The sequence below is a fragment of the Nicotiana tabacum genome, chromosome 14, assembly GCF_000715075.1.
Source record: "Nicotiana tabacum cultivar K326 chromosome 14, ASM71507v2, whole genome shotgun sequence".
Taxonomy (NCBI): Eukaryota; Viridiplantae; Streptophyta; class Magnoliopsida; order Solanales; family Solanaceae; genus Nicotiana; species Nicotiana tabacum.
Window position 1 is genome coordinate 35,269,016 of NC_134093.1, and position 62,936 is coordinate 35,331,951.

Here is a 62,936-nt window from a genome sequence, read left to right on the forward strand (position 1 = left end):
GGTAAAACTGCTATCTAGCTACTTTAAATTCTGGAGAAGAAGTTTATATTGTCTATCTCCTTGATTTTGACTCTAAAGACTTTATAGATCAGGATTTGGTATTTAAGAAGGTAACTATTACAGAGTATACTTACTGAATTCTTGTCTCTTGATGCAGAAATATGCTGTTAATTTCAGGTTTTAACTTATTTGCTACAGTAGGAGTGAATTGTCTGCTGTATTATCCACCTTTATCCTCTTTCTCCTGTAGATTATTCAAAAGCCGCTGTATTTGGTTCGTCTAGAGAAACTATGCTTGCAATTCTGATAAGTAACTATTTCTGCAGTAGTATCAATGATGCACCTTTGTCCTCTTTCTCAAGCTGCTATCATATTTTATAAAACATAGTGTATGAACCTTTGGCCTGAAGAATTCCCCTGCCTCCTCCCAACTCCCCTGAAAAATTGGTTTAATTAATTAGAATTAATCGTCAAGGGTAAAGGGAAGCATTTCATGGCTTTATATCACTTTCTTGTTATGCCACATATAACCGAATTGACACTGTTCTTATGCTTGCATAGGAACAAAATTTGCTTCCACAGTAGACTTGCATTTGTGGTTTGTATATGGTGAAGTACACAGTACTGCAGCACCGGCAGGAGAAAAGTTTCCTTTTGAGCAAACCCTCATACTTGAGATTTATTTGTTGACTGTTTAACCTCAGTTGAGTTTCTCAACATTCGAATGATCTGAGTAGCTATTTGTAGGCTCATTTTACGAGAGGGTTTACGTTATGTTTTTCTATTATAACGTAGATTTTCGGGTTGATTGGGACTCTTGATTCTTGACTTAGAAGTTTAAATTAGAAAATATTGACCAAACTTTGACTTTTGTGAAAACGATCCCGGAATTGTGTTTTTATGGCCCCGATAGCTTCTTATCGTGATTTCAGACTTGGACGTATGCCCGGAATTGATTTTGGAAGTCCGTAGGTTGAATTGTATTGATTTGCCGAAATTTGGCAATTTGAAGTTGAAAAGTGTGACAGTAGGTTGACTTTTAGCTCTCGAGCTCGGAATTTGATTTTGGGACTTGGAATAGGTCTGATATGGTATTTAGAACTTGTATGCAAAATTTGGTGTCGTTTGGAGTTAGATTTGATAGGATTCGGATGTTTAGTTGTAACTTTAGAAATTCTTGAACTATATTTTGAAATTCATGCTTGTTAGTGTTCGATTCGTAGTTTTAGTTGTGATTGTGGGATTGCAGCATTTGTTTAAGCAGAGGGATCTTAATTTTTGAAATTTCCCAGTTTTATGTTATGAAAGCAGCAATATTGCCCTTTGTACTGAGTATCAAAAGTTGTATTTTTGCTATGTTTGAGGCAGCACAGGTGGCTTGAGTTTGAAATTTCCCAGTTTTAGTTTATGAAAGCAGCAATATTGCCCTTTGTACTGAGTACCAAAAGTTAAATTTTTGCTATGTTTTAGTTTATCAGAAATAACTGTCTAATGTTACAGAGCACTAGAACAGGGTAAAGACTTAACATGCAATTGGCTACCTTGAATCTTGGATAATACTGGATGACAATGGCTAGCATTTTAGTTACATTATATGATGGAATGATAACATATAATTAATGAATTTTATCTGCATTGACAGGAAAAGAAAAATACATTGATGTTGACATTATGCTGTCCACTTCAAATTCATATATTTTCTCAATAAATGACTCCTCAGATTCTTGATAAATTAAAGATTCATGCGAATGTGTGAAAAAAAGAAGCTTGAAAGCAATGATGGCTTCCCCAACAACTAACCGTTTTCAACAACTTCCTCCTATATTGAGAAGGAACCTAAGATTTCTTTAGTTTAATAAACTGTGAAGATATTACCAGCAAAAAACCAAAATAATACACCTAAAGAGCACTTAAAACATGTAACCACCTTCTAGGAAGGGTCTTGACATCTTTCAAGCCTCCAACAGAACATACTAATAACAAAATTTCTGAATCAAAAAATTACTCCTACAAGCTTTCTTTGAATACTTGAAATGATCTATCCTTTCTTTGATCTCCTGTTGAATCTGTGGTATAACTAACTCTGTATTAACAGTTGTCTCCTTAAACTGTTTCCAGTTTCTTGCTTTCCAAGTGTGGTATATGGTTGTGCCTCAGAAAGCAGCTCAATTCAGACCTATCGTATGTTGTAATGTTATCTATAAATACATTTCTAAGATGATTTGTAAGAGATTGAAGAAAGCAATTACAATAGTAGCAGAGAACCAGGCAACTTTTTTGGAGGGGAGATCACTGGTGCATAATGTTCTGATTTGCCATGATCTGCTAAGACATTACAAATTCAGAGGCGGATCCAGAATTTTAAGAGGACGGGTGCACTATTGTGAAGAGGTGGATCTAGAATTTATATTTAACTGGTTTAACTTTAATCTCTTACCATGACCCCACTGCTTTTATAATTATAAGTTCAAAATTATATTCTTTTTGAAATTTTAGTAATTTTCACCCTCCCCTCCACCCACACACATATATATACTCCGTGCCGAAAACAAGACAGTTCAGAGTGAGATTTGACTCTTCTATTCAGTTGGTAATGACCTGCATCGCATCTACAAAGTTCACAGTTAAGGTGAATAGGTGTATTTTCTTCCATTGTAAGGTGGTAGAGTGTAAGTACTACTAATATAATATAGAAATAGTTTACTGCTAATTTATTGCAAAAGAGCTTGTTCAACACCAGATTTAAAAGCATGGCCCAAATTTTTCTCCATTTTTTGGACAAAATACTAGTTTCAGCTGTGTCTTGGATAGCTAGAAAAGCAAGGATATAATTAATGAGGTTTCATGGCAGATCTTTGTTTCATTTATATAGTAATGTTGTTTAACTGAACATAAAATTTGAGAAATAAATGGGAGCAGGATAGTAGCGCACTTAATGATATAGAGTATGTAGTTTAAATTTTGAGGTAGAAATTTCATGGGATTACCTATTTGCACAGTGTCATTTAAGGGGCAACCACTTAGTAAAAAATATTTAAAACGTAGCAACTTAAGTTAAGCCAACTATTTAGATGCGTGTTTCATTCCTTAATTTCCTTTCACTGAACATATCAATCCTTAATTTCCTTTCACTGAACATATCAATTATCAACCCCCCTCTCGCCCCCCAAATAAAATAACTGATTTCAAGCCTTTTCAAAATGCTAGTGTTCTATATGACCATCATAAAGCTCAACTTATTAGATACTATTGAACTTCAATGAGCCTACAATTTATATATATATATTAGCACATACCTAACACATATACCTTTCTTTACATAATGTGAAGTGCAATCAAATTGGAAAGAGTAAACTATGCAATAAGCCGATTTAACTTATATATGCATAAAGTTTAAAAAACTTATACACTATCAGGTTATTTAAAAGAAAGAAATAACTATTATATATTATGTGTAAGTTGAAAATCCAAAATAAAAAAGGTGAGTATCATGTGCAATAGATTAAATTTCTATGTAATACTTTTTATCGAAAAAGGGCTAAAAGTGCCCCTGAAGTATCGGATTTGGTACAATAATATCCTTCTTCCACCTTTTCAAATAAAAGTGCACCTACTATTTATATTTTGGTACAACCATGCCCCTATCTCTAACGACCCTTTATTTAATTTTTTTTATGTATATTTCACGTGTCAGCTTTTTATTGGCTGAACTTAAAGACCAGCCCTAATATACTAACCCACCCGTAACCAGCCCCATTACCGACCCGGCCCCTAACCTTTAATCGTTTTAACCCAAACCCTTTATTCTTTAAAGACGCAACAACTTCTTTTTTTTTCTTCTTTTCATTAGGGTTCTTCAAATTCTCCTGCTTCTTTTTTTCTCCATCTCCCATCTCCTACCTCCCAACTTTGTATCTTCTTCTAAAATTTACATTAATAATTATTCTTCCTTTAGCTTCAAAAGTCTGAAATCCTCTTCTGCTTCTTCTCTTGACCAAAGTGAGTCTCGTATATGTTATTGTAGATTAATTGCCAACCATTTTACTGCTATAACACCTATGAATGATGGTCGTAGATTCTACAAAATATTGTCATTCTGAGAAAAATCGTTATTGGGAATGGCGCGATAAAAAATTTCTACCTCATGTGTCAATGTTTATCCATAATCAAAAACATTCGTTGGATGCCCTTCGTCAAGAAAGGAACAAGTTGAAGCATATTGTGGCTGATATGACAAAGTATCTACCTTGGAGGAGAAAGGTTCCAATTCGGAATTAAAGGTGAATTGATTGAGAAAATTACTGCTATGGTTATGGGCTACTATTGTATTTTTTGCCGCGGTTAAGATGATGGATTGAGAAGTTGGTGGCAACTGTTGATGAAGTATTACAAGATTCTGTATATTTCTATTTTTTTTTTATGTCAAGTAGTTATTATTTTGGTTATTTGTGTCGATGTTGGATGAGTTGTTAAGTGAAGAGAAGAGAAGATTAGTGTTTTAATAGTAGATGTAGTGGTATTTGTTTTGGTTATTAGTGTTGGTTGATCTAGTTTTAGTAGTTTCTAGGTAATTTGCAGATTAGTGTTCTAGTGCTTCGGGTATTATTCTGTATATGTCGACTATTTTAATGCGTAATTTTTATCTAATGTAATTCCAAGAATCTACCTAATCTGCAGGTTCTATGTAATGTACTCCATATTAGTTGGGGTTTTAACTTTTAATGAACAAAATATGTAGTTTTTGTTAAATGCTTGTTAAATTTTGCAATTCAAATATGTATTGTTTTGGTTGAATGCTTGTTAAGTTCTACAATTCAAATATGCTTAGCTAACAAATTATCATAGATAATTAAGTTGAGCATTGTCATATATAGCCAACCATAAACATAAGTAAGCTGTCAATATAGTGTTTCACCCTACATTAAGCACACCAAAAGATTTTTGGGGCGAAGCAATATAACAATTTTCACAACTTATTCACCACAAAAACAACAAAAAACCAATAGTCTTGAATCATTCATTACAAAAAACAGTCTTTTTCCCAAGTAATTATCATCTTCCCTAAACTTTGCCCCTCTTAGCCTTTAGTTTACCAATTTTTTCCTTTTCTACCACCAAGTGATTAGAGGTCATTGCTGATTTGCCTTTCCAAGTGATTTTCTTTGGTGAATAGGGCAAGTTGATAGGCACATTGTCACGTGCCAAAATTTCCTCTTTCTCACCATGACAATGATAGTATAAATAATAAAAATAGCACGGCATCACCCTTCGTGCTTTTACACTCTTCCTTACCATGAAAATAATAATATAAATTCGGAAGAGTATTTAAATACGGGGATATATACTCATCAATCAATTCAGTACCAGAATACCGACTTCACCTTCTAAAATATTCAACAATAATTAAATGAATAATAATTTCATGAATAATGATCAAATAATCAATAATAAACCCAAGCAGGAATATCTTAATTAAATAGGCAATTATTCTTGATAAACAAATTCCACGCGCATGCTTTGACTCAACCACAACGCATAAGTACTCGTCACCTCACATATACATTGTACCCGCACATTAAGTTACGTAGCAAATAGACAAATAAGTCTTACTCCCTCAAGTCAAGGTTAACCACGACACTTACCTCGCTTTGCAACCAACTCAAGATTCCAATAAACCTTTGCCTTGCGAATTCGTGTCCGAAATCCTCAAATCTAGTCATAAACAATTCAATATACTCAATACAAATCGTAGGAATTAATTCCATATGAATTTACTAATTTTTCGGATTAAAATCCGAAATTTATCTAAAGAATCGACAGTGGGACCCACATCTCGAATCCCGAAAAAACTCACAAAATCCGAACACCCGTTCCGATACGAGTTCAACCATACAAAAATTATCGAATTCCTACATCGGATTGACCTTCAAATCTTAATTTTACATTTTTAGAAAATTTTATGAAATCTGATTTTTCCTCCCTAAATTCACGGATTCATAATGGAAATGAGTATGGAATCATGAAATATAATCAATGTAGGATAAGGAACACTTCCCCAATATTTTTCCGTAACAATCCCCCAAAAATCGTCTTACCCGAGCTCAAAATCGAAAATGGTAGAAAATGGGGCGAGATCCCATTTACAGAACTTAAGTTCTGTTTGCCCAGGTTTTTACCCTATGCGATCTCAGAAATTCCTTCACGATCGCATAACACAATTGCACATATGCCAAATTTTGATCTTCGCGAACACAGAAGAGCTTATATGAACGCGAAGAACCATTTCCCAGCCTTATGCGATTGCGGACGGCTGAATGCGATCGCATAGCACAAATCGCGTGCTACAGCTTGTGCCTCACTCCTTCTTCGTGAACGCGGCTTTGCCTACGCATTCGCGATGCCTTAGCTTCTCCAATTGTGCGATCGCGGATAATACTATGCGATTGCATAGTATAAATTTTCATCAGTGCTCAATAAACCTTTGCGATCGCGGATGAAGCCACGCGATCGCATAGTAGGAAACCAGAACTGGAAAATACCAGATTTCCAGCCATCTGTTCTTGAACAAAAATGGTCCGAGGCTCGTCCGAAACTCACCCGAGCCCTCGGGGCTCCAAACCAAACATGCACACAAATCCAAAAATACCATACGAACTCGCTCACGCGATCAAAACACCAATTTAACGCCTAGAATTACGAATCGGATGCCAAATCAAGTGAGATTTCTAAGAAAATTTTAAAATTTCTATTTTAACAACCGGACGTCCGAATCAAGTCAAACCAGCTTCGTTTTTTACCAAATTTGGCAGACAAGTCATAAATATAGTAATGGAGCTATACCGAGTTTCAGAACTAAATACGGACCCGTATCAACAAAGTCAAACATTAGTCAAATCTCTAAGTCATTAAACATTTAAACTTAAAAATTTCGACAACATGCGATAACTCGAGATAGGGACCTCCGAATTCGATTCTGGGGATACGCCCAAGTCCTAAATCACGATGCGGACCTATCTGAACTATTAAAACACTGATCCGGACCCGTATCATAATTTAGAAATTGGGCGTATGCCCAGAATCGAAAGTCAACCCACTTGAGTTTTAAAGCTCTATTTCACATTTTAATCAATTTTTCACATATAAAATTTCTGAAAAACTATACGAACTGTGCACGCAAGTCGATGAATGATAAATAATACTTTTTGAGGTCTTAAAATACAGAATTAATTATTAAATTTAAAGATGACCTTTTGTGTCATCACACACATTGACACCAGTTTCATCTCTTTTGAAGTTAATCTTCCCAGTTTAGCTGTTTTTTGTAACAACTTCTTATATTGAAGTCTAGTCTTAGCTTCAGATATTACTTTAGACCTCAGAAGTGGATCTTCATCATCTTCATATTCACTTTTATTATCAACAATGTTTGAACATGGAGCAGATTGTTGATGTTTGCTTTGAGGTGGAGCAGGTTGTTGAAGTTTAATTTGAGGTGCAACAAATTTTTGTGTGTGCTAGTTTCCTGGTAAAATGGAAGAGCTTTCTTGAGATGCTTCATGTGTATTGTTTTCTTGACCGGTAAACCTCCTCATTTCAGGAGTAGGCATAAATGCATACTCTGAATTTGACTGTCCTGAGGTGCTGTTAGAGGCACATCCCGTACTTGTTGAGAAGATCCTCCAACCTACAATAGCAGTAATGATATTTTTTCAGTTATGAAATTTTTTATTCATGTATGTTTTCAGTTAAGAAACAGAGAGAAAATTATACTTATCAAATAACATTTTGTGATATTGTGATCTTTGTTGCCATAGTACCCACATGTCATCACAAGCCCCTTTCTTGGCGCTTACCAAACTCCATCTCTCTTCCTTGCCTCATCCCTTTTTCTCTTTTTCTTTACTCTTGGCCTACCAACCATCCTATGTACTTCTGGTGGATTCATTGCATGGGATGGCTCAACTTTCTAAAATTTATCACTTCTTACTTGTTGTATTTTATGCATACACACTAATATGTAAGCTTCTTTTGAATATCACCAATGCACTTCACTCAATGGATCTTCTTTGTTATAATTTAAAGCTTTGATGGCATGAGGACGTGGTATTCATGACAAGTCACATGTCCTACATACACACTTCTTTTGTAGAAGATTGATTGTATGCTTGCCTGCACCTTCAACAACTTCATATTTATGGTCTCCATTAAAAATAACTTCACATCCTTGTACATTCTTTGTAAAATTATTCAGCAACTCCATGGCATATGGAGTTATGGACTGAATTCTACTCTCCAAGTTCTACATTCCTTTCCACGATCTTTCAACATAGTCATTACCTTCCAAATAAGGAAAAAATCATAGTCAAACAGTGTATAAAAATAGTGACAAAACATATAAAAAACTCTTTCAAATTTACCTTGACTCTAATATCTTCCAACATTGATAATGGGCTTTTGTCCAGGCTCTAGAATCCATTTGTTGAATAATTCCGTAAAGTTATTATCAACCATGTAGTTCTTGCATGTAGTGTCAAAATAAGTCCTACGTCAGTTTTGTGGTGGGTACCACATGATACCTTTAGTAGCATTTATAGAAATATCACCCATTGTCTTCAAATGATCCTTGAATTCATCTTCATAAGATCTCCAAGCACACTACCATACCAATTTTTTCATCTTTACAACTCTCCAATTCTTACTCCAGTTAGCTTCAATATGGCTAACACACCATCTATGATTTGATTTAGGCACCACAGTAAATACAACATCCAGCAAACCCTGCAATATTAAAGAAAGTTTATTAGTACATAATGTAAGCTAACAGTAAAAATCAAAATTATATATCTTGTACCTTCTGCATATATGACATAAATGTCACTCCTTCACCACCTCCTAGGTCTAAAGAAGATCTCAATAGTTCCATAAACCACTTTCAAGTTCTACATGTTTCTTTATCCATCACTGTCCAAGCAAGTGGGTAAAAGTATTTTACTGAATTTTGAGCTATAGCAACCAGTAAAATTTCCCTGCACTTCCTTTCAAAAATGTGCCATCCAAACTTATTAGTCTCAAACTAGTTTTACATCCACTCTTCAAATTTTGGAAGCATACATACATTCTAAGAAATTTATTTTTTCCTTCCGTGAAATCATTTTTAGATATATTTATAATCATATCAGAGCTTGGGTTACTGTCCTTTAATTCTTGAGCATATGCCTTTAGCCTATTGTAATCATCAATGTAGCTACCCTCCAATTTCTCTAAGATAAGTCTCTTAACCCTCTTCATCTTTGAATAACTAATATTAAGTCTGAATTTATTCTCCAGGTCCACTCTCATGTATTTGACTTTATACTTAGAATTATTTTGGACTCTGTTCTTGAAATGGTGTACCAATATTTGTGGAGTAGCTCTTCTATTCTTATATGCTGGAACACAATTATGATCATCTTTCATAGTCTTGATTTTAAAATCTTTTGCTCTTATATCCTTTGATATCAAACACACAAAATGATATTCAACATCACATCTAAATCTAACTCTACTAATGTCATGCCCCGAACTCCTTATGATCATTCATGAGACCGACGCTCAACCGAGTGAACCCGGTCAAGCAAGCATGTTAGATACTTTCTACCCACACTCACTTATGAATAAAGATAATGCATCTTTTCGTTAATTAGACCATAAAGAGATCATGTGTACAATACCAGTTCATTACCAGTAGTTACTTTATTTTAAAATCTCAAATTACACACACTTTCATAGTTTTAAGCGGAAGATGTAACACACATATAACATTACTATCTTGACTTTTCCAATACCAATACAACCCACACCATGTCTACGAAACCTCTAATAGATACAAAAGAGTATTATGATAATGCAGGCAACAAGGCCCTGACTAGGGCTATGCATAATTTGATAAATATCGAATTACCGTACCGAAATCAAAAATTTTAGTATTTGGTATTCGATATTTTGGTATTCGGTATGGTATTTGATTTAATTTTAAAATAATTGGTATTAGGTATGGTATTTGGTATTTTAAAATAAAATACCGAAATACCGATAATTAATCAAAATATATATTATATTGCACAATACACATATTTTTAATTATAACATAAATATAAAAAAATCTAAAATTTTGCTTTCCTTTATTCTATAAGTTTATCAATTAACTCTAAGGAAGTAACAAGACATTTCTAATGATCAAATTTATTCTTTTATGTACAGATTTCTCTCTCTGGGTTGACATTTGTTGATTTTGGACAAATTTTTTGTCAACAAACATTTTTAGTTTTGTAATTTTGAGTACTTTAATTAAGAATATTACAGTCTTTGACTCTACATACCAGTTAGTATTCAAACCGAATAAACTGAAGTTATCGAACCGAATAAACCGAAAGGAGAAAACCGAATCATACCGAATTTAATTAGGTACGATATTGGTATAGCATTTTAAGAATCCGAATACCGAAAATACCGAATCGAAATGTCTAAATACCGTACCGTACCGACCAACTAACACCCCTAGCCTCGACTATACCTCAAACACAATACACAAGGAACAAAAGATACATGACCTCGCAATAAACTGGGGCTCACCAAGTCAACCGGGAAGAGGGTGTACCACTATCACTAATCAATGTCTCCTACTGTGGAACTACCTGCATCCATTGAAGATGCAACGCCCCGGCAAAAGGGACGTTAGTACATATGGAATAGTACTAGTATGAATGACAAAACACCCTCCCAATAGAATGATAAATAATACAAGCAAGAACAATCATAATATCAGTGGAAGCCTCAAACAACATCAAACCTCAAGTTAGGACCAAGACAATAATCAAATAGATTTTTATATTTTAAGTTGGGAGATCTTTAGTACCAATATGCCACCGTTCACAATATCAATACCACCATACTTTTAGCATGGAGTCCGATCACGACCCAATTGGTTAGGCCGTCTCATTCGAGACATCAACTATAATCACAATTTCAATTATAATTTCCAGCACAATCACCACCATGTGTGAGGTATGACGTCCGATCACGACCTGATCAGCTAGGCTGCCTCATTCGACACATCATCCTTTTATACCAATCATCTCGTTTCATGCTTCTTTCACATTTTTTCATTCTATTGGCACTAGTGGCCATAATTATAAAATCATTCTTGGCATTTCGACCGTAATTAGTGTTCCATGCTCATCTTTTTCAATTTCAAACATTATCATCATCAACAACAACAAGGCATTACAAATCAAGATTTTTAGTACACATGTGAGCAATTAAGAGTTTTAGGCACATAGAGATTTTTCACAAAATTTGACATAATAGCCTTCGTTTGAACTTGACTTGAAGTCGAAACATTGTTAAAGCACAACCCATACTTTGAGTACATTCTCATATGATAACATAACATAATAATAGCATTTGGTATACATATATCTTTAAACACAAACTTATTCGGAATAGTATAATGAACCACTCGGGACTTACATAAATTACATGAATATCATGGGATTCAATTCTAGAAGAGGAGTTTAGCCAACATACCTCGATTTAAACTTTTCTTAAATTACTACAACGTTCCGAAAATTCTGGCAATCCCAATCTATTTTGAGACATAATAAAATTGAATACAAATTAGGAGGATATTCATAGTTTCAGCCTATTTGAGTATTTTATCAAACACTAGGTGTGCAAATTTGGCTACAAGGTTCTTCTACAAGATTTCCTTCATTCCACAACCCAATCTTTACTTATTTGAGCTCAACAATCTTCCCACAAACCTTATTAGTACAAACATGTATAATTAATACTTTTACACCTAAGAATCATACTCCTAATCACTCATCTTTTACCCCAAACTCGAAATTGAAGAATTGGGGAAAGAAATTCTTACCTCTTTGAAGCCCTAACAAGATCTTTGTGAACTTTTCAAGCCTTGAGCAAGAATTGATGAACAAATGACTAGGTCTTCTCTTTCTCTCTCTAAGATACTCTCACCTCTCTCTAAAAATATCAGATGAAACCCTTAAAAATGACTCCCAAAGGATATTTATCAAAATGGGGCCGGGTTACAAAAATCAGAAAAATGAAGCTCTGAAACACAATCTGCGATCGCAGAGTGACCCGCAAAATGGGTATGCGGTCCGCAAACTGGCCGCACAATTTGGTGCCCCTGAACTGGAAAATACAGGTTGGGTCTGCAGCGGTTCTGCAGCCCGCAAACCTGTTCTGCGGTTGCATAATACACCGCAGACCTTTCTCCAAACTTGCCCCATCACTGCTTCACTATGCGGCCATTTTTGCAGTCCGTAGAGTGATTCTGCTACCGCATAGTAGGCCGCAGAAATGTCTTTTTCTGCCAAAATTCTTTCCTTTACTCTCCAGCGCATTGTTCAACCCAAAAAGTCCGAGCCTACAATCCTCAAATACGTAAGCCTACCTCTGCATCACGAAACCTTAAATTCCTTTGTGAAATTTTACAGGGCCTTACAACCAATGCCACTCTTCCCAACTTTATGTATTATTGCATGCAACAATGCTAGTTCGTTTAAGACCAGCAAATTATCATAAATATTATCCATTGTAATTAGTTTTGGGTCATGAACAAAATATATCTCATTTAAGAATTTTTGAGTGCGTAGCATATGTGCCTGTAGCACAGACATATCGCACCAAGATGGGTCTCCGAAGAAGGTTAAGAATATATGTTGGGTTTGAATCGCCCTCCATTATTCACTATCTCGAAACATTAATGAGAGATTTGTTCACTATTCGATTTGTAGATTGTCGATTCGATGAGACATTTTCCCCCAAATTAGGGGAAGAAAATAGTGAAACCAAACGGGAAACTTTGTGAAAACATCCATCATTGTCTCATCTTGATCCAAGTGCCTCTATTTGTGAAAAAGAGGTGCAAAAGATTATTCATTTGCAGAAAAAATAAATCAAATACCAAGCGCATTTACGGATCTGAAAAGGATAACAAAATCACATATCTCTGTAGAGAATTTTCCAATCCCTATTGATGTTTATGTTGGATAATCGTCTAATGTCATAGTTAACGAGTCGAAAGCACGCTTGAAGCGTGGTAGACCATTGGATTCTAAGGATCGAAATCCTAAAAAAAGAAAAAGAAATGATCAAGATGATATTACGAAAGAGTCTCATAAAGAAATCCATGATTTAACCAATCCTTAGATTCATGAGGAACTCACTGATCCCGAGACTCAAGAAAATAAGGAGCTATCAATATATCCAATCAATATTGAGACAAATTTAAATCGATTGGATATAGTGGTGGATTATGTTTTTGCATATAATATTGCATCTAGCATTATACAAGATATTGAAGACCTTGAAACTCAATCTGTTGGAGAATGTCGACAAAGACGTGATTGGCCAAAATGGCAAGAAGCAATTTAATCAGAGTTGAATTCACTTGCGAAACGTGAAATTTTTGGGCATGTAGTTCAAACACCTAGTGGTGTTAAGCCTATTGGCTATAAATAAGTCTTTGTACATAAGAGGAATGTGAAAAATGTGGTTTAAAGATATAAGGCACGCCTTGTTGCACAAGGTTTTTCACAAAGGCCTGATCGATTATGAAGAGACATATTCTCATGTTATGGATGCAATAACGTTCCATTATCTTATTAGTTTTGTTGTCCATGAAAAGCTTGACATGCATTTAATGGATGTAATTACAACCTACCTTTATGGCTCACTTGATAATGAGATACGCATGAAAATTCCCGAATGATTTAAAATTCGTGACGCACATAATTCAAAGTGCCGAAAAATATTTTTAATCAAATTGCAAAGATCTTTATATAGTCTAAAGCAATCAGGACGAATGTGGTATAACCACCTTAGTGAGTATTTATTAAATGAAGGTTATATGATGTCATTTGTTCATGTATTTTTATAAAGAAAACAACATCGGAGTTTGTTGTACCTGCCGAATATGTTGATGACATAAACCTTATTGGAATTACTATAAAACTCCAAAAGGCGATTGATTATTTAAACAAGGAATTCGAGATGAAAGATCTCAGAAAGACAAAATTATGTTTCGGTTTGCAAATTGAACATTTGGCAAACGAGATTTTTGTTCATTAATCTGCCTACATAGAAAATGTATTGAAATGGTTTTAGTCATATACATAAATTATACATTGATTATATATAGTTATATACATATAATACATAAATTATTCATATAACTGCTTAAGCAACTGGGTGAACGACTATTTGGGTTAATTATTCGTAAATTTACAAGGCTAGTTGTGGTTAGTTTGACTTGACTAATAGATAGGCAACAAAATAGGCTCAGAGGGAACGTGAGATTCGAGCACATGACCACTCAGATGCTTTGAATCCACATGACCGCGTTTACAGCCGTAGCGATTGAGTTATGCAGGTTCAAATTCGACATAAATTCCTGTTTTAAACATAAATTACTCATGATTGCAGTACTATTTTTAGACAAAGCGGAACCCGCTGGATCCGCCCCTGGTTGTAGTAGAGAATAAGGTTTACCTTTTGTATTAGAGTTATAATTTGGGTTAAAATTGTTCCTATTTGTGAAGAAGTTAGTGAAGGAAATAATAACCTTTCAGTTTCTGACACTCTTATAGTTTTTCACTTGCTTCGCTGTAGTCTGTACATGGCTGATTAAATCTTGGAAAAATTAATAGATGAGAATTTGAATTTGCATTTCATAATCTTAGCAACATGATGTCATTTGTTAATTTTAGCATGGGCTTCACAATCTGGACCTGCAATATTTGGATAGTCAGAGCCCGTTTGGAGCAGCTAATTATAAATAGTTGATAAGATTGAAGTGTTGAAAAATATTTTTTAGTGCTGAAACTGATTTTTTTAAATAAGCATTTATATATTTGGATAGACGTCCTAAAACTGATAATAAGTAGTTGATGTGTTTGGTAAAAAGTGCAGATAAACTATTATTTTGTTAAAATGACTAAACTACCCTTAAATACTTTACAAAAGATTATAAATTAAAAGGTTTCTTTGTAAAAAAAAGAATGAACAACGGATATGAAATGAAGGGAAAGTTAAGAAATTTATTTTGGAAAAAATCTTTTGTGAATTAAAAAATATTACTAAGGATAACCTAGTAAAAGTTCTGGTCAAATTAAAAGTCCTTATAAGCTAAAAAAATCATAAGATGAGGGTGACCAACTTATTACTTATGACTGATTCTCGCTTATAAGCCAAGTACTTTGGATATTTATCAAACTTGTAGGTAAGCCAAAATGTGTTTATAAGCCAATTAGATCAGCTTATAAGTTTAGCCAAACACCCTCTTAATTACCCGACCTAGCCCCAAATACTCAAATTCCAACCGCTGCTCCGTCGTTGTCCCATATTTTGCTACTCCCAAATTACCTCATATTCCTTTGTCTACTACATAAGGGTTACTTTCTAGCATGTCCCTTAATTCAACCCATGTGCGCTCTTTTGTTCTTTTTCTTTTGCATTTTTCTCGGTAGCTAGGGAACAAAACAGGAAGAGAAATAAGTAAATACTATATAATAATTGGACATAAAAATGTTAAACTACTTACTAATTCAGTATATTAAATTTTGAACTTATTTCATCTTTAAATAAGATATTGAATATAAGCTTGAAGGTGTATTTTATGTGAAATACCGACTTTCACTTAGAATTTTTAACTTTTACTATTTTTATTTATTTATTAAACTCATATTCAAAGATAATTTTAGTACCCTCTCTATTACCCAAAATAAACATTAGTTGTGATAAATCGCGAACTTTAGGTGTCAAATCTTAAATTCAGGTGTGACCGTATCAGTACATTTTTCAAGAAAAATATATATGTATGATGTCGATAAGTGATACTTTCAAGGACTGTAGTTAGTAACACTTGCGGTAAGCGACAAAAAATAGCTTGGGTAGAAGAAGCAAACACTTGTTACGATTTGATGACTAAATTTTATTGATAGTCATTTAATTTTGTGATCCTTACCTAATTTTTTTTTTTTTACGTAAAAATTATTTAATTTTGTGTTCATTACTCAAAAGTCATTTTTCTTTCTTTTGTTACACAAAAAATATTTTACTTTGCTCTAGTTATTATAAAAGTCACCTTGATCAGATTTTAAAATATTTTTACTTGAAAACTCAATGATGTCCTTCATATTATATAAATCCTCCTATTTATGTAATACCTTCTATATTATATACTATATAATATATTTTTACCTATATATTTTATTTATAACTAAAATAGCTTAATATTATTTTATTTATTATTTTTATAATATATTAAAACCTTTTTAACGTAATTTTCAAGATATATTGGTAGCGTTATTAAATTTGTCAGTAACTTTACCATGAACAAATCTCAAGTCAACATTCTTAAATTGCCTAATGAAATATTTTTAATAAGAATTATAAAATCAAAGCTCAAAAATTTATCAGTCAAGCCATTTTCGTTGATCCAATAAATAAAATACTCATATTTAGTAAACTCACACAACATATTAACACTTTTAAATAAATAATTTCAACAGATAAAACCTACAAATTTTATATTAAACTCAAATATCTTTTTAAAAAATTAAAAGTTTTATTGACTATAAAAAACTATCATTTGTTAAACAAATTTATTTTTCTATTTCAAATAACTATTTTTTTGTCATTTTCATATTTGAAAATATGTTCATCCTCGAATATGATTAAACAAATTCAGTATCATGGAAAAATTAAACGTACTAATATATTATTAAAATAATAAATAAAATAATATAAAATAATTATAAGTAAAATACCTAGGTAAAAATATATAATATAGAATGTATTATATAAATTGAAGGATTTATAATGTCAAGGGTATAATAATGTCAAGAGTATAATAGACTTTTCAGGTAGATAAAAGCTTGTCAAAGTGATTATCGTGATTACTAGAGCATAGTAAAATAAATTTTGTGTAACTAAACAAAGAAAAGTGACTTTTAGGTGATAAACGTAAATTTGAATGACTTTTACGTAACAAGAAAAAGAAATGTAACTTTTACGTAATGAACCCAAAGTTGAATGACCATCCATGAAATTTAGTCTCATTTGGTGGTGCATAGTGGAAATGCTATGCTTGTTATGTCCTTATCGTTTCACCTCTCCTTTTTATTCTTGCGCTTGTTCAATTTTTTATTTTTTATTTTTATAATCAGGAAATATTTTAAGAATATATAGTATATTTAACAAAGAATATAATGTTAGTATTACAAGAAGAAAAAAAAATATGTTATTAAATTTAATAAATATTATACTATTTAATATACCAATATACTTTTGATTTATGTTTATTCAATAGTACACTATTTAGTATATCTTAAATAAGGTCATGTTATATTGTGCTTACTGGTATAATAAATGATATTCATAATATGTCAATAGTATATTGATATATATTTAATATACCGTGAATACTATTGAATCATTGTATATTGTAAAACTGGTATATTAAATGACAATCACAATATATTTGATCTATTAAATACTATATTATTATTTTTATTTAACTATTTCGGAAGTTGCGGTGAGTGCAGTTCTAGTCTGGAAGGAAGAAGGTACGTAATTTTCTATACATTTTGTTAGTAAGATACTGTCAGGTGCGGAAACACGTTATCCGCATACGGAGAAGTTGGTTCTAGCTCTCGTAGTCGCCTCTCGAAAACTTAGACATTACTTTCAACGTCACCCAATAGCCGTTGTGACGACTTTTCCCCTGAGGAACTTCCTTCATAAACCTAAATTATCGGGTCAATTGGCCAAATGGACAGTTAAAATTAGTGAATTTGATATTGAACATAAACCTCGGATTGCGATTAAGTCACAAGTTTTGGTCGACTTTTTGGCTAATTTTAGCTGGGGATAATGTCTTTAGCTACAAAGGAAACGATTCTGGTATCATGAATTGCCTTCAGTGTGTGAACCTTGTATACAGATAGCGCATCCAAAGTAAAAGGTTCCGGTCTTGGGATAGTATTAATCACTCCTTCGGAAAAAATCCTGAGACAAGTCACTCGGACTATTTTGTTGACTAATAACGAAGTTGGGTATGAAGCTATGGTTACAGGACTTGAATTAGTTCGGAGACTTGACTTCGAAGTGATCGAAGTAAAGTGTGATTCCCAGCTAGCGGTAAATAAGATATATGGAATCTTTGATGCCAAGGAAGAGTGCATGCACAATATTTGAACGAAGTACAAAATATACTATCTCGGTTCAGGGAGTAGTTAGTGATCCATTGTAAGGACCCGTAAAAATTTTAACCAAAAAAAAAACTCGGGTTTTCGTGGTGCCAAGATAGATTCCTGCGTTATTATAGTAGAAATTCTTCGCGGCGAGCTTGCGAGCTGCGGTTCGGACTTTTTGGATTGAACAATACCCTACGAACTGAGAGGAAAATGTTTCGCAGAAGAACACGTTTCTGCGGCCCATTATGCGGCCACATAATCGCTATGCGGACCGCATAATGGCCGCAGAGTGAAGCAGTAAGTTTGGACAACTTGAGGTCAATTTTGCGGTCGATTATGCGACCGCATAATCGATATGCAGACCGCATATCGATCGCATAATTCCTCTTGGGTTTCTGCGAAGGGAGTTTTGTGGTGCATTATGCGACCGCAGAACCAGTATGCGGACCGCATACTGGTCGCATACCTGAGCCGAAAGTTTAGGCTCCTGAGGGCCATTTTGTCGGGGCACCATTTTTCTTAATTTAAAACCCGACCCTCATTCCGTTAAAATACCCCTTAGGTCTATTTTGAGTTTATTTTCTGATATTTTTAGAGTGTGAGAGAGAGGGTTCAAGAGGGAGGGCCTAAGTTTTCATCAAATTGATCTTCAATCATCACTTAAAGATTTGGAAATATTCAAGTAGAGCACCAAATTCTTCATCCAAAAGGGTAAGACTTTGTCACCCCAACTCTTAATTTCAAACATAGCTATAATGGGGTACTAGTGTGATACTTCATGGGAATAAGGGTGGTTTATCTTGCATGCATGTATGATAAAGAGTGTGAAAAAAGTGAGCTAGAACCATGAATGTTTTCCTAATTCTGGGTTCAATTTGGATATTGCTAAAATAAATTGAGATTGCTAAGGGTTCCGGATAATTGTAGAGTCTAAAGAAGCGCAATTGAGGTATGTATGGCTAACTCTCTTCTTCTTAGAATCGAACTCCTGGTGTCCGAATAATTGGTGTAAGTTCCAACTTGATTATACTAGAATTGTTTGCCTTAGTGTGTTTGATTGAAAGATTCATGTTCCCTAATTGTTTTAGATGGTTACCATGTCATCATGTTATTTAAGAACGTAATTATGTTTTTTTCCAAGCTCTTTCCCTTATGTGTGAAATGCCTTATGCGATGGTACTTATCGACATGAATGATGATATTATTTGGACGAATAAAAAGGGAAAGACTTGAATTGTAAAATATTCCCAAGTGCCAAGAACTACTTAATAAATGAGGCTGTTTGTGCCATGTAACGAAAGATGGGAAAGAAATGTGAATCTAGTGAACAATTAAAAGAGGTTATGTCTCAAGTGAGATAGCTTAGCCGATCGGGCCGAGATCGGACTCCATGTTGTACACATGGTGAAATTTGTGTTGGAATTATTGATTTACATTGTGGATATGAATATGTCTCACTTGAGATGGCTTAGCTGGTCGGGCCGAGACCGGACTCCGTATAAAAATACGGTGGCATTGTGAGTTGTGGCTTTGGCACTAAAGATTATTAATCTAAAAAGATGGAAAGATTGAATTGAAAATTATGTGACCCTTACTTGGTGTTTTCTTTGTATTTCTATGAAGCTCTTATTGATTATTATGATTGTCTTCTCTTTATTTCATTGTTCATTCTACTAAGATTGGTGTTTACCTTACATACCAGTACTATTCGACAGTACTAACATCCATTTTATCGGGGGCGCTACATCTTTGAATGGATGTAGGTGGTTCCATCGCAAATAGAATCGATCGCAGATAGGGGTGCTCTCTTTCTCTCCTCACAGCAGTCTTGGTGAGCCCCATTTCTCCCAGGGGTCATGTAGTTCTTCTTTTGTATAAGTTTTCATATTTTGAGGTATAGCCGGGATCTTGTTGCCGGCATTGTCATGTTGTTCTTTTGTACTCTTAGAGGCTCCGTAGATATTTATGTGGGTTATGTATGTATGTTGGGGTGGTCGTTGGATCAAGTTGTATTTTGGGAACTCAACTATGGCATAATGTATATAAGGAAAAATGAACTAGCAACGTTTATATATTTATATAACTAATCTCTCCCCTGTTTTACAAATGGTGATGCGATCCCGTTTTGGATTATGAATGAGTCGGGCAGGAAAGATTTAATAGGCTTGCTCGACCGGGTTCACTCGGTTGAGTGCCGGTCGTGCTCCCCGAGATTGGGGAGTGACATCCATATTCCAAGAGAAGAAAATATGGAAGCAGACGCGTTGGCCAACTTTGGTTCATCCACGGAAATGAAAGGAACTAATTCCGATGTAGTTGTTCATCTATTGCATTTGATCCTACACGTGGATGACTATTACAAATTTAAATGAACCAACCTAATTTGGAATTAAAGAAACAAGTTTTTTAAAATATTTAAGGCATGAAAAATTTTCTCGTGATTGTAAAGACTCCCGAGTATTACGAACAAAAGTTGCATTGAAAAATTATACCGAAGGTCTTTCAATATCTGTTGGCTCGGTGTTTAGGACCATCAAAAGATAATTGTGTGATAAGGGAAGTTCACGAATGAGTTTGTGAAAATCACTCCCGTGCGGATACATTGATGCTCAAATTATTGAGATGCAGTTATTATTGGCCCCGGATGGAGCAAGATGCAAAGCCGTTTATACAAAAGTGTGATAAGCCAACGTCATGCTCCACCGGTACATTAGCCAGCAAAACTTTTGCATTCTGTAGCGTCACCGTGTCCATTCATGAAATAGGGGATAAATATAGTTGGTCCTCTGCCTCAAGGGCCGAGGCAGGTAACATTTCTTTTAGTTTTGACTGATTATTTCACTAAATGGGTTGGCGTAGGTGCTTTCAAAAAGGTTGGAGAATGAGAAGTGATTGCTTTCATTTAGGATCATATCATTTGCCGGTTTGGAGTACCAAAAGAAATATTTTATGACAATGAGCCACAATTTATAGGTTTTAAGATTTCAAAATTCCTAAAAGGATTGAAGATTAAAAAGATCGCGTCCTCTCCATACCACCCAAGTGCTAACGGTCAAGAAGAGTCAACTAGCAAAGTGATAATTCAATACCTCAAAAAAAGGATGCTAAAGGCAGGTGCCAAAAGTGTTGTCAGGAGTATTTTGGGCGTATCGAACAACAGAAAAGTTGAACATTGGAGAAATGCCTTTTTTTCGTATGTACAATGCGGAAGATTTTAATTCCGGTGGATATAGGTGAACCGACCATGAGATATTCCCTAGAAAGCAAGTAGGAGAATGATAAAGAAATATTGATTAAGTTGGACTTGCTTAAAGAGCATCAGAACTTGGCTTATGTAAGAATTGTGTCACAAAAGCAAAGGATGGAAAGATACTACAATCGCAAAGCAAATCTTCACTATTTCAAAATCAGAGACTTGGTTTTATGAAAGGTAACTCATAATACCCGGGAAGTCAATGCTAGGAAGTTGGTACTTACCTGCGAAAGACCTTATCAGATTTAAGCAATAATCGGTAAAGGTTCATATCAACTGAAAAATCAAGATGGAGTAAAATTATCAAGCAACTAGAACAAGACTCACCTCAAAAGGTATTACTATTGAAGATCCTTGATGGTACTGAAAGTATGCGCTGCACTCTTTTTTCTTTCGTCTAGTTTTTGTCTAAAATGGATTTTTCTAGCAAGATTTTTTATGAGGCAACAACGTAAAGTGTACTCCAAAGAAGGATCATCAACAGCAATAAAAACTCCAATGTTCGAATTCTTATACTTTGCATCTGAATACTGGGAAAGAGAAAACTATTGTATATTAAAGCACTAAAAGTGTCAATGAAATCAAGGAGCGCTAGAACCGGGAACAATATCTTGAACTTAAAAGTTCAGTTGCTATGAAAAACCTCGAGTCAGGACCGGGGACTATATGACCAGTCCCGTAAAAATAAGTAGTACAAGTTAGCCACATATATTGACAACTTTATTTACTTAAGTGAGTGTACAAAGTTTTTGGCTTATGTAAATGCACTTTTGAAAGATAAGGAATAAATAAAGTCTTTTTATTGTTATATCTTATTTCTTGTCCAAATAAAATAGTTTTTCCCTTCATTTGAATACTACTTAAACTTCAAATGCAAGTGGCGGAACGAACATGAGACGTTATTTTCAAGAATACCGTAAACATAAGGGTATCTATTATGAAACCCTCATAATTAAAGGGTATAAACCAAAAGTATGAATACCTGGTATTAAATTTAATCGGATGTAAAAATTTGTGGGCTTTATCAATAGAAAATTAAAAGATGTATTTTGCACAGAAGTTAAGTGAAAAAGATGTCTTTTATTCCAAAAACGCCGGTCCCATAGAGGTTGCGGCATAATTTCAAAAAAGAAAAAAAATAAAATATATTAATTTGCTTTATCAGCAGAGTTCGGAGGATGAGAAGTCTTCGCTGCATCTTTCATAGATGAAGATAGATCAGCATCGGGTTCAACACCTTCACCCTTATCTTCATCGTCATCTTCATTTTCGGCCTCGATCTCCGAGGAATCAGAGCAAATGCTCGAGGATCGTGAAGCAGTAGGTCACGCAGGAATGTTCACGAAGGCAGTTGTCTCCAAGTCAAGGGCTTCAGCAATGTACTCATCTATGTTTGAAATGCCTTCTTTGGCATCTTCTCATTTTTTTTTCTTCTTACGTGATAAACTGCATGAGTTTTTTCAAGTAAGAAAGAATCCTCTTGATCTCGGAGTTTTGCTTGGAGCCTTTGGATTTTTGACTGCAATCGCTCGTTATCAACCTTCAAAATGTCATAGATCTGGGAAAGGTCAATATTGGTCTTCACATGTTTGTGATTTTTCTCCGTGACCCTTTTGAGCCTTTCCTTCATTCTTGTCCTCTTCTCCTCGACCGCAGAAGCTTCCTCGGTTTTGGAATGTAAGTTTACTTTAGATTGTTGATTTTTTTCCATGGAAGGAGACTCACATTCATTTTCCAAAGTCGCAACATCCTGTAACTCAGCCCACTTGACCTTCAACTCAGCAAGCTCAGCATGCAACTAAGTAGCCTCTTAGATATAGGCTATTTTTTCTTGCTCAGTTTGCTCCAACCGGGCTTTGTGTTCGCCCATATGAGCAAGACTTGCCTCTAAAGCTGGGAGGCGCTCAGCGGGTTGATCATGTTCAACAATAATTTGGTCCTGCTCAGCATAAAGTGCATCTTTATCCAGGATCAACTTCTTTAAGCCCTCGAAGGAAAGGAGGTTAGCTTGTGAAGTCAAAGATTAGAGTTGCCAAAGATGATGGTTAGCAAGTGTATAGGAAAAAGAGAAGAATGAGATGATACATGAGTAGCAAGATGCATGTTGTTTTTGATTAAACATTCTGCAGAGAGACCATCCATTTTTCTCCAGTCCTTATCCAAAGCCAAATGCTTCACAAAGTTGGCTACTCCCACCGGTTTAAAAGGCAAATGGCATTCATCCGACATCAAAAAGGTAACATTGCATTGTTAGGGTTCCGGACGGATGCCAAGAAGGCATTTTCTATGTTCCCTTGATCGTATGATCGGAGGAACTCATATCTTCCTCTTGTTTAGTTAGGATTGGCGGTGAGGAAGGATCTGGTGATGAAATAGATGTTGGAGGAGCATCAGAAGCAGAACCCTTCTGAACGAAGGCAACAACTAGAGACCGGAAGCGGGATTCAGCATTTTTAACCAAGTCAAGCTCTGTAAAGAGTTCTTCTACATCCTCCGGTTGACCTGATGGAGCTCTTCTTTTTCTTCTTCTCTGAAGAGAAACAACTTCATCATCATCCTCGGTTTCATCTTCATCAAGGACCACATTGGACGGTCCTTCTGGGATCTCTTCTGTGACCTGAGGCTTCTCCTTTGCCTAAGCCTTAGAGATATGCTTTCTTTTTTTATTTTTTCCCCTTAGTCTGGGGACTTAGGGAAGATGTGCCTTCAACGGAAGCAAGAGCGGTATCACGATCCCTCTTCAGGTCAAGACCTTCTTGAATCTGTTGTTGGGCCATCTTCGGGTCATGTGAAACTACAATAGTGGGACAGACAGAAGATCCTTTCGGAAGGCCTACATGTTGTTGAAAGAAGTCAAAAATTATTTATTACATAAAGTTAAAAGTTAAGAAAGGAAAGGGAAAGTTTTTTCTCACCATGGTTCAAGGCCTTCCAGATAAACTTAATTGAAATTTTCTTCCACATACGGGAGTCCGGTGTGGAAGTATCTAGAATTTTCTGAACCCGTTGGGTTAGGTTCTCAACTGCTGGAGGAACCCAAATGGTGGCTAAAATGAGAGAAAAGAAAGTTTAATTAAGAGGGAAAATTTCTTTAACACAATAAAGAAGGATATTAAGAAAGCTTACAAGTGTAGTTCTAAGATTCGGGGATAGGAGATGCTGACACCGGTAAAATGTCCTCGGAGAGACAACAATAAACCTCTCCATTCAATCACGGTCATTATCGTCATCAATACTGGTGACGGTGGTATGGTGACCGCGTTTATTGTGTTTGATCATGCCTCCACGGAAAATCTTAGGCGCATAGAGGTTGATCATATGAGCAAGAGTAAGGTTTTCCTGAGCCCGAAAACATAGGAACTGAAGACAAGCCACTGTGTGCCATATTGCTTATCCTACTTGAACCAAACAAACTCGGTAGTTGCAGCAAGACTCCAAGATGATTGGGTATATTTTATTGCCAAGTCTTACTGTGAAAGGTTATGTGTAAACGTAAATGTACCCTGGTTTGCTGAACGTAATTCTCTCCACTTCACTGGGGAGCTAAAACCCGAATATTCTTCCAGCCACAATCTTTTTTTACGACAGGAATACTGGTCAGACGAATAAAAGATGGATATTCACCAACAGCTTTGTTTCTGTCGTTGTCGGGGTCAGAAGATTCCTTTTGAATATGGAGATTCATTTCGCAAGACAACTGAGAAGGGATGATCGTGTTAGTAGAGGGAGAACCGACTTTGGGTTTCTTAGACTTTTTCTTCTTGGATGGACCGCCACCGATGCAAGTCCTTGTGTAACCGAAGGAAGAAAAAGCAGAAAATATAATGATGGAAAGTATGAATTTGTAAAGTTTTTACTGAGAAAAGGAGAGTTGCATTAAAGCTTTAGGAAGACTCGGAGAAGAAAATTATGAAAGTGAAAGATGAAAGTGGTGAAAATGGAAGAAGTTTATAGGCGACAGAATGCAAGGACATCATTACCTAGGTAATTAGAGAAAATACTTGTCGAATCACGGGACAACACGTGCTCGTCTTATTAAATGCAAAGAGACGTGCGTCTTTTCAAGTGTCATAAACCATTCAAGAACTTTTCCGCCAAGAAAAGAGGACTAATCTATTTCTCGGTCACATCAAGTTGAGTCATTGGAAAGTAGATGGACTATCTGTATGGGGTAAAATTAAGGAATGACAGATGGACGTTCGTCGAGTTGACACATGACAGTAAAGACATGTAGAATATGAGTCTGCAAATAGCTGACACCAGACAATTTGTATGAGTTCCGAAGACATTGAAACTGGAGGGGAGAATTTGAAAGTAAGATACCGGTTAAAGAAGGCAACATTAAAGGAGCAGTTGTTGTAAAGAATCCTAGCATTTACACTCAATTGCTATCAAGAGGGGTCTTTATTCACTTTAAAAATGAGCTTGATTTGGGGATCTTGTCTCCCGTATTTAACTATAAATAGAGAAATTTGTACTCGTTGAAGGACTTGAAATACTTGTATGAAAATGGCTATTATTACTCTCTTATTCTGCTAAACATGTTCTGCTACAATTTAGTTTTTGATATTGTTCTTGTTTCCGGAGAAGTTCAATTCAAGGCCCAGATTCGTCTTTTCTTTAATTATTCTTATTTTATTCAATTTTCTCTTCATTATTTTATTTTCTCATATCAATTTAATTTACGTGTTTATAAACCACGTTACAAATTCAATTGTATGATTTTACGGGTAAACACATATCATGTTAACTGTAGTATGTAATCAAATTTATAAAATATTTGTCTATGGTTTGATCTGATTTAAGGAATTTTTATTACCCGAAGAATAAAAGTATTTTTAAAGAATATTCTTAGTCTCATCCAAGAAAGAAATAGCTGGTTCTTGCAATGGGATTTCTCATTTGAAACCTTGTTTAATTCTAAGGGAAGAAGTCTATTGAACTCTGTGCATGGCGACAAGCTAAGTGCATGTAAGGTCAATGATTTTGGGAGTATCTATTGGCCAAGTATTACTTCACCTCTTCTTAGTTCAAGTTATTCTTTGTCCAGCTTCTTCTAAGTCTGCTCCCTGAAAGAAGGCGTTCTGTTCCACTATGCTTCTTTATGTCTTCGGTTCATTGTCGTTCTAACTTTGTATTAACATTTCTAAGTTTTTTAATTCTTTGAATTGGAACAACAACAATAACAACAACAATAACAACAACCCAGTGAGTTCTAACAAGTGAGGTATGGGGAGGGTAGAGTGTACGCAGACCTTACCCCTACCCCAGAGGGATAGAGAGGCTGTTTCGGGAGACCCTCGGTTCAGAGGGTGAAAAACTAGGCTCAAATTTTCGAAGCGGGAATTCTTTATCTTAGCATTTTGTAGAGAGGTTATTTCCGGGAGACTCTCGCTCAGAGGGTGAAAAACTAGGTTCAAATTTTCGAAGCAGGCAACAACAACAACAATCACCCAGTAGAATCCCATTAGTGAGGTCTGGGGAGGGTAGAGTGTACGCAGACCTTACCCCTACCCTGAAGAGGTAGAGAGGTAGTTTCCGGGAGACCTTCGGCTCAGAGGGTGAAAAACTAGGCTCAAATTTTCGAAGTGGGAATTCTTTATCTTAATGTTTGGTCTATGTAGCATTTTGTATTTTGTTCATGCTTTTGACATTATATTAGACAGCATGTCGGATTATATATTAAAACATTTCTTTAGAGTAGAATTTTAGGTCCATCAAAGTCTGGCTATCCAACTTAGAATGGATTCAAGACTTATTTTAGCAAGGAATTGGGCAAACTAATTATGTTGAGTCAAACTCTCAATTCACATACAGATTGCAAATAGAGTTGAATGAACCAAAAAGAACTCATAATATATGATGACAAGTACCACAATTGTACTAATAACTTCTGAGAATGGCTTGGACAAAATAGAAGAAAACTGGCACTAAAAACATTAAAAAGTTGAGGTGCAAACTGGCACTTCGTCTAAGATACAACAACTATATTAAGTTATTTTCACTTGTCTGCGGGAAGAGCGCCCTCACTGTCGCTATAGCAATTGGCAGAAGTCCTAAAATAGAAATCTGTTGCTGATCTGAGGTGCTTGTTCTAACTGTTATTTGCCCGCTTTTCTTGCTGTTTAATCCAGCCCTAACAGCCATCTTGGAATTCCTTCCTATGGAGAACTGAGATTGCAAGTTGCATCCCCATATGATGTCATTTCTCCATTTCATCAAAGAAAGGCCAAGTGAACTTTGGTCCTGGCCGACGGGGTAATCTTTCTCTCTCAGACGCAACTCTAAGTTAGCTCCATACGCTGAATTACCCTGAGACCTGATGGTGCCCGTACTTCCCACCACAACTAACTGCTTACCAATGGCGAACTGGTCCTCCAACTTCAACCCGGTCACCAAATTATCGCCCAATAAAGTAATGGATACTCCCGCAGCTGTTTTATTCGTTTTCAGATTTTTCACTTTTGTTTCTCCCTTCAAAATGTAGGCAAGTTGCTTTCCTAAAGTTTGAATGTCGAACCCCACCATAGTTGATCCTTTCTCCCAAGTCTTTGCTGAAACAGATGAATCCAAGTGGATGTTGAACTCTTTCTTGTCTTTTGTGAGCTGAAGAGCTATTACTGCAGGAAACTGACCTGCAATGGCGAGGTGATCCTCAATGCTCACGCCATCATATCCACAATCGTGGTCCCAGCCCTGGGAGTCCATAACAGGCCTAGCAAGAAGTTGAGACGAAGGTTCTAAAGACCGGTATCTATAAGCCGGATTGTCCCCATCAAAAGAATATGGGAGCGCCATGTCAGGTAATGGGATTGCTACTCCTGCCACGCTCCCTGTTTCCTGGTCAGCACCTTCTTCCATGTAATCACCTATCTCTGTTTTGCCTTTCTTCTTCCTGTCCCTAAGCCTTTTTAACTCCTCCCTCCATTGCTTCTTCTGAAGTAGCTTCACACGGTAATCATACTCGTCAAAATATGCTCTCTTTTGCTCCTTGCTTAGCTTTGCAATCTGAGATTTCCTCAAAGGTCTGAAAGGTGGAAGGTTATCATACTCTTCTTCAACTTCTTGGTCGGTATCAGATGTATATTCCAGCTCAATGTCTGAGTCCATATCGTCACCACCTTGATTGCTAGACATTTTAGGATGAACATTTGATTGTAACAGTGAAGATAAAAAGTAAGGTAAAGGAAGTGAACGCATGCGGAAGCCAAAAAGCTTTCTGTGGTCAGGAAAATCCTGATCTTTCATGATAGAATCTACCTCTGACAAAATCTTCATCGAGTAACACAAAAGCAGTAGCTGTGATCTCCAGTTTTCTCCATTTGGGAGCAATATTTCTCCTTTTTCATTCTTTGGACTGAGTGGGTGGTTTTCAACAAGTGAAAATGGACGGCTCGTCAACCCAGCATCCATCGTGTGTGAATCACCAATGGAGTGATTAATTAACTGTTTAATGATACGTGAGCGCTGAGCAACAAATAATTCATAGCTTACAGGATACCCCGCGGGTCCATCTGGAGGACTTGAAGCAGCATGTGTAAGGGTAACTATGGCATTACGCCATATTGATGGACCAAGATAATTACTGACGGACTTCAATAATGGTACATCACCAAGATCTCTAGATTGTGTGTCAATGCGGTCAACATAAAGGACTACATCAGGACTGCGTTTCTTCATATATTTCTTTATGGACAGCAAAGTTCTACGGTTAATGGATTGTTCCGGCAGGGAAGAACTGAGACCAGGAGTATCTAAGATGTTCAATGTAACTCCATTCAGTTGTCCAATTATCTCCTTCACATTTGTAGTTGCAGGCACAAATGCATCTACTATTGCTTTGGCTTCACCAAAGATAGAGTTTATTGTAGAACTCTTACCAACTCCAGTTTTACCAATAACAAGGATATTCAGAGAAAAGTTCAAACTGTCTGGATCCTCTGCTTCTAACTCCATTGCTACCTTCTCGGCCGAGGCAAGGCTATATGCTTGAGAGGCTGACTTCCCTGCCGCATGAACTAACTGGTATAAGACCTGTGCAGATACAGAATCTTCAGGAGACCGGTTTAGCTTGTGGATGAGCCGCAAATATTTCACTCTTAACTGTTGTAATTTCTCAAGTTTCTTTGTTTCTTCTTCACTCAAAATTTCTTCTGATATACCTTCAGTCTTATTCTCGGATAGGGTGAGACTATCTGCATTGGTTGGCTGAGCAGGTCGAGATGAGTGAAATGTGGATCCCGAGCTCCTAGGTAGCTCCAGAGAAAAAACCCGTGTACCATCAGCAGATGGAATTGTAACATTTCTACCTTCAGGTCCAACACCGGCAGCAGCCATCAGCAGCGCTGCCAGTGCTTCTGCATCAAACATCTCTTTCCCTTCACTTTCTCTGCCTGTGTCTACCTCCTCATCTGAGTCTGTCACAATCTCACCATCAACCTTTGGTAAATGACCCCGAGACACCTCTCCATCATAGTCGGCCGTGGCTATTCGTTGGTCCAACTGATCAATGATAAGTTTCATATCATCTGATCGTTCAAAGGTCAAACATTCATCATTTTCACGTAAGAGTGAGACTTCTTCATTTTTGAACAATTTGACAGGATCAAAGTCTTTGCAGCTGGTTTCTAAGTAGTCTGGATTTAAACAATCCTCTGTGTGTTGTGCTTTATCTGATAACTTTGTCACGTCATCTTCCACTGTGGAGGACCAAGTTACATCTGATGAAGAGCTAGGACTAGAATATACCTGTTCTTCAGGTGCCGGTGGTACAGAAGTTTCAGTGCATTCCAAGCTCTCTACTTCACTATTCTCAGTGGGTTTATGATAAGATTCAGCTTCAGTTTCAGTTTTAGTGGCAATATCCTGACGATCACTTCCTTGATAAATCTCTTCCTCCTTACTCGCTAAATTCTGACTGTTCCCCGAAGCTCCAGTAAGCAAGACAACGCTGTTTCCACAGTTCAATTCATCAGCTTCAAAGTTTGATACTCTATTTTCTTCCCTTGGGCTGTTGTAAGTAGTATCAAAAGGCTTAACATCACGAAACAAATCTGCACTTTTTGGCTCTGCATTACTATCAAGAATTTGACTTGCTTCTGTCAAAAGCTTTTCGTCATTGTCTAACTCTTGTTCCAACAAAATAGATACTTTACTTGCAACCTGATACACAACTTCTCCTCCTTCAAAAGTACCATCGGCATCACCTCCCTCCGTTATAAGATTCTGAACAGTGTCACTTTCAGCTTTATCCTCTGCTTTAGTCAAGATCAAGTCCTCTGCCATTCCAGATTTTATCACATTTGCAAGCTCTAATTCACCCTCCTCGCCATCCGAAACATCTGAGATTCTAACTTTAGGGGCACAATCTAACCTCTCCAACACCAAAGCATTTGGAATTCTAATGGCACCAAGAACATCATTCTCTTCCGGCAAACCGGTGCTCAAGTACTCATCTTCACTGTCCCAAGACAACTGTGCACGAATGCCTCGAGTTGGAATCAAAGGAATCGCACTATCAACAACAGCAGTTCCAGCAAAGGAAACATCTTTATCAGACCCCTCCAATGATGTTCCTGTAGCTACCACCTCATTCTCCCCATCCACAACAAAAGGCCTATCACTATATTCATCAATACTATCAAGTCCTTCAACAATTTCCCTATCTTTTACAAAAGGTCTATCAATATATTCGCCATTACTATCTAGTCCCTCAATGGATTCTGCATAAGGGTCAGTTAAAGAAGACCTAGAGTCATCATATTCACCCACACTGCTACCAGTTTCTTCATCTGGGGTTTTCACAAATGGTCTAGAAACAACAAATTGGTTAACAAAATGAGTTTTTTCAAGATTTTGCTCATCAGGGTCAGACAAAAATAGCCTCTCAGAAGCAGTCTCAAAATCATCCTCACCGCTAACAAAACCTTCAGACTCAAAACCAGTGTCACTACCATAATAACTGCTTGTGGAACTAGTATTCTTTTGTCCATTAGAGTATTCAAAGTCAGAATCATCAACAGTAAGAGGAGCTCTAATACCTGTAAAAAGAGGGACCTTTGCAGGAGGTGGGGTCCCTTGTATTGTGGAAAGTGGAACACCATAAATCTTTGAGTCCATTGTCACAAACAATATTTTCTTTTCTTTAGTCCCTACCTTTCTTTATATAAAAACATACACAAGAACACAAAAAAGTAGAAAAGGGGTATCAAGAAAATTTGAAAAAGATTGAATCTTGGGGCTTTGGAAAAGATGGTGATATATGGGGTTAGGTTAGGGTTTGTTTTTTGGGGTATTTCAAGATTGGTGTTTTGTGTTTGTTGTTGTTGGTGTTTTTGGGGCTCATGATTCGTTATTTGGGGTATTTGGTAGGTATAGTGGTTAGAGGAGAAGCTTACACATGAACATAGATAAGGCTGGGGGTTGTAATTTTCTTGGAGGTCTTTTCGGCTCATTTGAAAGTTGAAACCTTCTTTTTGTGTTTTATTGCATGCGTATATTGTATAATAATCATACACGTGCGGGTCACGTGTCTCCGTTAATTTCCTTCCAAAACTTTCTAAAAACCGAACGTGGATTGTAACTTCTTTTCAATACTTCAATTGCTAAATTTTGTGCAAGTTCTTCTTATATTATTTGTCACTTCCTTTTTAATAGATTTTAAGTTGTCATTGTTGCTATTTGTTCGAAAGTGGTAACATTGTTTTTGTTGTTATTTTTATTAGTGATGAATGAATTAACCGATAACAAGTTGTGAAGTTGTATAATTTTGACTTCTCAATATATAGTTAATTGACAGAAAGGAAAAGAAAAAGAAAGAATCATTAATGATTTTGATTTTAGATGTTAATTCTTGAAAATTTTGTAAATTGATTAAAACCATCAATGAATATGGCATGGCAAATGTGTTGCACATGTAGGGTACTACTGTGAGAATTTCTCATTTTCTCTCCCTCGTATGAAGCTTTCCTGCCCTTTATATGCTAGCTGTTAAAGAAAAAAGTGTGAAAGAATAATCACCACTTAGATCTCATGTAAAAAAGATGAGATATTCCCACGGTAAGAATAATACACTAGCAGTAAGAAAGAAAGCTAGGAATTCCATAAAGGTAGAAGGACAAAGTTTCAAATTTACCTTAATCCAAAGAATGCACAAGAACAAACCACCCCAACCTAATTGATAATACAGTTCTTGGCAAAATGTCTATAGTTAAAACGATTTGCATTAAATTTACAGTAAAAAACTACCGATGTATTAAAGCTCAAATTCAAATTGGTTCCTAACCTGATCAGAGACCACTACATATTTGGAACGAAGACACAAAAAGCCTAAAAACGAAAAGAGCTCTTTTCGACGTTCGATGTAGTATTTGTTCCTTTATATGAACTTGCACAGAATTTCTAGTTTCCTGTGTTTGGTAAACAAAAAGCTTTCTTGTCAATGGAAATTCAGTGGGGATTCACCTCATAAAATGAGCAGCACAAAATGTGAAACCTAAAAATCATTACACGGGACACCATTTGTGGGGCAAGAACCTCATATTTGTTTTACAACTAATGCCAGAGAGAAATCAACGTCACAGAAAAACCATAAGCCAACACTTCAACCATCAATTTTCCTTTTCTTCTTTGATTTTTGTTCTTGAGATTGATCCAAGGACCCTGAAGTCAATGCACTATGATCCCTTCCTGAATCTTGAGCAGATTGGTCATTGGATTTTGCAGGGCCATCACGGTGTTTCCTCTTGGTAGACTTTGATGGTTCCCCTGCCTCAGACAGAGAACTTCTGTTTCTGCTATTGGAAGGAGTATAGCCACTCGCTGTTCGCATACTTCGGGTCCTGTTACTTTGAGTAGGAGTTGCAAAGCGACGAGATGAATTGGTCAATGTAGTAGCAGACGACCTCTGAGCCATCTGCTTCAAGTTTATGCTGTTCTGTTTAAGCTCACTTGGCTCTGGGTAACGGATAAGGGAAACACGCCGTGAAATTTTCCCAGCTGCCAAAACATGCAAAAGCATCAGAATTGGTGTGCCTAACCAATTCACAGTGAGGGGGGAAAAGATGCATCTGAAGGAACCTCATGTGCATATGAGACAAATAGTTTATTCCCCAAGTAAAAAGATCATACAATAGTTTCATATAAAAGATGTAGTCATGCACAGAAAAAGCGTTATACTTAACATCAGAGACGGTCTTGAAGAAGTGGGCACTAATTGACTAGATTATACTATTTGAATGCAGTCCACACTATGCAGTCTCTTTCCAAGAAGAATTTCCTTGACAAATAAAAACTGGAGTCACAGGTACAATCTAGGAGCAAATATCTTAGAATTGACCAGTTGAAGTTCTTTATACTGGTCCGCAAAACTAATTCAAAAACAAATTCACCATCAAAATCTGCTCAAAGCCTTTTCGCTGTTTATCTGGGAATTAGCAGCGGTTGGATCATGTAGAGGTTCACACTACGGAACCAACAATAAGTTTTACCAAAAATTAAACAAAAGCGGAGCACAAGTAGTTGGATCGTGTAAGACAGTACGAGTTCCACGCAATTAAGAGAGAGCAATAAAATTTGAAACAAAAAGAGCAAGTCATATTAACATAGTACAGCAAATTGAAATCATCAAAGATACTGAGTCACATTAGCTTCAGTACTCACATGACAACAATGCGCGGCAGAACATAATGGTCCGCCCTACTCAGAAATTAATTCCACGCCGTAACAGAGAAAAATAAGATTATGAAGCATGAAGCCTCATCTGTCAATAGAATAGCTTTGGCTTGAACATCACAAAAGAACATACAGATAGAGATGCCATATCCAAAGGGACATTACACGTTTCGAGTGTTGTGAGATTATACGAGTGAATAAGCAGATATATGTATAGCAATATGCAAAGGAACTTTGTATTATGAAAGAAAATGCCGAGTAGGAGTTACCAATTTTTGTCTCTGACTCAGAAGATAGAAAGACCGTCGCATCTGGGTCCAGCGCTCTACAACTGACCACTTCATACGATTTACCTGTTACAATCATTGAGCAAAATGTTAGGAAAGAATCTTTCATTATCCTAAAAAGCCTATATGAACGCTAGACACTGAGGTGGGGAGATGACCACAATTAGATATAAATGTTATTCTTAAGACTATACTTTCCAGATGACTCCACAAAGCTGCCCATATGCCCATCATGATGGAGCTTCAACGAAACTTCCCTCCCATCAAAATCTGGATGCTGGAATAGCCAATTGGAAATGCAATAACACAGAACTGATATAAGTGATAGTGACTGAAAATATACTAACACGTCCTACATTAAGAGTGATTCTGTTCAAATTCAATTACTAAGCAAATCATAATTAGTCACCTCACAGACCATGGTAACTTCAGTGCATGAAAGTCAAAATTCATGTTCTACTATGTCCCATCACCAATCCTCTCAAGTAAGCTCACTCTTTGTTTGGAAACTAGGGAAGGATGGGAATCCCTTGTTGTTGCTAGTTCAGAGAAGAAACAGAGACAGAAAATCTCTCGATTCATTGGGTATTTTTCACTAAAGTGAGGGAAATTATTAATTTGAATAATCTTCTTTTTTCCTTTATCCTGATAAAGTAATTTTTTTATCTTTAGCCAACCAAATATTCACTTAGAGACTTCAGCAGCTGATTTTCCTCCCTGAAATCTCTTCTTTGCTCCCTAACCACACGAAGAAGAGAAAATGTCTCAATTTCTTAATCATTTTCCACTCTTTACCCCTTCCTTCCAAATTTCCAGACAAAACATCAATTTAAGGATTAGAAAATTATCTTCTAGATGATGAAAGAAATTCTTTGTTTTTTTTTCCTTTTCATATTAAAATAAGACCTCATAGATGAGCAAAGGCATCAAGGAGATGCATACATGGGTGAAGAAGAGAACTAAGATTGAAACAGAGACGAATAATGTACATTAGACTATGATAATGTGACTAAATGTATATAGATATTGAAAGTACCTTGATCTCCTATTATCCAATTATGAATTGAATGATTAAAAAAAAAAAACATGCACCTTATTACATCCTAGTGAATCTTACTTGATTTAAGGGCCATTGGATAAGCCAGAGCTCGGTTGAGTCTGCTAAGTTAAGATTAATTAGTGAATCCTTTTTGACCTCCTCAAATTCTGGGGGAGGTTTGTAGTTAAGTTCTTTCGGAGGATCCATAATAATGAAATATAATCAATAAGAACGTTTATTCTCGAAGATTGCAGACCAAGCACCTCCTTAACCACAGGCCTGCACAGAAAAGCAAAATCAGCAATTCAGCATAAGATAGCTCAGAATTGGAAAATAATTGGAGAAATAGATCTTTGAACATAGCAATAAAATAAACAATCCAATCGTAAACTTACTAAGACTATCAAAACTGCAGCGGGTTAAATTTGAAAAGAGTTGCACAGGCACAAGCCTATCGGATGCTCCAATCACTTGAACTTCGAAACACAAACTTCTACTAATTAATTTTAGAATATTGGACGAGGGCAATCCCCAGTGGTGGATGTAGCTACCAAGCTATGAACCCAGTAATTTTTATACAGAGTTCAGATATATATGTAAAAATCTTTAAAATTTCAATTAATATCACGTTTTGAACCCATAAATTTTAAAAGTGCAACGGGTTTACTGATAAGACCATAAGGACAACCCATCAAGTTAAAATCCTGAAATCCGCCTCTGGTAATCCAAGTCACCTACGCCCCAGGCTACTTTGTACTTTCTGTCTGATTAACTAAGTTCAGTTTCCTTGACTCACTGGGGTAATCCTTGTTAAAATCATTACATGGTTTGGATTGTTCAGCTTTTCTATTTACCTTAATATGATTCTTGTTCTAAATAACAGGATAGCGAAATAAATCATCATCCAAATAGAGGTACTGCCAATGATTTATTACCCTATTCACATACTGTTTCTTTCCCCCAAATGATGTACTCTCATTCACAAATAGAAATGATAAAACTAGCAAATAGGAGGAGTCCAGTAAAGCAGCCACTACAATTTAGAAGTAATGCTTTTCTATTATATGCAGAAGCAGACACTAAAATGTTTTTGGAGCAACATGCTTATGGTTTCCACTTTGTACACTATTACATATATTAGAGAGAGAGAGAGAGAGAGAGAGAGAGAGAGAGAGAGAGAGAGAGACCTGCGCCGGAGATTGGAGAGCAACCGGGTGGCGGAGCGAGGCAAGGGCGGCTCTAGGGTAAGGTAGGCGAAACCCTTGCCTTAGGCCCCAAATATTTAAGGACCAAAAATATATAATATATATTTGATAATTATATATAAATATTTTTTAAAATTTGATAGAGATAGGTTTGAATGAGTTACTCCATCCCATCCACTTTATTTTTTTTATTTTTTTTACACATATTAAAAAATTTATCTTTTAATATTAACTAATCTTAGGATATACTTGTTGCGCGTGTATTCTATCTCGATAATTATAAATTTTTTAAATTATATAAAAATTTAATTTAACTTTGTTTTTTTCAATTTAAAAGGCGAACGGCATTTAGCAATACGCTTTGCGCGTATATGTATACCAATGAGTATTCAATTAAAGGAATATTACTAAATAATAGGAGTATATTTTAGTTACAAAAATAAAATTAAAAAGTATGAGTTTTTGAAAATGATGAACGTTGATTGTATTTAGATAGGTCAATAGAGGAAGAAATTGTGTCATATAATCCTCAAACATATAATGCGAACACTGATAATAAAATATTAATATAAAAATAAATTCAAATAACACATATATTTTACCCATACTTTGATCTAGCTTCTTCATCGTCTCACAAGAATGCCAAGTTTATCAAATTGATAATCAATTTGTATATCAAGAAATATAGTCCATCATCAATTTATCAAAATCTTAAGTGGACACAACTCTAGTTGAATTCAAAGATCATTATAAGCTAAAACTTAAATATTAGTACAATAAAATAAGATTATCTTAGTTATTTTTCTTGTCTAATAATTATATCGAGCTTTTTAAATACACCATTTTATTAGTTATGGTCAATGAACTATTATCGCCATTAACGAAAAAGTGTTCTAACTTTAGTTTGTGTTTGAGTTTGTTAGCTGAGCCAAATTTTAAAGAATAAACAATTTTCATATTTATCTGACATTTGCCCAAACTTATCTTGCAATATAGCATTTTTTTTCTGAAACAATTAAATTCTTCCTCAAGTATCCCTTCATATAATAATTTCAGAAAAAGTGTTCTTCTTTTTCTTTCAGAAAAAGCATATTCTCTTTTATGTTTTTGGTTATTAAATAATATTACAATGAATTTTAAAATGCTAGTACCATGAAAGTATTGTCTAAAATGAGATTTAAGCATCATATATATCAGTAAAGAAAAATAGAGTTTGAGAACCTAAAATATCCTTGAATATAAAAGGAGTGTCGACTAATATTATCGATTTTAGTATCAATTAGTTCTTACTTATTCTTTGTAGGAGTTCCTACAAATAGATCAAATAAGAAAATATTAATAAAATATTTTTAGTTAATTTTAAAGTTTTAAAAATATTAAAAACTATTTAATGATGATTCGTGTTATCCATCATTAATGATTAAATGTTTTATATTAAAATAGCAAATAAATTGGCCACCTTACGCTTTTTATGCATACGTGAAAAATTAGAATTTGTATTACTCACATGGTCCCAAAAAAAACAAATTAGAATTTGAAAACATTCTTAATGGTCTTAGGTGTTTAATTCTACAAAATTAAGATGAAGACAAAAACTTGGGAAATAGTTTTCATTACATAATAATTCCTAACGTCTCAAAAACTTTTTTCTTTCCTTTTACATGTAATGCTATGATTTAACTCCAATCTCGTTGGGTATTCAAGAGAAGAAGCTGATAACAATTAACAACACTAACTTTATGAAATTTAATGAAAGTAAGACTAAAGAAAAATAGTTACACAATTTTAATAAGGAAAAATTTATAAGTAAAATCTTATTCAATTTTAGATTCCTACGTATTAGGAGTTTTTGCCTAGTTCAAATAAGGAATCATTTAATAAATAAAATTTAGTTACTTTTAAAGTCCTAAATATTAGAAAAATAATTATATTATAATTATAATTTTATCTAGTGTGAACTCTATTTTTAAAGGGTAAAAAGAATGAACGACATTTCACTAAGGGTTTCGTATTTTTAATATAGTACTAGTCTTAGTATACGCGCTTTGCGCGCGTACCTAACTCAATGAAAAATTTATTTAAGATTTATCGTTGAGTTATAAAATAAAAATATAAGCTCTGAAAAATAATGAATGTTGTATAACTAATAAAACATGAAAGTGCTCCACGAAAATACTCAATATTCAGCTTTAAATGCTTTCAAAGAATGACTAAAGTTAGAATGGAAAGTGTTTATTTAATTTGGAAGTTTTATTATTTAAGTGAGATTAGTATTTAAATAATATTAACTAGCTATCTCATACCAAATTTTAGGTATTTAATTGCAATTATATTTTTATTCGATAAGAATTCTTTTTCAAATAGTAAAAAATCGATTAGGTGAAAAATCATGACATGTTCCAAAAAAAGCAAATGAAAATTCTTTGTAAATCATATATCCTTCATGAGATAAGCCCTGCTCTCTAGCCGACTGATTCCGTTAATCGTATAAACAGGAGAAAACGTGTCACATCAGAGGGAACGATCAGAGGTGTCCTCTAATTACCACGGCGAGGCTGATTCCTCTTTTAGTAGACTCAACTATGAATATTTATGAAGAAATGAATGTCGGGCTCTTTCTTTCACTGCTAACCCTAAGAAGTTTCAACATGCTGAAACTTTCTATTTTGTCGAGCCCGAGCTTGTGGTCCTCCTTTGAGTGTGGGTTTAATTCATTAAAAATTTCAACATTTCCTCTCCAGTTTTATTTTACAAAAATAATTAACATGAATTGTAGGAGATGAAATGATTATCAGATTTTATAACAAGTAGTTTGTGGACTACTAGAGAAGTGAAACGCCAATATGAGATGGATGAAATAAATATAACACATACTCCAACACTATTTACTCCAAGAGCAATTTTGAAGAAAAAAAATTCACTCTTGAAATATGAAAAAATCAAATATTTTGAACCACAAAAAAATGGTCAAAAATCAAATAAAGTGGACGGAGGGAGTAATATGATAAATCTTTTCTCTCATTAAATTAAACAATATATTTACCTTTTTATCAATTTTACTTTTCTTTTATGTATACTTTTTTCATGTTTCTCACAATTTTACTTTCTAATTTTAACTCAGATTCTCTAAATTAGCTATTCCTTTTACCACATTCATACGTCAAAAAGCAAGTTCTTTTGTGTCTCTTTTTTTAACTAAGAAAGTTTTTAGGCAAGTGTCCCATGTTAAAAAAAATCAATGAGTAATGCGCTTACCCCTTTATCATTTTTACCTAATACCATATTTTTATATAGAGGAGAATTTAATATCATAGCGTGCGCCTATCCGACACATCATGTGTATGCATTGCGCTCTCATATTAGGCCATTTTATAGTCTTATTATTCTATGAATTTTATGAAAAAAGTTTGAGGGTCTTTTGATATATTTTATTTTAGCCACTAATTTTATTAATTTCATTGAGACCATTGTCGCACGAACATGTTGTTCAACCAACTTCATTCGCATTTGTTAACTGAATGGCACATTCGTTGTCTTTAGTGTTCTTGTCATTGTTGTCTTATCTTAATTGGAACTCTATAAAATTTAATTGAGAATATTAAGAATGAATTGTGGCTCAAGAGAGAGCCTAGTAAAACCTTGATTTAGGCCCTCGAGATTTTGGGGCTCAAAAAAATTTTAATAGTGAATTTCATGATTTTATTTTAGCTTAGACGATATTAAAGTTTACAGAAAAATAAAAAGTATACAAAATTTTATAAAAAAGAAAGAAAAAGAGATTGTCTATTCTTTAACAGTAAAATACTTTAGAACCTTGAATTAAACTACTTATATTTTCATATTGGTAAATATAATTTTTTACAACAATATCAAAGGAATTATATTGTAAATACATGCCTAATATTTTATTTATTCAAATTATTGTTTACTAATATAAATAACATTATTACTATGTGAAACGACCCGATCGGTCATTTTGAGCTCTAGCACGTCGTTCGGCGGTTTGAGGCCTTGAGTAGCTTCACTTCAGGTATTATGACTTGTACGTGTGGTCGGAATTGAATTTCGAAAAATCCGGAGTTGATTTAGAAAGAAAATTCTTATTTCGGAAGCTTTAAGTTAGAAGAATTTACTAAGGCGTGATTTTTGAGTAAACGACCTCGGAATCGGGATTCGAAGGTTCCAACAGGTTCGTATGATGATTTTGGACTTGAGCTTGTGTCCGAATCGGGTTTTGGATGACCTGAGAGCGTTTCGCCGCCTATTGTGAAAAGTTGGCATTTTGGAAGGATTTCATAAATTTGGGTTGAAATGCATTTCAATGTTATCGATATTCGATTGGGATTCTGAGCCTGGGAATAGCTCCGTATGGTGATTCTGGACTTGGGGGCACGTCCGAAAGAGGATTTGGAGGTCCGTAGGTCGTTTTGGGGTCTTTTGGCGAAAATGGAAATTTGAAGGTTTTTGAAAAGATTGACCAAGAGTGGACTTTTTGATATCGGAGTTGGATTTCGATTCCGGAAGTTGGAGTAGGTTCGTAATGTCAAATGTGACTTGTGTGCAAAATTTAAGGTCAATCGGATATGATTTGATAGGTTTCGGCATCAAATATAGAAGCTTGAAGTTCTAAAGTTCATTAAACTTGAATTGGGGTGCGATTCATAATTTCGATGTTGTTGGATGTGATTTGAGTCCTCGAGCAGGCCCGTGTTATGTTATTGGACTGGTTGGTGTGATTGGACGGGGTCCCAAGGGCCTCTTGTGAGTTTCGGATACTTAACGGATCGATTTTGGACTAAAGAAAATACTAAGGCAGTTGGTATCTGGTGTAATCGCACCTGCAAGGTTTTGGCCGCAGGTGCGGAGCCGCAGAAGCGGCCAGGAGGGCTGCAGAAGAGGTTTTAGGCAAGTTGGGCAGTGCCCGCATGTACAAGACTTCTTCCGCATCTGCGATGGCGCAGATGCGGCCTCTTGGAGTGCAGAAGCGGAGTGGAGCGCATGAGCGAGGTGCATTTGCGCACCTGCGATGTTGCAGGAGCGGGACATTGTCCGCAGGTACGAAGGGGAGGCCTCCAGTATTTTCCACAAAAGCGGTCTTGGTACCGCAGAAGTGGCCTTTGGCTTCGCAGGTGCGAAAGTCGCCTGGGCAGAATGTATAAGTTAGCCAAATCAGGTTTTGGCTCATTTCACCTATTTTCTCTCGTTGGAGCCGGTTTTAGGTGCGATTTTGAAGTGCCATTTAGTCATACTTTATGAGGTAAGTAATTCCCACATATTGTGAGTTAAATACATAGATTTAGGCATGAAAATTTGAAGAAATTTGGGATTATGGTAGAAAATCTAAAAACTGGTATTTTTGGATTTTGACCACGAATTTGGACGTGGAATTGAGAATAAATTCTATATTTTAGTTCGTGAGGTTATGGGTAATGTTTATCTTCGAAAATTTTCGAAATTCGGGCACGTGGGCCCGAGGGTGATTTTATCGACTTTTCGAGTGAAGTTGAGAATTGTTGTAAATTGAATTATAATGAGTATTAGAGTGTACATTTATGAATTTGCACATTTATTAACTAGTTTTGGAGCAATGTGCATCAGTTTGAGTTATTGGAAGGGCTTGGGAGCCGGTTATGAAATTTCAGAGCGAGGTAAGTCTCCTTTCTAACCTTGTTAGAGGGAATTAACCCCACAGGTGAATCAAATCATTATGTGCTTCTATTTGTGGGGGCTACGCACGCACGAGGTGACGAGATTCAGTACGTAGCTACTAGTATGCTTATGTCCGGGTAGTCTAGGACCCATATCATATTGTACTTGCGATGTTGCGCCCTACTTGTTAATTTAATTATTTAAAATATTTAGAAAGTCGATAACGGAATTGTAGAAAGGTTAAACCTCATTTACTTGACCCGTTAAATAGGAATTTGTAATTTTTGGAATATTTTCCCCTTAATAAATCTTGAATTGGTTGTTTAATATGTTTTCTCTTTTGTGGAGCGGGCCAAACGCCTCAGTAGCAGATAAATGCGTCTATGGTTCGCGTCGTTCAACCCTCGGCAGTGCACAATTTAAATATTTATGTTGGATCGGGTCGTATGACCTCGGCATGATTTGCGCATGATTGAATTGTTTGCTTTGGAATTTATGATAATTGATATTGCTTCATTGGTTTGAGATACAAAATGATAAACGATGAAAAAAATAAATTTGAAAATTTCTTATTAACAAAAGAATTGTTTACTTATTTCATGATATTGAGCTTACGGTCATTCTACGTAATCTATGCTTAATTATATCATTGATATTTTATTTATAGCCTATAGTAAGTATCGAAGTCGACCTCTCGTCACTACTTCTTCGAAGTTAGGTGGGATACTTACTGGGTATGCATTGATTTACGTACTCATGTTATACTTGATGCACATTTTTGTGCATGTACATATATGTCTAGTGGCCTTGTGGGCACAGAAACACGGTTATTGCGGGGAATTAGGAGAGCTGCATTCAATACCACGATCCGCAACTAGCAGAGTCTCCTTCAGAGTATTTATATTTTTCCTGTCCAATTTGTATTTCGGACAGATGCTGTATTTTATTTTACTTCCTAGTTGATGCTCATGCACTCGTGACACTGATTTTTGGGGTGATTAAGGGTTGTTTGGTATTTAAATTATGAAAATATTTTTATTTACTCTGTAAAGTCAACCTTTTATTATTAAATTGAAGGAAATCGTGATTTCAAATACTAAAATGAGTAATTAAGTTAATCAATTATTGTTGGCTGGCCTGACAGCGGTGTTAGGCGCCATCACGACCTCTAATAGAATTTGGGTCGTGATAACATGGTAGCAGAACACTAGTTTCACTTAGGTCTCACGAGTCATAAGCGAGTCTAGTAGAGTCTTGCGGGTCGGTACAGAGACGTCTGTACTTATCTTCGAGAGGCTACCGGCTGATAGGAGCACTTCTCTTCTTGATTCCTCATCGTGCGATTTGATTCGTTTGAGGTTTATGCCTTCGTTTCCTTCCTATTCAATCTTATGCGACGAGAAGCGCTTGTTATAAATTTGGAATCGAGGAATTTTAATGGCACTACTGATGTAGAGCAGGATGTTTCTCCCTGCGTATTCGATTGGGCTAATGTCGTCGCCTTGTGGAAGGATGTTATGTCATCTTAGCTCAGTAGCTGTATTTCTGATGGTTTTGGGGTTATGCACCAATTGCTATGATGTTCATGAGTTGTTATCGCACAGTACTAAGGTAATGGTAGGATATTTGTCTACGTGTAGGCGCAGTGAATGAATTAAAATGAGGTTTTTTCTCAATGCATGATTCAGAGGTTCAATATTTTATTTTTAGCGGAGGAAAGGCAATCGGACTAAGAATGTTCAGGTTGGATTGATGGAGTAACGAGGCTTGGTATTTTCGAGTGTGGTGGAAGCTTCATCCGAGATGTGGTGTTGTCGTCCTTGATTGAATGTGTTAGGTTTGCGGGTGTTATGGCCTTCTTCAAATCGCCTTTGGGGCAGAGTAGTGTGAATGGTGCCAGGGAAGCGGCTGTCAAATGTCGCAGTGTGTTGTGGTTCATAATCGAATCGGTAATCCTAATATTGGTGGCTCAAGGAGGATGATCTTGAGGGAGGTTTAGGGTTGGCGATAATCTGTTGGTTCGGGTGCTACAAAGATGAATTTTGAGTTAAGGCAATAACTGGGCAGCGAAGGGTGAGAAAGTACATGTGGGAGGTATCTTGCGGTGGTTAAACTTCCAGAAGGCCAAGTGTAAGGAAACAAAAGTCGAGTAGTTGCTTAAAGGAGAGGATTTGACCAAAGTGGGAGAATGGCAGAGTAGCATACGGGTTCTGTGGTAGGATAGCCACACGCCTTGGGGGAAGTTAGAGTGATTTGGGATTCATGGTGGATAGTGACTAGGTATGTGTGCTTAATTTGGGATATTGGCTGCTATATTAAGGAAGATTGGGTGCGACAGGAGGGATTTGCTTAATATGAAGAGGGATGCAACATGACTTTGGATTGGAATGTATCGTCGCACCTATAGTTGATGTATATGGGGAGTGAACGGACTTGTACAACTGGTGAATTAGCACGGACTCACGGTGGTTTATTGATTTCGTAGTAATTGTACTTAGTGTAGCATTGTTGGAAGATGTCGGCATGTAATTTCCACATGTGGGTTATCTCCTGTGAGCAGGTTAGCAGTTGTGTGGTGTTTATGAAGCTTCTACGAAGAATTTTACTGGCTATCCAGTAAGAGGTCGAATATGTGAATGTGGCTAGTTATTCAGAATGTACATGAAATGTTTAACATAAGGATTTCGAGGAATTTGGCGGGTTGGTTGTGCAAGATCATGTCAATAGGGGATAAGGAATCTTGGTGGGTTCCAGAGTTATGCAATGGTAGCTTCAAGCTAAGTGGGAGAGCCCCACCGTCTATGATTGGATTGCTTAGTGGTCAACTTGTGCGGTTTCTGGTTATCGGTGTATTGGCGGGTTATCATGACTAAGAAAAGAGAACATCAGTGGTAATTTGAGCAAAGGATTTGAGGAATGTGTGTTGTAATTGGCCTTATCGATTCATGTTCAGGTTTTGGGAAGACTCAGAGTTTATGCTTCATGAGGATATGATGTACAAGGAAAAGGAATTTAGTCGGTTGCTTCTTTGAGAGGGTGTACACGTGCTAGCAGAGCCTTGGAGTTAGTTATATTCGGGACCAAGCCATAGTGGGTAAATCTCAACAACGGTCCTAGTGGATTTAAAAGTTAAAGTGCGGTGCCTCAGGATTTCGAGTCCGTAGTATGGTTAAGTATCGAGCATTTGCAGTGGATTATGAAAGGGGACGGAAGTATTCTACGTTATCTTCGGTCTGCGGTGTAGCATTGGAGGAATGGGGGAAAGTAATTTTGGATTCATAGAGGAATTATCAGAATGGATGTACCCGTTGAAGATATGAATATGCGCACCAGGAGGGTATGAGATGGTTCGTGGGTTTTGAGACAACGTGATCTCGTGAAATAAGGTCACTCGGGATGAGTGCGGAATTGGGTTCATGATGCTTTGAATGGAGCTATCATTATTCCTATGGCAAGTTCATAGTAAATTAGAAGTCGGATCGGTTAGAAACGGTTGAATTGACATGATGGTGGCAATGATCAGTTCCTTCAGCGTGTTAAGTTATATATGTGATTTGTGGCGGTGCGTGCGAGGCTTGATGGCCTCCGTAATTGATTTTATTTGGAGGCATTCGAGTATTATGGCATGTTATGTGTAGATGGATCCCGGAAGGGACACAGTGGTTTAGACCACTACTTGGGGTTGTGTTTCCTACGGCTATGAGAACTCGGTCGCGTATTGCTATGGTTCTCCTAAAATAAGTTGAGTGAAAGGTTCATATATGATGAAGTGTGTATCCTACCAATGGTTCAGGAGTTATGATGAAATTCTTATACTCTCACGTATTGTCGTGTTAGATGCAGTAAGCAACATGGAATTCGAAGGCCGAGGATCAAGGTTATAGTTCGGTGTTGACAAGAATGTCACGAGCTCGAACGAGCAGGACGGAATTCAGATGTTTAGAGTAAGTTGGTATTGTCTTTAGCGTCACTTGAGATCGGTGTCCTGTGTAAGAGGCTCTGTGTACTGATTTGCGGATTCTTGATTTGCTTTACAGCATTAATATGGCCGGCAATATGGAGGTGAAGACTTATTACCTGAGTGGAATGGTCGTGGGAGCATGCCCTACAGGGAGATTTGTATAAGTGTGACATGTCAGTCACTTGATTGTTAAAGATTGAGACCGAATATGGAGGTCATGGTAATATCACAAGTGCGAGAGTTTATGCCTGAGAGGCATTCTATTCCTTGGGATGTGGACCATGTGAGTTTGTTTCAAATTTGATGGTTGTTCTTATGTGTAGTGAATAGGTCATTGTGGGCCCTTGAGGGGCTATTTAGCCAAGCATGGTATGATCACAATCGGTTTGAGGTCCGTGGATGGATATAAATGTGAATGTGGGCCCTATATCATGTCGAATATGTTCATTTCAGCATAGTGTTGTTTTCGGAGGGGTCTTCGGGCCTTGGATGTTATTTCTGTCGTCAGCTATTCCGTGTAATCTATATTATGCCAGGTGGGTTATGAAGTGGTTTGATTACTCGCACCCGTATTGAGATCCTGGGAAATTTGTGATGCTGTGAGAGCAGGAAGGCTCTCAAGATACAAGTCATTTATTGCACCTTAGTTGTGCTTGCGTTTCGCAATGTATGGCGCTATCCGTCTCCCCAGGATTTGTATTATGCACTTCACGTGCTGGTGGTTGATATTCGGGTATATTATGTGTGGATCGGGTGGCACGCCACCACAAACATATTGTTTGGATCGGGTGGCACGTCTCCACGGGTATCATGGTTGGATTAGGTTGCACGCCGCAACGGTATCATGTGTGGATCGAGTTGCGCACCGCAACAGTATGATATTGAGTACAGTTTCCCATATCTATTCTTGTGTGTTTTGTTTCTCGTTTCTAAGGAAGGTTCATAGCATTCTTTCGGTTGTTTAATTAGTTACTTGGGTTGAGTAGTTCTTTCCAGAGTTCATTTTTTCTTATGTATCATATTCGAGTTTGTAGCTTGTTGGCACATTGTGGCATCATATGAGACTTGTGGCAGTGTTTGAGGTGGTTTATTGCCTGAGCAGCTTGTATTGGGTGAGATGAGATTATTGGACCTGGTATCAGTACGATCACATTTATATGAATCATATTAAAGAGTAAATATTGTTATTCAGTCCAGAATGAGGTAATGGTTCTTGTCGGGAGGAGAGACTCCATAAATTGGGATTCGGCAGGTAGCTATGGGTTCTACACATCTTCTCTGTCGTGGCAGTATTGCGAGAGTTAAAGCAAGGCTTAATTAGTCATGAGGTACACTACGGGCGTCGGTCAGTGAAAATTTTAGTTGTTGTGCTTTGGAAAGATTGCCTTGGGCAAATGAGTTACGCGGTGCATGGTAAGAATTTAGTAAGGGTATACAATCGTGTTTGGTGCAGTGTGTAGTGATTGATACGGTGTTCGTATGTTGGAAGCAGGCCTAGTAGAGAATTTCAGATATTGGAATTTGGCCCGAAGGATTATTTGCCTAAATAAATGGGGGATCTTTATATTTGCTCGAGCTAATGTGCTCAACTGAGTTGTGGTAGCATGGGTAGGTACACGAGGTGTTAATCAGTGATTTCAGATAACTCCAGAGCAGTCCTTAGCACGTTTGAGGACAAACATATTTTTAAGTGGGAGAGAATGTAACGACCCGACTAGTCTTTTTGAGCCCTAGCGCGTCGTTCGGCGGTTTGAGGCCTTGAGTAGCTTCACTTCATGTATTATGACTTGTACGTGTTGTCGAAATTAAATTTCGGGAAATCCGGAGTTAATTTAGAAAGAAAATCCTCATTTCGAAAGCTTTAAGTTGGAAGAATTTACTAAGGCGTGATATTTGATTAAACGACCTCGAAATCAGGATTTGAAGGTTCCAACAGGTTCGTATGATGATTTTGGACTTGGGCGTATGTCCGGATCTTGTTTTGGATGACCCGGAAGCGTTTCAGCGCCTATTGTGGAAAGTTGGCATTTTGGAAGGATTTCATAAATTTGGGTTGAAGTGCATTCCAATGTTATCGATATCCGATTGGGATTCTGAGCCTGGGAATAGTTCCGTATGGTGATTCTGGACTTGGAGGCGCATTCGGAAGTGGATTTGGAGGTCCGTAGGTCGTTTTGGGGTCTTTTGGCGAAAATGAAAATTTGAAGGCTTTTGGAAAGTTTGATCGGAAGTGGACTTTTTGATATCGGGATCAGATTCCGATTCTAGAAGTTGGAACAGGTCCGCAATATCAAATGTGACTTGTATGCAAAATTTGAGGTCAATCGGACGTGATTTGATAGGTTTCGACATCGGATATAGAAATTTGAAGTTCTAAAGTTCATTAAGCTTGAATTGGGGTGCGATTCATGATTTCGATGTTGGTGGATGTGATTTGAGGCCTCGAGCAGGTCCGTGTTATGTTATTGGACTGGTTAGTATGATTGGACGGGGTCCCGGAGACCTCGGGTGAGTTTCGGATGCTTAACGGATCGATTTTTAGACTAAGAAAAATGCTAAGGCATCTGGTATCTGGTGTAACCGCATCGGCGAGGATTTGGCCACAGGTGCGGAGCCGCTGAAGAAGCCAGGAGGGTCGTAGACGCAGTATTGGGCGAGCTGGGTAGTGCCCATAGGTGCGAGACTTCTTCCGCATCTGCGATGGCACAGATGCGGCCTCTTGGAGCGCATGAGCGAGGTGCATTTGCGCACTTGCGATGTCGCAGGAGTGAGACATTGTCTGTAGGTGCGAAGGGGCGGCCTTCAGGGTTTTTCGCAGAAACGGTCTTGGTGCCGTAGAAGCGGCCTTTGGCTTCGCAGGTACGAAAGTCGCATGGGCATAATGTATAAGTTAGCCAAATCAGGTTTTGGCTCATTTCACCTCTTTTCTCTCGTTGGAGCCGGTCTTGGGTGCGATTTTGAAGTGCCATTTTGTCATCCTTCATGAGGAAAGTAATTCTCACATATTGTGAGTTAAATACATCGTTTATACATGGATTTAGGCATCAAAATTTGTAGAAATTTAGGATTTTGGTAGAAAACCTAGAAATGGATATTTTTGGATTTTGACCACGAATTTGGGCATGGAATTGAGAATATTTTATATATTTGAGTTCGTGGGGTTATGGGTAATGTTTATCTTTAAAAAGTTTCGGAATCCGGGCACGTGGGGCCGAGGGTGATTTTATTGACTTTTCGAACAGAGTTGGGAATTGTTGTAAATTAAATTATAATGAGTATTAGAGTGTACATTTATGGATTTGCATATTTATTGACTAGTTTTGGTGTGATGGGCATCGATTTGAGTTGTTAGAAGGGCTTGGGAGCCGGTTATGGAATTTCGGAGCGAGGTAAGTCTCCTTTCTAACCTTGTAAGAGGGAATTAATCCCATAGGTGAATCAAATCATTATGTGCTTCTATTTGTGGGGGCCACGTATGCACGAGGTGACGAGAGTCCGTGCGTAGCTACTAATATGCTTATGCCCGGGTGGTCTAGGACCCATATTATGTTGTACTTGCGATGTTGCGCCCTACTTGTTAATTTAATTGTTTAAAATATTTAGAAACTCGATAACGGAATTGCAGAAAGGTTAAACCTCATTTACTTGACCGTTAAATGGGAATTTGTAATTCTTGGAATATTTTTCCTTTAATAAATCTTGAATTGGTTGTTTAATGTGTTTTCTCCTTTGTGGAGCGGGTCGAACACCTCGGTAGCAGATATATGCATCTATGGTTCGCGTCGTTCGACCCTCAGCAGTGCACAATTTAAATATTTATGTTGGATCGGGCCGTACGATTCGTCATGATTTGCGCATGATTGAATTGTTTGCTTTGGAATTTATGATAATTGATACTACTTCATTGGCTTGAGATACAAAAAAAAAATGTTAAACGATGAAAAATAAATTTGGAAATTTCTTATTAACAAAAAGAATTGTTTACTTATTTCATGACATTGAGCTTACGGCCGTTCTACGTAATCCATGGTTATTTATACCATTGATATTTTATTTATAGCCCATAGTAAGTGTCGAAGTCGAGCTCTAGTCACTATTCTTCGAGGTTAGGCGGGATACTTAATGGGTATGCGTTGATTTACGTACTCATGCTATACTTGCTGCACATTTTTATGCAGATACATATATGTCTAGTGGCCTTGTGGGCGCAGAGATACAGTTATTGCGGGGATTTAGGAGAGTTGCACTCTATACTATGATCCGCAGCCAGTAGAGTCTCCTTTAGAGTATTTATATTTTTCATGTCCAATTTGTATTCCGGCTAGTTGCTGTATTTTATTTTACTTCCTAGTTGATGCTCATGCACTCGTGATACCGAGTTTTGGGGTGATTAAGGGTTGTTTGGTATTGAAATTGTGAAAATATTTTTCTTTACTCTGTAAAGTCCACCTTTTATTATTAAATTGAAGGAAATCGTGATTTCAAATACTAAAATGAGTAATTAAGTTAATCAATTATTGTTGGCTGGCCTGACAACGGTGTTAGGCGCCATCACGACCTCTAATGGAATTTGTGTCATGACACTATGTAAAGTTAAAGGTTTTATATCATTTAAGAATATTATATTATAACAACAAGCACGAAAAAATGGTAATAATATCTTTTTTTGGCATATGTATGTGTGCATACATATATGAATTCTAGCATAAAAAAGGTATAAGGCATTTTATTAAAATTTATCTTTAGGCCACCAATTTTATTGAGCCGACCTTGGAGCAATGTCTGAGGTCTTGGAAGTGGAGGTTCGACTAGAGTACGTAGGTACCACGACCCAAAATCCAACTAGTCATGATGACATCTAACCCAACCCACTAGGTAAGCCAATTACCAACTATCCAATTCCAATGAACTTAATAAGGCAATTATCTAAAAGAAAATAGATAAAACTAACATATTTCCCCAAAAATTGGTAGTAAAAATCACGAGCTTCTAAGATTAGAATTTACAAAACTGGTATGAAATAAATACATCATCTATTCGAAATGTACATAAACAGATTCTTATAAATCTAAGGCTACCATGAACAAGAGGCAGCTACAACCGGAACGTAGGTACATCTTCAATTCTAGCTCCCGTCGAATACAGCAACATCAACATCCAATATCTGCAGGTAAGGTGCAGAAGTGTAGTATGAGTACAACCGACCCTATGTACTCAAAAAGTAACAAACCTAACCTTATGTTGAAAGTAGTGATGAGCTGGAACAAAGGTCAGGGTCCACACCAATATCCAGTAACATCTCATAAAAATAAAATTAAGGTAACACAAAGAATAACTCAATAATAAAATACTTAGCTCGTTCGCAGTTTCCGAAAAAATAAATATTTTCTTTTCAAGTATAATAGTAAAACTCAATTATTTTCACTGAAATCACCAAAATATGAGTAAGTCTGAAAACTGTGATTTTTTACAAAAACTTTCCTCCAATGCAATGTAACATAGTGATAAAACCATATGCATACTCTCAAAGTAACAATTCACTCAGTCTTCCCAGTCACTCAATCCTCTCAGTCACTCAGTCCTCCCAATCACTCAATCCTCACACTCACTCATGCCTCACAGTCACTCAATCCTCCCAAATCACTCGGCACTCGCACTCGACACTCGGCACTCGCACTCAGTAGGTACATCCGCTCACTGGGGGTGTGTACAGACTCCGAAGGGGCTCCTTTAGCCCAAGAGCTATAATCTGCACGGATAACTCACGTGCTATAGTATCAATATCTGGATCCGCACGGACAACTCACGTGCTATATAAAGCCTAGAAGGCCTGCTGCAGGCGGGTAGCCCCGATCCACATAATAATAATAATATATATAAAGCCAACATGGTATGCTATGGCGTGCAGCCCGATCCCAAAAATATCCTCACAGTCAGGCCCTCGGCCTTCCTCAGTCATCAATCTCTCCAGTCTCTCTCTCATGGGCTCACAATGTCATGAAAATAGGCCAAAAATGATGATATGATGTATCAATAAATAACAACAGAGACTGAGATATGATTTGTAATAAAATGAATATGCCTGAGTATGAATTTTCAATTTAAAACAAATAATTCACAGCAATATGACATCTGTGGGTCCCAATAATACTGGCACATAGCCTCAAGACGATTTTTAATATGATTCTCAGCTCAATTTTTTTAACACATAAAACTGCATGAAAAATGCCAAGATTATTTGACTACAAAATTCCACAAAACAATTACGTCACAATTTCTATGGTGCACGCCCACACGCCCGTCACCTAGCATGCGCGTCAACTCCAACAAATTCACATAATACGTATATTCAGGGTTCACACCCTCAGCTCCAAGATTAGAAGAGTTACTTACTTCGAACAAGCCGAATCAATATCGAGCAAGCTAAACAATGCTCCAGAAATTTCATTTTGCGCGTATCAACTTCCGAACGGCTCGAATCTACTCACAATTAATTTGATTCAGTCAACACAAATTATAGGAATTTATTCCATATCAAATACTAATATTTTCACAAAATCTGAAATTACACTCAAAAAATGCCCATAGGGCCCACATCTCGGAATACGATAAAAGTTATAAAATCCAAAAACCCATTCAACCACGAGTCTAACCATACCAATTTTACCAAAATATGACCTCAACTCGACCCTCAAATCTTCAAATTAAACCAAGAGGGCTTTCCAAATTTTTCATGGATTCAAAGGCATAATCATGGAAATTAATCAAAACTGGATAAGAATCACTTACCCCAAACACCTACGCAAGAATCTCTCCAAAAATCGCTTTCTACCGAGCTCCCAATTCAATTTTGTGTTATGAACTCAAAACCCCCGTTTTGGGACTTTTAATTCTGCCCAAATATTCCTTCATCGCGAACACAGAAGGAGCCTCGCGTTCGCGAAGCACAAACTCGATTGCCCAAAATTAACCCTTTCGTGAATGCGACACAAGCCTCGCGAAGGCGAAGCTTTGATGTCCCCTAACTTCACGAACGCGACACACCCCACGCGAACGCGAAGGCCAAACACACGGGATCCCCAACGGCCTTCTCTTCTTCGCGAACACGAGCCCATCTTCGCGAACGCGAAGCTTTAACACCAGCTCCTATTCGCGAACGCGAGACCCCCTCGTGAACGTGAAGGGCAAATCATGCCTGCCTCAAATTCTTCTTCGCGAACGCGAGGGCCCACTCGCGAACGCGAAGAAGGAAACCAGAAAAACTCACCAGCAGTCTTCAGCCAATATGCCAAGTCCAAAAATGATCCGTTAACTTTCTGAAACTCACCCGAGCCCCTCGGGACCTCAACCAAACATATCATCAAGTCCCGAAACATCATACAAACTTAGTAGAACACTCAAATTATCTCAAACAACACTAAAACTACGAATCATACCCCAATTTAAGCCTAATGAACTTTGAAATTTCAAATTTCTACAAACAACGTTGAAACCTATCAAATCACGTCCGATTGAACTCAAATTTTGCACACAAGTAATAAATAAAATAACGGAGGTATTTCAATTTTCAGAATTGGATTCCGACCCAGATATCAAAAAGTCAACCCCCGGCCAAACTTCACAAAAATTCGACTTTCGCCATTTTAAGCCTAATTCTACTACGGACCTCCAAATAATTTTTCGGACACGCTCCTAAGTCCAAAATCACCATACGGAGCTATTGGAATCATCAGAATTCAATTCTGAGATCATTTACACATAAGTGAATATCCGGTCAACTTTTCCAACTTAAGTTTTTAATTATGAGACTAAGTGCCTCATTTCACTCTGAAATCTTTCCGGACCCGAACCAACTAACTCGATAATTCATAAATCAACTGTAAGGTATAAATTAAGCAGTAAATGGAGAAATAGGGCTATAATACTTAAAACGACCGGCTGAGTCGTTACATTCTCCCCCACTTAAACATACGTTTGTCCTCGAACGTGCCAAGAGTTGTTTCCAAGCCATCAAATCACTATTTCATCTTACCACGCACGTACCCGGGGGTGATTCCACGTCAACCTATTCCACATAGGTCTAACACCACAATACAACTGAAAATCTTTAATTTAACCTTAGCCCAAAAACTTTGGAATTCAATTCCCAACCTCCAGAATTTCTTTTCAAGACACGAATCTTACATTTACGCACTGTATAAGTCTGAACAAGCTGTATCGAGCTATAATTATAATCACAGATATAATCACCCAGCATATTACACAACTCGCCCGCTCGTAGCACCATTTTTGATCACAGTAACTACTCCAAAACCAATCAAGTACTAGCATTAAACCCCATATCGAACAAAACCTCATCCCAACACCTTCGTACATTGTTGATAATAAAAGAAACACGCAGAATCTCGTAACCCCTTATTAGATCAACAAGTCATGGAGCTCTCTCGCCCCAACCAGAACCATAATCACTTGCAAAGCTGACTTTCAATATTATCCTTTTTTAATATACTGTAATCAAACATGATAGTACCCATTCTAGGTCCAATGACCTTACATTATTAAATGTAACTATACTACGGACACACCACATCAATATAACTCCAGTCACATCTGCGCAAATAGTGTACTCAAATATGGGAGATGTCTCAAGGAAAAGAACCGTATTGCAAGTTCAACAAGCACCGCCACAATCATAATTTTACAACCAACTCCTCAAATTTCGTGAAGAGGATAATCGTAGGTGCATGTGCACAATTGTAGAGGAAGGAAATTAATGAATCAGACAAATTATCTTAGAAATAAAATTTCCACACACGGCACGGATAACTCACGTGCCAATAATATGAATCGCGTGGCATGGTCACAGGCCTCCAGTCCCAGCACATCATACAAGAGTAATTAAACAAGTACACTTGTATATGATAATAAAATAAGATTCTCATGCTCCTGGACTGATATAAATAACACGCCATAGTGTAAGCATGTGCAAAGTCTGCTATCACACTTCAAATCGGCAATTTAACGCATAAATAATAATTACCTTATTTATTCAGGGAATTAGCCTCTTTGTAACCTGAGGTGTAGCCCAAATAGTTCTCAACAAAGGTAAGAACACGAGAAATTTTATAACTTTACGCTTAACAATCAACTCTAGGCATATCATAGCCTAAGCATTCTTTCGAGTATAAATACTTGCCCCGATACCCGCTCATTGGCTCAAACCTCACATATATGCACACTTATAGCGTGTAGCTATCACAAATCATTAATGCAACTAGCGCCTCCACTGAGTTTAAATAAAATACTCACCTCAAACAGGCCGCAACCCGAAACAATATGCTTCTGAGAACTCCCAGTCTCCAAATTCATCGAGTACATGAATCACCGTAACTGATCACAACTCCATCACTAAAATGACTAACACATCTTATGTGCACGATTATCCCACAAGGAATACTTCTATATCTCCCATGCCACGTCGCAAAAATCTGAATATCAGCAGTCAATTAACCAGACGAATACCGCAATACCAACGAAATATCCTTAAGTCAAAACACAGTGTGCCCTTCTGAATGTACACTCATCTCAGGTAATACCACTAGTGCCAATATCTGAAATCGACTGTGCTCCATAAACTCATGACCTTTCTTTTGAAACTAAATCATATACTTGCACATGTAAATCCCAATCTCAATCTACGCACAGCCTCTATTAGGCCATCCAATGAAAACATGAGTACCTCATTAACACTCTGAGTCACAAGAAAAATACATACCCATTTAGTTAGAAACCTTCCTCTTGCTTCCTTCCAGGAGGAAATCACAATACACAACACGTTTCCCACACCAGTAGAAAATATCAAGTTCAAACTATGGTAGAAACCATCAAGAACACTTTGAAATCCATCTGCACATAACCAAGCTATTAGAACTAAATTCTTCTAACTCGACCAAACCACGTAGGTCACCAAAACCCAAGAATATTGCCACCAAAACATCTGTAGAGTCTCACCACATCATAATTACCCCTATAAATACCACAACCGAAACACCCACTCTGAAAATACCTTATGTGAATTTAAAATTGTTCCTCTTTCCTTTTCTTATGCTGAAATATAGAATCCATAGTCATATAGAATTACCGCAAGTCCCAACACCATCCAATGTAGCTATCCGATTCTAGCGATATACCAATCCGAAAAATTTTCAATTGCCACTTATACATTTTTGAATTCGTTTGCACCTTCTCGAGAGTCACTCACTTTTCTCAAATCTAAATTGTACCGCCCAAATGGGCTGAAAGACACGTGCCACATTAGCACAACAACACTCAAAGAGGTAATCCTGCCTTAACACCACTGATAAAATTCAAACTCCGTGTGTACTACACTATTCACAAATAACAACTCACTCACCCCGTGATTTTTATATACCCATAAAGCGCAATATATTCCATATTTAGAAATTTCAGTACCCGAGTCATCCTCGATCTCAACCTCTATAAGTCAAAACTAATCCACAAGTATGCCTCAGACCAAACTAAAATTTAACATATAACTATCAATTGAATTGTCAATAGCATGCTCCCCCACTTGGCCCAAAGCCATAGATTAAAATACACAATAACTCACAATACCCATACTTTATTACTACCATAATACTGTAGTCAGTTCAACGAAAAGTTCTTCTCAAGCTCATACAACGCCAACCATAAAAGTATACCTCAATCATCCGCTAAGCTCGCATTCATTCTTTTAACACTCAGGATAACTTTTTCAACCAGATTAAAATTCAAATCTCAACACATACGCCCCGCTGGCAGAAAAGAAACCCTCCACTCACATTATAAGGAACACACCTACGTAGATTACTCTGCAGGGGATAACCCACATACTTAGCCTCAAATTGGTATCTTGTTATATCCTTTCGCAGTCACAATTACTATGTAATCACTTAGTCTATCTGAGTTCAAACTCATTAACTAGACATGATAATTTAATTTGACCCAAAATTTAACAAAGTGAAAGATCCTTCAAAACATTCATACTCGAGACTGTACGTCACATCGAAACGAAAATCGAGCACCCAATGGCCTTTCCTTTACATTCCAAGAAAACACTTCTCGTCACATTCAAATCATCTTAACACATCCCGCAATTACATTATACTCATCATAAAACCATTCCACCGCTCGTCGATGCACAAATTCTACTCGTAGGGACATTACCGGACATATGAGTCCAAATATACAAGTTACAACTGAAGCTACCGACCTTAAGTTGCGGTCTAACCATGGCCTCAAGTCCTCCAGACTGGCCCATCACCAAAACGTAGAATACACATCTCGAATCTCGTTCATAGAATCATAAGTTGGCGATGTGCGGCTGATACCGAGCACTCATGTGCACACACGAATGTGTGGAAGGAATCCAAAGAGTTATGTCTCAAGCTGAATTAATTCCGCACGATAAGGAAAGAAAGATGGGAAATTATCCTAAATGCCATGTAGCCTCTCGAAGATAAGTATGGACGTTATCATACCGATGCGCAAGACTCTACTAGACACTTGCTCATGACTTGTAGAATCTATGAACCTATAGCTCTGATACCACCTTGTCACGACCCAAAATCCAACTAGTCGTGATGGCACCTAACCCAACCCGCTAGGTAAGCAATTACCAACTATCCAATTCCAATGAAATTAATAAGGTAATTAATTAAAAGAAAATAGATAAAACTAACACATTTCCCCAAGAACTGGTAGTACAAATCATGAGCTTCTAAGATTAGAATTTACAAAACTGGTATGAAATAAATACATCATCTGTTCGAAATATACATAAATAAATTTTTATAAATCTAAGGCTACCATGAACAAAAGGCAACTACAACCGGAACGCAGGTACGTCTTCAATTCCATCTCCCATCGAGTACAACAACATCAACATCCAATGTCTGCACGCAAGGTGCAGAAGTATAGTATGAGTCCAACCGACCCCATGTACTCAATAAGTAACAAACCTAACCTTAGGTTGAAAGTAGTGACGAGCTGGAATAAAGGTCAGGGTCTACACCAATATCCAGTAACATCTCATAACAATAAAATTAAGGCAACACAAAGAATAACTTAATAATAAAATGCTCAGCTCGTTCACAGTTTTCGAAAAAGTAAACATTTTCTTTTCAAATATAATAGTACAACTCAATTCTTTTCACTGAAATTACCAAAATATGAGTAAGTCTGAAAACTGTAATTTTTTCCAAAAACTTTCTTCCACAATAGGAAATTTCATTTTCAAATAGCATGAGGAAAGTACATCTCTCTACATGTCAATGTGTATGCTAATGCAATGCAACATAGTGATAAAACCATATGCATACTCTCAGAGTATCAATTCACTCAGTCCTCCTAGTCACTCAGTCCTCCCAGTCACTCAGTCCTCCCAATCACTCAATCCTCACAGACACTCAATCCTCCCAAATCACTCGGCACTCGCGCTCGACACTCGAACTCAGCAGGTACCTGCGCTCACTGGGGGTGTGTACAGAATCCGGAGGGGCTCCTTCAGCCCAAGCGTTATAATCTGCACGGACAACTCACATGCTATAGTATCAATATCTGAATCCGCACGGACAACTCACGTGCTATATAAAGCCTATAAGGCCTGCTGCAGGCATAAAGCCTAGAAGGCCTGCTGCAGGCGGGTAGCCCCGATCCACATAATAATAATAATATATATAAAGCCAACATGGTATGCTATGGCGTGCAGCCCGATCCCAAAAATATCCTCACAGTCAGGCCCTCGGCCTTCCTCAGTCATCAATCTCTCCAGTCTCTCTCTCATGGGCTCACAATGTCATGAAAATAGGCCAAAAATGATGATATGATGTATCAATAAATAACAAGAGAGACTGAGATATGATTTGTAATGAAATGAATATGACTGAGTATAAATTTTCAATTTAAAACAAATAATTCACAGTAATATGACCTCTGTGAGTCCCAATAATACTGGCACATAGCCTCAACATGATTTTTAATATGATTCTCAGCTCAATTTCTTTAACACATAAAACTACATGAAAAATGCCAAGATTATTTGACTACAAAATTCCACGGAACAATTAAGTCACAATTTCTATGGTACAGGCCCACACGCCCATCACCTAGCATGTGTGTCACCTCCAAACAATTCACATAATATATATATTCAGGGTTTATACCCTCAGCTCCAAGATTAGAAGAGTTACTTACTTCGAATAAGCCGAATCCAATGTCGAGAAAGCTAAACAATGCTCCAGAAATTCCATTATGCGTGTATTAACTTTCGAACGGCTCGAATCTAGTCACAATTAATTTGATTCAGTCAACACAAATTATAGGAATTTATTCCATATCAAATACTAATTTTTTCACAAAATCCGAAATTACACTCAAAAATTGCATGTGGGACCCACGTATCAGAACACGACAAAAGTTATAAAATCCGAAAGTCCATTCAACCACGAGTCTAACCATACTAATTTTACCAAAATCCGACCTCAACTCGACCCTCAAATATTCAAATTAAACTGAGAGGGCTTTCCAAAAGTTTCAACTTAATTCACCCATTAAATGATGGATTCAAAGGCATAATTATGAAAATTAATCAAAACTGGATAAGAATCATTTACCCCAAACACCCACGCAAGAATCTCTCCAAAAAGCGCCTTCTACCGAGCTCCCAATTCAATTTTGTGTTAAGAACTCAAAACCCCCGTTTTGGGACTTTTAATTATGCCAAGATATGCCTTCATCGCGAACGCGGAAGGAGCCTCACGAACGCGAAGCTTTGCTGTCCCCTCACTTTGCGAATGCGACACACCCCACGCGAACGCGAAGGCCAAACGCACGGGATCCCCAGCTGTCTTCTCTTCTTCGCGAACGCAAAGCTTTAACACCAACTCCTCTTCGCGAACGCGAGACCCCCTCGTGAACACGAAGGGCAAATCTTGCTTGCCTCAAATTCCCCTTCGCGAACGCGAGGGCCCACTCGCGAATGCGAAGAAGGAAACCAGAAAAACTCACTAGCAGTCTTCAGCCGACATGCCAAGTCCAAAAATGATCTGTTAACCTCCCGAAACTCACCCGAGCCCCCCGGGACCTCAACCAAACATATCATCAAGTCCCGAAACATCATACAAACTTAGTCGAACCCTCAAATCACCTCAAATAACGCTAAAACCACGAATCATACCCCAATTCAAGCCTAATGAACTTTGAAATTTTAAATTTCTACAAACAACGCCGAAACCTAACAAATCACGTCCGATTGACCTCAAATTTTACACACAAGTCATAAATGTCATAACGGAGGTATTCCACTTTTTAGAATCGGATTCCGACCCTGATATCAAAAAGTCAATCCTCCGGTCAAACTTTCTAAAAATTCGACTTTCGCCATTTCAAGCCTAATTCCACTACGGACCTCCAAATAATTTTTCGGACACGCTCCTAAGTCTAAAATCACCATACGGAAGTTATTGAAATCATCAGAATTCAATTCTGAGGTCGTTTACATATAAGTGAATATCCGATCAACTTTTCCAACTTAAGTTTTTAATTATGAGACTAAGTGTTTCACTTCACTCCGAAATACTTCTGGACCCGAACCAACTAACCCGATAAGTTATAAATCAACTGTAAGGCATAAATTGAGCAGTAAATGGGGAAATAGGGTTGTAATACTTAAAACGATCGGTTGGGTCGTTACATTCTCCCCCACTTAAATATACGTTTGTCCTCGAACGTTCCAAGAGTTATTTCCAAGCCATCAAATCACTATTTCATCTTATCACGCACGTACCCGGGGGTGATCCCACGTTACCCTATTCCATATAGGTTTGACAACACAATACAACTGAAAATCCTTAATTTAACCTTAGCCCAAAAACCTTGAAATTCAATTCCCAACCTTCAGAATTTCTTTTCAAGACACGAATCTTACATTTACGCATTGTATGAGTCTGAACAAGCTTTATCGATCTATAACTATAATCGCAGATATAATCACCCAGCATATTACACAACTCGCCCGCTCGTAGTACCATTCCTGATCACAATAACTATTCCAAACCAATCAAGTACTAACATTAAACCCCATATCGAACAAAATCTCATCCCAACACTTTCGTACACTGTTGATAATAAAAGAAACACACAAAATCTCGTAATCCCTTATCAGATCAATAAGTCATGGAGCTCTCTCGCCCCAACCAGAACCATAATCACTTGCTAAGCCGACTTTCAATATTATCCTTTTTAATATACTGTAATCAAACATGATAGTACCCATTCTAGGTCCAATGACCTTGCATTATTAAATGCAACTATCCCACGGATAAGCCATATTAGTCGAACCCTCAAATCACCTCAAACAACGGTTAAACCACGAATCATACCCCAATTCAAGCCTAATAAACTTTGAAATTTCAAATTTCTACAAACAACGTCGAAACCTATGAAATCACGTCTCATTGACCTCAAATTTTGCACACAAGTCATAAATGACATAACAGAGGTATTCCAATTTTCAGAATCGGATTCCGACCCCGATGTCAAAAAGTCAACTCTCCGGTCAAACTTTCCAAAAATTTGACTTTCGCCATTTTAAGCCTAATTCCACTATGAATCTCCAAATAATTTTTCGGACACGCTCCTAAGTCCAAAATCACCATACAGAACTATTGAAATCATCAGAATTTAATTTCGAGGTCGTTTACACATAAGTGAATATCCGGTCAACTTTTCCAACTTAAGTTTTTAATTATGAGACTAAGTGTCTCATTTCACTCCGAAATTCTTCCGGACCCGAACCAACTAACCTGATAATTCATAAATTGAGCAGTAAATGAGAAAACGGGACTATAATACTCAAAACTACCGGCTGGATCGTTACAGTAGGCGGAGCAGATATTTGAGAATAAAGAGTCAAATAATAAACCCTAAGACCACTTCATGTTTTGCCTTTTATTATACCTTATAATTAAGTTACTATTATTAGTTTGTGATTTTAAAAAGTCATTTTACTCCTTCAAATTTACTTAAAAATCAAATTTACCCGCAAACTTTAAATAATTTTGTCCCTTCTATCTTAATTAATTTTTTAAATACATATTTTATTTCTTATCAATATTTATCTCTTTATTCTTACTTTTAATATCTCTTCTGTAATGAAGTTTTTAACTGTTTGTTTGTGCAACAACAAAGCTAGCTTGGAGAAAGGAGATTCAATAATATAAAATTATTCTATTAATATATGTAATAATTAATTTTTTAGGTTATACATTTATTGAATTTCTTTGACATTTAGCAAAGTGATTTCAAAAATTACTCTAATCATATTTAATCCCCTCATATAAAGTTATGCCTCATGTCAAAATGGGCCATCCTAGTCCAACCCAGCCCAAACTTTGCGGGCTTTTAAATTTGGTGTACTAGGGCGGACGGGCCCACCATCTAAATGAGTCTTAAAATGGCTAGGCCAACCCAGTCCTAAGAGGGTCGCGGACTAGGGCGGGTCAACCCTTCAATTTTTTGGATTTTTTTTCCTAATCTTTAAATAT

The 62,936-nt window shown here is 36.8% G+C and overlaps 2 protein-coding genes and 1 pseudogene across 2 annotated transcripts; all 3 read right to left on the reverse strand.

Moving 5' to 3' along the window:
• Positions 1–27,349: 27,349 nt before the first annotated feature.
• LOC107805905 (translocase of chloroplast 159, chloroplastic-like) lies at positions 27,350–31,977 on the reverse strand. Its single transcript, XM_016630006.2, has one exon. The coding sequence runs from the start codon at positions 31,636–31,638 to the stop codon at positions 27,505–27,507; it is 4,134 nt and encodes a 1,377-aa protein (XP_016485492.2). The 5' UTR covers positions 31,639–31,977; the 3' UTR covers positions 27,350–27,504.
• An 870-nt stretch (positions 31,978–32,847) lies between these two features.
• Positions 32,848–36,821, reverse strand: LOC107805907 (mediator-associated protein 2-like). The gene is made up of 5 exons (XM_075229490.1): positions 36,705–36,821; positions 35,596–35,796; positions 34,676–34,755; positions 34,461–34,543; positions 32,848–33,516 (listed from the first exon to the last, which is right to left on the reverse strand). The coding sequence occupies exons 2-5, from the start codon at positions 35,722–35,724 to the stop codon at positions 33,122–33,124; spliced, it is 687 nt and encodes a 228-aa protein (XP_075085591.1). The 5' UTR covers positions 35,725–35,796; positions 36,705–36,821; the 3' UTR covers positions 32,848–33,121.
• A 1,560-nt stretch (positions 36,822–38,381) lies between these two features.
• On the reverse strand, positions 38,382–38,496 carry LOC142169356 (small nucleolar RNA snoR97; annotated as a pseudogene).
• Positions 38,497–62,936: the final 24,440 nt, after the last annotated feature.

Excerpts from the sequence above, each read along its gene's own strand:
- LOC107805905 (XM_016630006.2), bottom strand. The coding sequence starts at position 31,638 with ATGGACTCAAAGATTTATGGTGTTCCACTTTCCACAATACAAGGGACC.
- LOC107805907 (XM_075229490.1), bottom strand. The coding sequence starts at position 35,724 with ATGGATCCTCCGAAAGAACTTAACTACAAACCTCCCCCAGAATTTGAG. Across the intron at positions 34,756-35,595 it reads TCCAATGGCCCTTAAATCAA|CATCCAGATTTTGATGGGAG; the intron begins GTAAGATTCACT and ends TGGCTATTCCAG. Across the intron at positions 34,544-34,675 it reads AGCTTTGTGGAGTCATCTGG|TAAATCGTATGAAGTGGTCA; the intron begins AAAGTATAGTCT and ends GATTGTAACAGG.